Here is a 71,790-nt window from a genome sequence, read left to right as displayed (position 1 = left end):
CAAGGACACAACGACAAGGACAGAGAGGCCGGGGATCGAACCGGCGACCTTCCGGTTACAGGTGCCCTTCCCAACCCCCTGAGCCACGGTCGCCCCATGTATTTCTTAGGTCATGTGTTAAGTCTTTGCTAGACTTTTTACTATTTCTTAATGACACAGCTCTTAGATACTTTTCATCTACTTCTTCTTTTGTCTTCTGGTTGTCCATTTTCCATAATTTTTTTTAAGGTCACACTGTTTTCAGGTGATAGCACTGTTCAAATCACGTACTGTTTTAATAGACTCAACAAAAGAAATTGGAACAAATTGTGTTTTGCAGCAGGCCGCTAGTAAAAAAAAAATAAGCGCCTAAAGCTGCAATTAATTATTGGTTCTTTGCCAATTTGTCTGTTATGTACAGACACAACTTTGGTTCATGCCTTGAGTTAGATACCCTTTTTTATCACTGAATGCTGCATAGGTCAATGTTAAGCGGTTGAGCAAACAAAAAAGAAAAAAAAACTTAAAATGGTCAGATGAAAGCAGCATCAGTCAGGGTATAAGTAGGAATCTCCATCACCACCACCCCGGTATTCTGCCCCACCCATATAGTGAGGCAAGACCACTCCACTCACCTCACCCCCCCAATGGAAAGAAGAAAATATTGCCTACTTTCATCTCTTTCCACAAATTCTCAGATCTCAGATTTTCCAATTTGTTAAACACAACCTATCATCCTCATTTTCCAGCTCCTCGGTTGTATTTTTGTCCATGAGCGGAGGGGTTTCCAGCATTTCAGGGTTTTTTTTTTCATTTCTCTCCACTGAGACTGGTCCATAATGAAATTTGCAGTGAGTTCAAAAGCAGAGGTGTGTGCTCACGCAGAGCTTTCCGACATCAAAAATCAACCTTTAAGTATTTTTCTATTTTCGGGCTATTTCTCTCTCATATCCCATCTATTACATAACATTTGTAAGGTCTGTCAAAATGCAGTCATTAATGTGGCTCAGGCTGATCTCAGTGTCTGAAGCTCGCTGCACCCTGATGTCAGTTACATGTTGCTGGTGTGTTTATGCCCACAGCTGGCTGTGTGTGACACTTTCTTTTGACTTTGATTTTAATGTAAATAGTTAATTTTTGATACTTTTATGAGCAGATGGTAAATAATGGTCTGTGGTCTGCTGTACGTCTGTTATACACTGATTCCATGTTAAATGGCAAAATTGCTTTTATCAGGGAACTTCTACCTAAAAAAACATATTTATATGGATTTGAAAAATCCTTGCAGCTGCTAAATTTAATATTTGTATACATGAATTCTTTGCCAGTATTTTTTTTCTGTTATTTTTTTTAAGTCAAACCGAGAACATTGAGTTTATGGCAATTAATTTTGCAGCCAGCATGTGACATACACCCACAGTCTCTAAGGTCTCAGTGGGTCTCTGAAAAGCACTGGCACCATAAAGGTGCGCTGGGTTTGTGCAGGCTCCCATTTGCTTAATGTGCGCAGAGTTGTGAATGAAAGTAGTTAGAATACAGTTGAATGAGTCATTTTAACATTAACAACATGCTGTGATGTGCGGATAGAGCATGAGATACGGGGGTGAGAGGTATCATATGAGCAGCGTGTGGTAGGCAATGTGTATTTTTGCTGTCGATGTTGGCTCGATCTAAGCCATGCATTTTATATGGTGTCAGTGTGTACTGTGTGTATCTATGTGTATGACTCATAGGCTGTATATTGAAACATTTCTCCATAGTCATCGATTACTTTTCGACTCTAGATTTTGAAGCTAGCAGCTAACAGCTAAGGCTAGCAAGTTTGGTAATAACATCATATTCATACACTGTAAACTATATGACTATACTAGACGCAGAAAACTGAGGGATAAACTTAGCGGATAGGCTGTTCCAACCAACAGAACACATTACACAAGTCAGCTAGTGTGTGCACAGCAAGTGTGTGGAGGTTTTAAGCTAACATTATGTCACCTAATGTTAGCCTTGAATGTCTGAAGAATCACACTTTCCCTTTAATAAACACTTTGATTACATTCTCACGTTGTATGAGAGTTTATTCACTAAGTGTCTGACAACGTTAGACCCACTTCACTTCACTCACCAGATAAAGAGCATTTGAGATGACTTGGGGCTCAAAACATTATATAAATATATATATATATATATATATATATATATATATATATATATATATATATATATATATAAAAACACCCAGCACGCCCCTGCGGGCGGTTTATCCTTCAAGCTTGGGTCCTCTACCAGAGGCCTGGGAGCTTGAGGGTCCTGCGCAGTATCTTAGCTGTTCCCAGGACTGCGCTCTTCTGGACAGAGATCTCCGATGTTGTTCCCGGGATCTGCTGGAGCCACTCGCCTAGCTTGGGAGTCACCGCACCTAGTGCTCCGATTACCACAGGGACCACCGTTACCTTCACCCTCCACATCCTCTCGAGCTCTTCTCTGAGCCCTTGGTATTTCTCCAGCTTCTCGTGTTCCTTCTTCCTGATATTGCTGTCATTCGGAACCGCTACATCGATCACTACGGCCGTCTTCTCCTGCTTGTCTACCACCACTATGTCCGGTTGGTTAGCCACCACCATTTTGTCCGTCTGTATCTGGAAGTCCCACAGGATCTTAGCTCGGTCATTCTCCATCACCCTTGGGGGCGTCTCCCATTTTGACCTCGGGACTTCCAGGTTATACTCGGCACAGATGTTCCTGTACACTATGCCGGCCACTTGGTTATGGCGTTCCATGTATTTACTGGTAAAACTGACACATAAAGACTGTACCTGCAGGGGCTTCCTCTGTACCATAACACCCACCTGGTCATCTGATAGCAAGCATACACAAAACACAAATACACTGTACACCAGCAGCTATGCACTTGCTGTTATTTAAATAAGATTTATAAAATAAATAGGCTGATGATAAGAACATCAACACTGACCACTGACCACTTAATATTCATGGGCAAAGCACCGGTACTTTATCACCGAATAACAGCAGGCTAATGTGCACAGTGTGCATTTAGGCCCACTATGTAGTGAACCTAATGCTACTATTCTAAAAGCATTACTTTTTTAAAAAATTATATTGTGTATATTCAGATATTAGTGTCTGGCTCTCCTGGGCACTCATCAGATGTGCAGTATGTGAGGTTGTCCTTTGGTGACTGTGATGATTTGATACAGTAGGTTTTTATATTTGTGGTGGGTTCACTGAGAAATCTAATGTATTCCTCTGCTACGTGGTTCCAGTTTATTTCAGTATGTTTTTAGGAAAAATGGGAAAAGTGAGTGTCCCAACCAGCAGGTCTGAGAGAGGGCGGGACTTAGACAGCACTTTAATATTTCACCTGTCAACAAAGCAAAATAGAAATAAATGGGTAGGTTGCACTACAGCCATTTTCTTCTGTTGTGTCACATTGTTAACACATACACATATACTGTATCCTTGCAAAAGTAAGTTAGCAAGTCTCTTAGTTCAGGCCTGCAAAGTGCTCCAATACCAACATGAACATTGTCAACCTAATTGTGCCAGATTTTGGACTAATTCGCCAAAATGTCGAGGAACTATTTCACAAAAATCGCCTTCATCGATGTGGTAGCTCTCTAGGTAAAGTGAGGGATTGCCAAATTTAGGTTGCATTGGGAAAGAAATTATATGTCAGTCCATTCAACTAGAAAACTATGCTGATACAACAAAAGGTTAGTAGGACAAATCTTCCCCAGAAATTTACTCCAGCTTCTCCCAGGGCGGAGGGGGGTGGTCGCAGATGCCAACAGGCCATCTGGAAGACCCAGCAGCAGGTCCAAGATCAGTGTGCAGAGAGCAAAGGGAGGTCCAGTCCAGTGCGGTGCAGCATCTACACTGCTGCAGCTGCTCCCCATTATGAGTTGGACCCAAAGACAACTGAACTACTGCTGACTTAGAGGTGTTGATCCACATCGCTATCAGCCAGCAAAGTGCTCCAGCCCACATCAGCAAAGTACGGTTCACTGAAGCAAGAAGGACGGTGTCATCAGCAAAGAGCAGATGTCACCTGTATGTCACAGATTTGAACCCACTCCACATCCTACCAGCACCTCAGAATCGAATGCTGCAAAAAGAAAACACAAAAAAACCCCACAAAGTGACTCTGTTGACTGCCCTTGCCTGCACGCCAAGGATACACAATGCTCACTTGGAGCTTAGAGGGACCAAATGGCTTGCACCAGCAATGCTGGCAGTCTATAGTCCCACAGGATATGTCGGGCTGTACTGTCAAAACCTTTTCCAGATACACAAAAGCACATGTAGACATAGCAACAACTCAGTGAGCCCTTTCATGCAGCAAGACAGAATCTGTGAAGGTGTAAGGCAAATATAAAAAAGAATTACCTCCAACTGTTTTCTTTTTGTTGTTCTCCCAGTACGGCACTGATCAAGTAAAATGTATCTGGCAGAGGATCGCTTCCTGTTTGCTCTACGAGAGAGATGGAAAACAGAAATCAACTGGTGATATATCTCAGCAGCAACTGCACACATACCATTTTAACTGGCCCCTCCATGACTCTTAAGCATACAGAAGTGGCGACACAGGCTGTGAGGTTAGATTTTTATTACGTGGAAGAAGGTGTGCGAGTGTGTGTGAGAGAAAGGAAAAAAGCAGGAAAAATCAATATTTCATCTTATCAGGTATTTATCTGAAGGGCCGTGCAGTAAATATCATGATGGATTGTTAGAGATGTGCTGGAACAGTGCACATAACACTAACAGGTCAAGGTGTTTCTCACACACAGAAATACAAAGACCGAAAAAGGAGGATCGTCAAAACAATCCTTTCTTTCCTTTCCTCTGAGAGATATGGAGAAAATACACAACCACAATTAATAATAGTATGGTGCTAGTTAACCTCAAGTCTTCTCCGATTAGCAGCTGTATCCTTCATCCCTTGTCTCTGTGCATGTGTGTGTGAGCACATGTGCTGGGATCACACACAAAGGCAGCAGCATAACTGACAGTAATGATCATATATTACTACGAGCTGTTAATGCTTTTATAGCATGTACATATAGGTGAAAGGAACCCTCTGCATGCATTTATGTTCCAGATATGGAGAGTTGCCTCAGACTGCCGGGGAGGGTTAAACCTCATTCTCGCTGAGCCCAGCGTGTTCAGATCTGTGCTGCAAGCACATTCACACATGGTCTACATGCATTTACAGTCCTCTACATACAGCTCATGTATTTATATTTTAAATAACTCTTTGAAATACAACCTAACTTGCAAAATTCTAGTTCTTATTTTTTCCCTTTTGGACAAATATTTAATTAAAATGTTTGTAGTTTCAGCCTTGTTAAATGTTTCAGAAGAACAGCTTTTTACTAGACCATAGTCTCTTTGAAATGTTACATAGACCATGTTTTTTCTTCGGAGAGGATCAGTTTGTACTTTATTTGAGTTCATACCACTTTTGTGCCGTAATTTTGCAGGACTGCTCTTGATTTTAGCTGTGAATTTTCTTGATATTAAAACGAGAAAAAAAGTTGGTGTCCTTCCTTCCTCCCTTTATACTAAGCCCACAAATCGCAACACACTTCTTCATCCTTAAAGTTTCCATCATATCCCGCTTAAGAAAAGCATACTTACTAGATTAAAAAGAATATGTGAAGATCCAGAAGTACAGAATGAAAGCAAATAGAAATGTTTGCTGAATTCCGATTGGCTTGGGTTTGCAGCAAATGAAGTTGACCTAAAACACTGGTAGGTTCCACAAAGTGACCCATCTTTACAGGAGACATTCAAAGACTGGCCTATGATAACTTTCAACAGGGGAAGACATTTAAGGGACAGGTTAGTTAAACCATGTCAGCACTCTGAAATAGAATAGCCTTTATTGTCATTGTACAGGGTACAACGAAATTGGAGTGCCACTCCCTTGGTGCAAAATGCAATAATAAATATAAATGTAAAATATAAAAGGTACAATAAAACAAACGTAAGTACTTCCAAAAGTCAGTATGATATTTACAGGATAGCAGCATTAATATAATGACAGTATGAATAGCAGCATAATATAGTGACAGTGACAGTATGGTATGGCTAAGCAGGTTCAATTGTTTTTGTGCTTATTTACAACGGTGATAGCTCTGGGAAAGAAGCTATCCCTGAATCTGTTTGTCCTGGTTTTATGTGACCTGTATCGTCGGCCTGACGGTAATAGTTCAAACAGTTGATTGCTGGGGTGAGAATGGTCCTTGATGATATTGTCAGCTCTGCTGAGGTACCGAGAGTTTGCAATGACCTCCAGGCTGGGCAGAGAGCAGTCAGTGATCTTCTGGGCTGTGTTGATGACCCTCTGCAGTACTTTCCTGTCTGCAGCTGAGCACCCTGCATACCATGTTGTTATGCCGTACGTTAGGATGCTCTCTATGGTGGCTCTGTAGAATGTCACCAGCAGCCTCTCCTCCAGGTTGTTCCTCCTGAGCACTCTCAGAAAGTGGAGACGCTGCTGGGCCTTTTTTACCACCGCAGTGGTATTTGCAGTCCAGGAGAGCTCATCAGAGATCTGCACACCCAGAAACCTCATGGAGTGTACCCTCTCCACACGGTTCCCGTGAATGATAAATACTATGATAAATACTATAAACTTACGTCTTAAAGACTACTTCAAATGTGGCGCCTGTGTGTTTATTCCAACTTTTCTTGTTCCCTGTGGCTACTGCTTCTGTTGTTTGCTGGATTTCTCTGCATTGTAAGTGCAACACACTTTGTTTAGACCTAAATCTGAATTACACCTTCTTTATTTTTACTATCTCTTTGTCAGTTTCAGTTTAGTGTCCCTACGAATTTCGACCTTAACACTAAAACAAACACACTGCTGGAGTTAACAATAATACAATAACAACACATACCATCAGTGATAACACACTAATAGCATGTAATGTATATACAACAATTACGATGAACCACACGACAACCAGTAAATCTTTATAAGCAGTCCTGAAATAGAGCATGGCTTGGGAGAACTTGTGACTTGATAACTGCTGGCCTCAAGCCCTGGGTTGGAAAAGGAAGGCTGGGCAGGTGGAGTACAGGCATAACTGTCTGTGCAGCTTTAGCAAAGTCCAGTGAAAAGTCTGTGAAAAAGGCAAAACACTGATGAAATGTAGTTCTAACTGAATAATATACAAATACACTGCATATCTACAGCATGAGAAGACAGAAGAGACTGAAAGTTGTTCCAGCATTTCCAGCTTTTGCAGGCAAGTGGTTAGTAACTGTGCACAGCTTCCAGTTATGATTGTGTGAAAGTGTGAAAATCCTGCCTGAAGTACTAAAGAGCACATCAACAACAACGTGTTGATGAGAGTTGAAGCTGATGATGTCTCTTCACTGTCACGTCCACGCTTCTCCTGTGTTTTTCACATGTAGGTGTTTGGTGACAGAAAACTGGGAAGATTTTCCAAGAAATCTGAAAAGATTTACTTTGATTTTTTACATGTTAAAAGAACCGGGAATATATTGAAGTTAAACACATAGAAGCACTGATACTGTATCTGACGGCGGAGCCTTTCGTAGAAAGCCAAGAAGTAATCTGTGTCTGAGATTAAAACTGTGCAATGGGCCTTAATCCTTCCTGGAGCGCACACATCCACACTGATGAAGCCCGGCAGCATAAATCACACTTCCTGTACGCAGCTCAAAAGCATGCTTTAATTGAAAGCATTCCACTTATTTAAAACATGGCTGTCATCCTGCAGCCACAGTCAGCAGAGCTTTTATCTGCAATCAGGAGTCCAAGCTGAGTAAAAACACAACTGGCAGCCATATTTAGCATACTGGTACAACGGTGAGCATGCTCAGTTACAATTTGCATATTCATCTCTTTAATTTCCACTACAGGCTGCATGCAGGACAAAATTCACTCTAAAATCTCGTTTCTCTGCCCTTTTTTCCATCTTTGAACAACAGGACATTGAGAACTTCCCTCAGTCTGTCCTTTTCTACATTAAGTGCTGTGTTCATCAAAACCTGTCTGACAGTTCTCTGTACAGCACTGCCAGAGCCAACCTGAGGAGGGGCATGAAACAAGCTAAAGCTTCCTCACTGACAACAACCTCCGCCAGGTGTAGAGAGGCATCCAAGCACTCACCAGCTAGAAAGGCCGGAGTCCCCCAAACCCTGACAGCAGCCTCAAACTCGCAGAGGAGTTCAACACCTATTTTGCTCAGTTTGAGACCACCCCTGGTTGGGCTCATGTCTGACGGAGATGAGACAGCGTACAGGGTGGAGGTAGAGAACTTGTCCCGCTGGTGTTCAGAAAATAACCTGAAGCTGAACATCCTTAAAACAAAAGAACTCATAATGAACTTCAGGAGGCACAGACAGGCCCACTCCCCTTTCTTTATAAATGGAGAACAGGTGGAATCTGTCTCCACCTTCAGGTTTCTGGGCACCCAAATCTCCACCAATCTCACCTGGACCCACAACACCATCACCCTGGTAAAGAAGGCCGAACAGTGGCTGCACTTCCTCCCAAACCAGAAGCTGCTGCTGGCCTTCTAGTCTCCTAACACCAACCAAAAAAATCACTGGATGCCTTTTGGCCGTCACAGGTGACCCTTACATCTGTTTGACGCGCTGCCCTCTGGTCGGCGCCTCAGGTCAATCAGGTCCCATACCGCCAGACTCCCAAGCAATGAACGCCAACCCCCAACAACCTACCCCTTACGACCCACCTCACTAATCTGAGCCATGGTTTGAGTAAGTCCATCACTCAGGCCACTCACACACAGACTCTATTCAGACCAAGTCTCTTTGCACTACTTCCAAGCACTTTGCAACTATTTTGTTCTCTAATTTGTGCCTTTCTCTTATTTTTGTATATATTTCTGTTGTTTTGGATTTATTCCTACTGTCTACTATTTATATTTTATCCCCACAATTTGTTGTAAATGTACAATGACAATAAAGATCTATTCTATTCTGTTCAGTTCTATTCATTATTCCCTTCAACATGTTGTCTTTCTTGACCTTTTCACGACTTCTCTTGCTGCACCATTAGCATGTGTGAAATGCACCAGTGAAATGCACCATTAAGTGTGTTGCTTCACAAGATTGAACTCCCCATCATCACCTGACTCCACAGATTAGACAATAGTGAAATTGAGTGCCAGGGTCTAATCAAGTTGTAGGCAGGGCTTGGCTCGTTTGTAGCTGAGTGACGTCCGCCTTGGGCCAGGGAGATGGAGCTCTTGAGTAACACCCACTGTATCTTTAAATAAATCAGAAGAGCGCTGAGAGCAGAATGGGATTTAAAACACAGCGCACGGGGAATAAATGTGTGGTTACAACCTGGATATAAAAGCATAATTGCAAAAATTTTTGTGTCATTTTATGCCCAATGCTAATTTCTATTGTAAAGTGGTGAAAAAAATCACTGTAAGTTACATATAACCATGATTGACTTTGTCAAAGTACTTAAAAAAATCTGTTTGCATCTGAATGATTGCAGCCAGTACCTTCTGATGGGCTGTTAATCATTATTAGGGGTGAGGTTACCATCCATGGACACCAAATACCGCTGACTTTTACTTACCAAAACCATCAGTGTTACAGTGTATACCTCACCCACTGTTCTCCTTTTCCTGTTAGCCAATTATACTCTTATCAGCCTTGTTAACAGTTTGGATTTTTATCACATATCTTCAGAATTAGTAATATTCTCACCAGCTGCAGTTTTGTGTCTAGGGTGCAGTCATTCAGGTGTTATAACTTCTCATCGTTTTTGGTACGACAGGGAGAGATTTTCTCAAGCTTACTTTTGAAAAAACAAATGAAATATCTGAGTGTGTCAAGCTGAGTGTAATTCTTTATTCACTCTGATGCAGTATACTCTCAGTAAGAACAGACCCTGAGCTGTTAATGTATTTTTAATGTCTAACTGCAATGGGTGAACAAAGCGTAATGGCAGTCTATCCAATTATTGTGATTTCGTTTAAAGCTGCATACGTCTTAGAGGCGCACTGCAATAACAATGAGTTGCCAATTTTTAGGAATAATGTCCATCTCTGCTATGTTATTGATTCTTACTGAAAAAAAGAGGAATTTGCCTTTTTTACTTCTGACACTATCCTGTAAAGACCCAACAATAATAGAGAAAAAACCCCAATTAAATCTACATAAAAACATTTAAATGTAGTACTAGAAGAGGGGATAACAAATCAGGTCTTTAGAGGAAACAAAGAAATAACTATACTGTAAGTACTGTGTAATTTCTTGGTAATTTAGTGAAAAAAACAAACAATATTTCCCAATCTTACATCATAAGTACACTGTACTTTTTGGGATATGGACCATATTAACCTTACCTAATTTCCAGGTATTTTACAGGTAAGGTAACTAATTATACTGTAAGTAATTTTAAGTACAGAGTAACTAGTTTTAAGTAGTTTGTAATGACCGTGGAATTTTGTGAATGAACAATATTTCCACCTCTTACATCGTCTATACTTCAGCACTTTTCTGGATACTGGTCGTATTATGGAGTCACTTAACTTATCTTTTTATATCTTTTTTTAAGGTGTCTGTTCAGGTGCAGATTTGTTATTGGTGAAATCTACACCTATAACTGATGACACAGCTATCTTATCTTGCAACCTTGAACTATCACAGGACATAAGTGACTTGGGGTTTAGTGCATTCTTGCTGTCTGTTGATCCCACAGACTGTAAACAGAGACGTTGTAAATATTGGTTGCAAAAGACTTAAACTCAACATGCTGCACGATTTACTACATAACTATATGTAGCAAGGCAGCTTGGGTCAAGTTGGCAGCTACATATAATCTGTTTGTGATAATATCTGGGATAAAGCAGTGAAAATTGCAAATTTGTTGCCATCTACATACATAGAAAGTCACATTAATTACATCCAGAGTCCAGGCAGAACCTTTGAAACTGAAATTCTTCCAGATACAGTGACGTTGTTGCTATAGGATGGCATTTTACTGCAAAGTGACACAAATGCTTGGTAACCTTGGTTTTATATAGAAATATAAATAGAATACATCCATTTGAGTGGCAGCTGGGTGTAGTCTCCTACTGCAAAGAAATGCATTTTAGATGAGTTGCACCCATTGGTGCAGACTGACTCATGGCATTTTCACATCGATAGTTTCTTTACTCTGGTTACTTTGAGTTTGTAAAGCTTTTCCCCATCGTTTGGTTTGTTTTCACACACAGAAAAATCCAAGTAAACCCCAAGTGAACCAAAATGCTTCACTGCAAAGTAGTTTGTTTGGAACCGTAACGAAACCACCTCCTCCAAAGGGGCTCGGTGCGATTACTTTGGTGCACACTGGAGTGCATTTACTGTGTTTACACCTGCACAAACGAAGCGCACCAAGGGGGGAAATGAACCAGGGTTTAATTTACACACAGGTGTGATAACAGCCTTAGATGGATTGCAGTGTCTTGTTATCTGTGTGTATTTAAATTAAATTAGATGGCCTTTGTCTGCGAACCTTTGCCAAGCTGTCTGAGAGTGATTGCAGTCACTCCGAGTCAGACCATGATTATTTGAAGACGGGTTGAGGGAGTTGATTCCCTCAACCTCTGGGTGACCAGAAGGTCATCAAAACTACTTGCAGTTGGTTTCCACATGCAAAGAGTTCCTAGTTGTAGGGACTAGTTGAGTCGACCTAGTTGGTTGACTCATTTTTCAGAAATGGCTTCTAGTCTTGTGTCAGTTAACAAAATTCAAGCAAACACCAGCCATGGCTGTGGAAACTGTTCGTCTGAATGGACAGAATATTGAAAATATTGTAGTGAATGATGGCTCATTCTGGGTAATAGTAATTTTGTTAAAAAGACCTTCAGTGTATAAATGTGCATGCCAAATATATTTTTGTCTTCTTCTGATGTGGTAAAAGCTGTGTACATTAAATGATAACTGGCGGTTCACCATCACACTGTGTATCACCATCATTCCACAGTAATTTACACAATTTTACACATACACTGCTTATCTGAATCTCAAGCTCTTGCTTGAGAAAACGGTTTCCATTTGAAGGAACAAATATATTAGCCTGTAAAGTCTAAACCCACGGCACATATTTCACATTAGAAAAATCACACGACCCACCCACCACCAAACAAAAATATCACAAAAAGCATATTGATAATTTTTCCCGTGCACCAGGTATAGCAGAACTGGATCGGTTTGTCCCCAGTATACCTTTTTTGCTTTCTTCTGACCACTACTTATGTTAGGGCCTTCATCTGGGTCGTCTCACAGCATGACTATTATGTAATTTCTTCTTCATCTTCTTCTGTTTTACTGGCAGTTGGCAACCCATTTAATTAGAGCAGGTAGTTGTACTGCCCCCTAGTGGAAGAGAATGCAATTGTTCTGCCCGTTACTCACGCCGATCGCCAATCAGGTGCAACCAGATAATCTTCCACAGCACACCTGATCATTTCTCACGGCACAGTGGTTGGGAAACACTGATATAGACTAATAGGAAAATGGTATGATTAAAAAAAAAGAGAAACATCTCCCATATGTGCTCTGCTTGGAGTGAATTAATTAGTTTGTATATTGTCACTTATCCCCATATGTTGATGACACCCAGCTGTACTCGTCAGTCAGTCTAAGTCAAACAACTAAGTCAACTGTTTTTGTGTCTTACAGATACACAAAAAAGGCAACAGGCAGAATTATTGTTGCTGGATGGTATAGGCTATCTTTAGGTAATTAAACTATGTCACTTGCATAGATATTGCATATTTTATAACTGTCTTGAATTGTTATAAGGCCTTTTCTAGGCTGGCAGAACATCAAAATTTCTATATTACCCATTTTAATTTAGTTTATTCATACTGACCTTCATATGATTTGATCTGCACTTATTTCATTCTCTCTGGCTAATGTCTTTGGTTTCTTCTCAGCTCTCTGAATTGAAGAATAATTGATAAAAACTTTGGGTTACTATATTGCTTTGTCCTTCATCCCGTCAGCTCATTGTCTTTCTCAATTATTAAATATTTTTTAAATTGTGTTATGAAGATTTCTTGATTATTACTGATCATGGAAGCAGACATTTCTGCAAAGATGTAATGGATACTGAGCCAGAAAGGCTGTGATGTGACAGCATACTGTAAGTTAAATCCTGCAGCCCAGGAGAGGGAGGCTGCTAGCTAGACCTGATGGCCTGATGGTATCATAACACGATAACTCACAGGCATAATTGGCCTTGGTGATGAAATCAGTGGTAGGACTATTAGTTGTCTTTCACAGAGAATACCTCAGAGGCACAGTATTTCTTTTCACACATTAATGTCAAATTTGAGATATAATCAAAATGTTGTCCTGCTTATTCTAAGAAAGGGTCTAATACAGTGTTTTATGGCACTTTTTAGAAACCCAATCCCCAAAAGCTGGATTTTTAGTAAATCTCATAGATCCACATTTTCACAATAGACCACAAAAGTCTTACAATTTTACACTGAGGAACTTAGTCTAATTTTTTTCCAATATTTGTTGTTTTTTTGACGGTGCATGAACCTCTGCATAGCTTTACTTCTCTCAGGTGGCCTCTCTAAGATACACTTTTCATTTTATTTATTTTTTTATTTTATTTTATTCATATTACTGACCTGCTGCCAATTAACTTCATTAATTGCAAACTGTTCCTCCATATGTTTCTTTTAGTATCACTTACTTTTCTAGCCTTTTGTTGCCCCTGTCCTAACTTTTCTGAAACATGTTGCTGCCATGAAATGAGCTAATATTTTTCTTACAGTGATACATTTTCTTGTGTCAAACATTTGATATCTTTTGTGAATACCGTGGGTTTACTGTACTCACTGTATTCACTGCATTTTGTTTTGTTTGTTTGTTTTTATTTTATATAGTCTCCCAACTTTACTGGAGTTAGGGTTGTAGGCTAACAACTACTTTAAAAAATGTAGTAAAAAATGAAATTCTGCTGAATAATTCAGTACGTGACATATGGCAGCACAGTTATGTGCCAGAGTCTCATTTGCTGCTTTCAGTTTTAGATTTCCAAGTAAGTAAATTTTTAGTGATGTTGTGTGGGAGCACAGCTAGACGAGACTAACACTTCTGTACAAATAAAACATTAAACCTCAAATTCTGACTATGTGCCCTCCTCTGGACCCACACAGCTCTCACACCTTTCATTTTGTGAAAACAGACAGCCAAACAATTACACAGAAGGACATTACCAACAATTTTGTTCTCATTAACTCTGACTTGTGGCAGTTTTGATTGCGGGAAGTGTTTTTTCATTACTGAGGTACATTAATTAAATTGGTTGGCGTAATAAAAAAAAGATTTAGGAAATGTGAGTTTAGGATAATTATTTAAAAAAATATTCTGGAGGTCATGCTGATTATTTGACACCAGAGAGCATGAGTCTCTAATGACTTCCCAACCAGTTTCTGCCTGATTAAAATCAAAACCCTGAAGCTGTTCTCTCGCAGGTAGAATGTAGTTACAAAAAAGCCCCGAGGTTCTCTGAACGCACTGTGATCTCTGATTACGGCAGGATGCCTGGTGCATAGCAGGATCCAGATATTTGGCAGTGGTTAAAATAAATACTCGAAAAATGGAAAAGAGAGGAATGGAGCCAAACAGAAAAAAAATCCCTGAAATAATCATTTTAACAGCAGGCGCGCAACCAAGATGCCTGAGCTGACAAAGGTTTATCTTTCACACAATTTTAAGGTTCACTGGTCGCAGTGACAATCCTCACTGCAGGAGACTGACCTCGTGTATTCGCGATGATCATCAGCGGATGGTACATGACATTAATAGCTGCCTGTTTTCAACAGGTTGGTGGAACATATTGCCATTACAATATCTTAATGAATGTATGCTACACTGTGTAATCTTCATTGACATTCTGTGCATTTCTCACATTGTATATGTGTGCTTTAGTGCACCACATATGTCATATTAGCAGTGGGAGATTAATTTAACCACAACACAGAGAAAACAGAGGAAATGAAATGCAAATTTTGTCGGCGTCCCTGGGTCGTGGACTCGGGGCTTTGTGTTCTTCTAGAGTTTTTTGTGATTCATGTTAGTTTAAAGGATCTCTTGTGTTTTTCTGGCTCCTTACTTATATTAATGCGATGAGTAGATTTCCTGGAGCATTTATCATTTCGTTTTGTAGTTTGTTTTTTGGTCTTTTGGGTTTTGCATTATTGAATTATCATCATTTGTGGTCCATGTCTGTTTCCTAGTCATCCAGGGCTCTGTGTCTGTGGTTTTCTGTCTCCCTATTAATTGTGTTAAGGCAGTCTTGTCTCCTCTGTCAGTCAAGTCTTTGTGTTTGTTTACTCTTTCCATGCATCCATGTGTGTCTTGAGTCTGGGTTTCTATCTTTGTGATTATGTTTCCTGTCTTACTTTGATAGTCTCTCGCCCCATTTTTTTCACCAGTTTTGCTTCCCTTGGTTCATTAGTTGGATTCTGTTCAGCTGTGTTCCCCAGCTGTCTCCACTTTGCTCACTTTGTGCAGCCCAAAAAAATCTATCTACAGCAGATGAACAGCATATTTCTGTCCACACTCCATACCAGTGGTGGCGGTAATGCACCATGCAGTTGTTTGCCAACCGCCAATAATACGTAAAAGAAGAAGAAGAAGAAGGAAGAAGATGAACAACATCGGATCTGTTATGACTTTAAGAATTAGGGGGAAAAAAATAGCAAAGACCTGGCACAGGATCTGCAAGATGCATCTGGCCCTGAAGTTTAACTTCTACTGAGTCCTCATTAGAAGTGGACCCAGAGGAAGGATGGTGGTCAAGAAGCCATTTTCGACTATGTAAAATGTACTGAAAATGAGTGGCAGCAGGTCTTATGGACTGATGAATCCAAAATTGAAATTTTTTGTTTAAAGTCATATGCACGAGGTCAGGTCAGTACAACAGTCTCCACAGCTGTCTGTAAAACACACTGGAGGCTCTGTCATGGTTTAAGACTGTATTTCAGCCGGTTGTGTTGAGGAGCTTGAAAAGATTAATGAAATTCTGAACACAGAATAGTACCATCAGATTTTGATCCACCAGGGAATACCATCTGGAAAGTGTCTGGAAATAACATGATTTACAGCATGACAATCATCACAAACACACAGCTGAACACTATCAGTCACGGCCTCCCTAAAGCCCAGACCTCAACATTATTGTTTGTGTGATCTCCAAGAAGCCTGGAGAACTATTTCTACTTAAAGGAATTACAAGAGATCTCATTCTGTGTTGAAGAATAAAATATTGGCTTTCAAGCTCATTAGAATTGTGCAAAAAATACTGTTTCCCTGTATGTTTGCACATTTCAAATAAATGGCTGCACCTATTTTGCATTCCCTTAGCAAAATACAATGAAAGGGAAGGCTTGATGCTTTCGCACAGCACTTTATTTTCCTGTGCTTGTTTGCTAAAGCTCTGTAAACTTGGTCTTTTTTTTTTAACAGTGTCATAACTACATTGCTGTTGTTATCATGAATTATTTTTCTCTTGTGAAAATTTATCACTGAAAAAGAAGTTCTGGTGGAATTAGTTCACCAGAGCACAAGTCCATTAGTCCATTAGTTTAGCAATAACAGCTTTTTTTTTTTTTTTTTGCAGATTAGCACTTGGGAATAAATCAGTAGCCTTACAAAGATTCCCAAACATCATTGTGTATGTATGTACAGTACTTGTGCTTCATTACACACGGAGTGGAGCAGGCAGCAGTTACTGCAGTGGAGACCTGATGTGTATTTTGTTGTTTTGATTGTTTTTGTTGTATAATTAATGATTCTGGAAAGTAAAAATCACAATGATTTACTGGTCATTAAAATGTGTTCAGAATTTACAAACTGATAATGATTCAGCTCATTAATCATGACTCACTGCTCTCCCCTGCATAAGCTGCCTTTATAGGTTAAAATTTTGGCTTTGTTATTGGTATCAGCAGTAGTGGCACTTACTTCGATACCAAAATATGCAGTATCGCGACTCACTTTTAGAAACAGAGAACAACTTTTAGGCAAAAAAAGAATGAACAAAAAATGAGAACAGCTCAGTCAAATAGCCTCAAACAACAGATGGGCTGACACGCAGATTTCATGACTTATTAGTGGGATGAAATGTCTCTCTTTATTTTTCTTTGGTTGAAAATTTGATTAGAGTCATCTGCTTATGTTGAGAAACGTAATCAATCTTGTCAACATGTACTCTCTCAGCAGCTGTTAGGAGCAGCCACATCTGGCAGCAACAGCATACATTTGCACTGTTATACCACCGCTACATACAGCGGTTCTACATATGTAAGTACTTGGAAGCAGCATTGTTCTCTGCCCAGTAGTGCAACAAGAGAACGGGACAAAATAGCAAACAACAGGACGACACAGATGACTAACTGCATCCTGAAAAGAGAGACTAAAATGCAGGCAGTCGCATGCAAATGCTGTTCAAATGTCTGAAACACAAACCGAGGTGAAATACGGAGGTGAGTGAATGTTACACTTAGTTAATTAAAAGGATTCCGTGTGGTATCCCCCAGGCAGTGGTATTTAAGTACAAAGTAGTTATGAGTTGTGACCTACCAGGACAAACAGACCGAGACAGATGCTTCATGTTCTCTAATTGGAGGGCTATCACAAAGTAAGTACAATTACGATTTTTTTCTCAAAGCTCAGAATCAGCTTCATTTGCTTCACAAGCTTGAAAAGAGCCAAGCTTAAACGACCGACTCCTCTGTTTTCTCTCATCTTCTTGTTTTGACCAGGTCTCCCTGAAAGCAAGCCCAGACTCAACAGAATGCCCTCACCAAAGAGAAGAAAAAGTTTTCTCAAAAAAAAGAAAAGTGAAGTTCTCCCAGCAAGTGTTGTACTGCTGCAAACAAACACACTGGGGATTGCACTGGCTGCAATGGGCTTTTCTAGCTCAGTAATTGGATAGATAGCTCGGAGCCCATAAAGCTTTCTTCACTGTGTTTGTGCTGTGGTTACTAAGCTAATTAGCGGTAAACAAGCAGCTGGTAACCACCTTTCTGATTCTCTCATGTTGGTCTGTGTCTTACATAAACAACAGCTTCCATTACAGCGCTCATGCATTGGTAACTGCTGCTGAAAGCGGCGCTCCTCCCGAGGCTCTTCAGCGGGGCAATCTGAGTACTTAAGTGACGTGATTCTCTTGTGCATCATTCTGAGCACGTTTGAGTATACGAGTTATATGGTGGAACAGAGTACACAGTCAACTTCAGTTACTGGGGTTTGCCTTTAATTCTAAGAGCTTCAGCGATGTTAGGACCACTTAGGGTTTCTAATTATCTTACACCACAATGGCACTGCAAGCAGAGCTTTCACGCCCATTGTGATGAGAGAGCGGTGTTCCTCTTTTTTTCCCAGCCTCCAGGTCTATTGAAAGGATTAAACCATCCAGTGGTGCAGGGTTTGTCCCGAGAATGGCAGGTTCAGGTCTCCTGAAGCCAATTAAAAATAGTTATCAAGGATGTTACAGAAACATGACAGTGATATTGTTCCTTTGAGGAATGCCCTGGAACTAATTAGTCCCCATGCCTTCAGAAAAGCAGTCTTAAACTGTGATTATTTCTATTATTATTAATAATATTGTTTTTGTTTAACTTCTTGTAACATTTAATAATAACTGTCACTAATAAACTTTAATCTAATGTTACTGTTAACTGAATTAATATTCTTTACATTCTATTGACCATTAATTGTGTGATACCTGGCACTTGAATGATATCGTATTGTCTCATAGCTGATATGAGACTAAAACAGTTACATCAGTTCAATTCAGTTTTAGTTATATAGCGCCAAATCACACCAACAGTCAGCTCAAGGCACTTTATATTGTAAGGTAACGAGATCCTACAATAATACAGAGAAAGTTCCAACACTCACATGACCGCCTATGAGCAAGAACTTGGTGACAGTGGGAAGGAAGAACTCCCTTTTAACAGGAAGAAACCTCTGTGAGAACCAGGCTCCTCTACTGCAATGGGGGTAATGGAGACAAGACAAAACCACATGCTGTAGTCATTATTAATAACTGATACAGAGTAAAAGGAGGTGAGTGAAGAAGAACCGCTGCATTATGGGAAACCCCAAGCAGCCTAGGTCTATTGCAGCGTAACCAAAGGAGGGTTCAGGGTCACCTTATCAGCTCTAATTATATGCTTTATCAAAAAGGAAGCAGGTAACATTTTATATACTAAATAATATGTTTTTGTAAGAAGTACCAAATGCTGTCTTTTTGTAATAAAGACTTCACGGCAGTTCAGCGAGGCCATTCTTATTCCCAGAAATCAGCTACTGCTGTTTAGTCAAAGCCAGCAGTATGCTCCCACAGTGATCCGTCATTAAAATGCCTGTGGAGAAGACACACTCCCACAGCCGTGCCTCCAGTCCAGGCTGTGTTGCAGAGCCAGGTTACAAAAATCAGGAGCTGAAATGAAGAGCACCACTCCACGGCAGCAGTGATGTCATTGTTGGCACACATCAACACTGGCAAGGACTCTGATGATGATGAGCATAAGCTGTCTGTCAGAGCTGGTCCTGTGATGCATATCTTACAGCAGTAACATCTCACTCTGAATTTGTTGTATTTTAACCCAATCTGTCATCTTTTCCTAAAGCTAAAACTAAACAGTAAGTGATACAGGGCATAAATCATGGTGTTTATGGACTGGTGTTGTACACCATCCAACGTTAACCATGTGTGTGATTCACGGTTGCTGAGAGGGGCTGGAGCCTGTCCCAGCTATCACAAGGTGAAGATGCCAACATGTGTTTTAACACACTGTCAGAAATATGAGGCTGAGAGATGGCCATTGATCCAAAACCTCAGTAAAATAGAATTTAAACTGGTTTCCATTGATATACTGGAAAGAACCCAAGAAGTGACAGATATCTGGATATATTCCACTTTCTAATAGAGACTAAATGATCAAATATTAGTTGTTTTGGGTTTTGTTTTTATTTTTCCTATTAGGGGATGTAATTTATAGTGTAGTGGTTTACATGTTTGACTAATAAGTAAAAGATTCCAGGTTTGAGCTTGAAAGGAGACATAGCCCAAGAGGGTTGTACCGGAAGACCATCTGGTAAACACCAGCCAAGTCGACTATGTAGTGACCCCACTGTGAACAAAAGCCTTTCCACACCGGACGCATAAAACTCGTGCAAATACCAATCATGGAATCAGTGGCACTTATTTTTTCATACCAAGATCAGGTTTTGCTGTTTTTCAGACCCCAAGGAGCTAAGCTTGCTGTGCCAGAGAGGTAAGAAGCGAAAAACAGCTGGGTGGACTCATATCTGACCTGGATGAGATGCACTTACAGACTCTGCTCATCCAAGGGGAAATCCTCAGACTCTAACACCTAGGCATGTCCTGCCACATCCATTACTGTGGTGCCATCTACACAGACCCTGGAAACGTTCAGTGTTGCATAAATCTGTGGAAACAGGGACTGAACCTGTGACAGAGCGACCTGGACCCCATTAGCCCCATGATGAGTTAAACTGATAACCAACTGCTTTAATCCCCGATTCCTCCATTAAGGTTTACAAGTGTTTCCACCCTGTGCTCTCAAATGATTCAAAGTCAACCAACATTTCAGTTCATTTCATTTCACTCTTATGTAATCTTTTCTATTTTTTTGCCTTATTGACTTTGTCTGATTTTTTGCACAATTAAATTTTTTCCCATGTGAATTTACATGTTTGTTTTATTTCTTTTGATACATTGTATCAGAATTTCTTAGAACAGCTCCAAGTTTTCATGATCAACACATTATAATATACGGGGATAATGAATCCCGATCCTCATACTGGTCAGCTAGATTTTTTTAAAGAAAAGAAAATACCCTGCAGGCTTTCATACTGACATCTTAGACAAGCTGCACAGCAGATCCCGTTTTCCTTTGACTGGCTGTGTACTGAAGTCTGAACAGAGAAGTTTCTGCTGACATCACGGTGCTTTGAAAGCTCTGAAAAGTGTCCACTTGCAAACTGGAGATAACCGAGACATTTTAAGTCAACTTTAACCATCTGGTAAAAAGCACTTTGTAAACTTTGCTTTCAAAAGTACTGCACAAACACAGTTTCTTACTGAAGTAGTTTATGCTAGAACTGTGGTATTCTCAGTTTTGAATGGCTGTATTTGCCAAGTGAAAGCAGTTAACGGTCTCAGGGGCATAACAGCCAGCTATATTTACAAAAACCGGCAATTTTGCAGGAGTGCAGATACATACTGTATGATGCACAGAGAACAAACAAGGCGCTGCTCCACAGCCCACAAGCAACGGGGATTTGGGTCTTGACCTCGACATGTTGTACAGCTCCAGCTCGAAGAGTACATTCAGCTAAAAATGGCTTGAAATTATGTCTTTGTTAAATGATTTTTGATAAAGATTCACAACGGGGATCAAGGATGAGAGGCAGACTGTTAAATGTTCAGAAATATTAAATGAACTGAGTAAAATTAACCACAAATTCCACTTCCTTGAATACTGCTGGACTTGAAGTGACCTCTGTTCGTTCTTGACATTTTTTCTTTTCCAGCGCAAGGTGAGGTCTGCACGTTCCTCCTCAAAAACTGGTTGTTTTCCTGCTTGTTTTTCCCCGAACATCAAAAAGAAACATTTATGTTTCCCTTCGCCGAAATGTCAGGGGGATTTATGAGGTCCCCGTTTTGTGTTGGTGGCCTATTTAATGCTACAGTGCACAACCCTCAGTATGTGAAATGAAAGCGTGTCTCTTTATGTCGCCGGTCATATTAAGTGCCTATCAAACTGACATATATACCAAGTTTTTAAATGCACTCCCAGATATGGGTAAGATGTTAATTTCATACACTGAAATAGACCCATTAAAGAAGAAGAATAGATAAAGTGATATAAATGTTTCAAGAAGTGGGGATGGGTCTCACCTGTGTGACAGAAGTAGTTCTGGGGCCTGCAGCCCCACACAGTGGACATGACTGTCTGCAATTACACCTTCATCACGTTAGTATTTTCAAGCACAACTGTGACGTTTTACAGTAAGAGGTAAGATCGTCCCCTAAATATAGTAACTGGTTGTGCCACCCTTGGCAGCAACAACTTAAATCAAGCAACTGCGATGAGTCTTTGCAGAATTGTTTTAATCCAGCAACACTGGAAGGTTTTCAAGCATGAACAGCCCATTTAAGGTCATGGCAAAGCATCTCCATCTGATTTAATTCTGGACTTTGACAAGGCCAGTCACGACCCTTCTTTTTGTTTCATTTTTCCATCATTCAGGGGAGGACTTTCTGCTGTCTTTTGGCTCATTGTCCTGCTGTACAACCCAAGTGCTCTCGAGCAGAAAAACTGATGCTCAGACATTCTCCTTTAGGATTTTCTGGTAGAAGCAGAATTCATGGTTACATCAGTTATTGGAAGTCATCCATGACCTGAAGTGGCAAAGTAGCCCAGACCATCACACTACCACCACTGTGGTTGACTGTTGGTATAAAGTTCTTTTTACTGCATGCTGCCTAATTTTACACCAGACTCAAACCTTCCAAAAAGTTCAGATTTTGTCTCATCAGTCTATTATGGAAGCTTGTTTTCCGCCAATAAAAAAAATAAAAAAGTTAAAAAAATTACTTTTCTCAAAATTTCAAGTTATTAACTTGAAATTTCAACTTATTAACTGGAAATTTTAAAAAAAAAAAACTAATTTGAAATTTCAAGTTAGCGCTGCCAATCAGTAATCTACGTGAATGACGTCATTTTCTTGTTACCCGGAAGGATATGGCGCAGAGGAACGCGCACTCAAAACCGGATCGCAACAAATTGGCACTTTCGAGAGTACGTTTGCTGATAGTAATGCCACGTGATTCAGCTAATAACAGAAGGATTCCATCATTTGTGAAAACACGCTGGAAATACTCGGCAATTTGTGCATTCATGACTGGCTGTAATACTGGTAGCTTAGCTGAAGCATTTGTAGCTGAGGGTTTCAGCTTCTGGGTAACAGGGAAATGATGTAATTCACGCAGATTGGCAGCGCTAACTCGAAATTTTAAGAAAAGTAACACGAAATTTCATGTTAATAAGTCGAAATTCCGAGTTATGGATACTTTTTTTTTTTTTTTGTGGCGGAAACGGGCTTCCATAGTCTATAGACAGTAATTTTCCGTAAAGTCTTCTTGATCACCAAGAAGTTGGCAAACATGAGGTGAGACTTTGTTTCTTTTTGGCCAGCAATGGTTTTAATATTGGAACTCTCCCATGGATTACATTTTTACCCAGAGTCTTTTTTATTGTTGAATAATGAACTGACTGTAGCTCAGGTGGTTGGAGATTTGATCCCTGGCTGCTCCAGCCTCCATGCCAAATATCCTTGGGCAACATACTAACACCAAAATGCTTTCTGATGCATCCATAGGTGTGTCAAGGTATGTGAATGTTAGATAGAAAGCATCTAGAAAAAAGTGAATGAATGGGTGAATGAGGCAAGTTGTATAAAATGCTTTGAGTGCATATGTAGATATGTTATAAGAACCAGGCTTATACAAGTGAGGTCTGCAGTTCTTTAGATGTTATACTGGGTTCTCATGTGACCTCCTGGATGAGTCGTTGATGCACTCTTGGAGTAATTTCGGTAGGCCTGCCACAAACGGTTGTCTCCATTTGTGAACAATGGCTCTCACTGCAGTTCACTGGAGTCCTTAGAAATGGCTTTGTTGATCTTTCGAGGCTGATAAATGTCAGTGACTTTGTTTCTCAGCTCTTTCTTTAGATCTTGGCATGATGTGTTGAGACGGGTGTATTTAAGCGACTTCTTGATTCAGCAGGCCTGGAAGTAATCAAGCCTCGGTGTGAAATTTAACTCAGCTTTCCAAAAATTGTGGTTAATCACAGCAACTTCATAATTTCACAAGGAGAGGCTTTTTCACACAAAACCAGGTAACCTTGGAAAGCTCTTTTCCCTTAAATTATGATCATTTCATTAATGAAATAATCATTTAAAGCATTTTGTATTTACTCAGGCAATCTGTGTCCAGTATTAACCATTGTTTGACTATCTGACACATGTAAGCATGACAAATATGCTCTGAATGCTTACAGAGCCCTGAACCAAGACTGAGAGGAGACACTGAATCAGAAGCTGCTGTACCCTGATTACACCAAAGCTACTTTCAGCTGCTTCCCTATTCACAAGATTTTGCTGGATGCCCCTCGTGACACGCGGCAAGCCCATGGGAAATAAGGGAACAGTTGAAAGTACCCCCTGTAAAACTACAGCAGCGTCATTTTTCCTACATGTGGACGAGGCACGAGTAGTTGTGAGAGCATAAGTACACTGACAAAAAAACAAAAACTGACACGAGCTTGTTACAAAATCATATACCCAGATTACGTTTAGCCTTTTTTCTGAGAATCCGGAGAGATAATCCCTGTGTGATATCTGCTTTTTATAAGTAAATACTTCTGCCTACTCCTTTTCAAACAAATAATGAAATGATATTTTATAATGATTGCGAAGACACATGTTTGAAATGTTTGAAATAAAAATGAACTGAACTTTTTGCTCTTCATATTTGGACACTTACTATTTGATCATATCTTCCTTCAAATGCCCTCTTCTTGCAAAGCCTAAAGAAATCCGCCTCAAAATTGGAATTTTACGTTCTGAGAATGAACTCCATCCGTCAGCTTTCTAAATAATGCTTTTATTAAAGCTGCACTGGTCGACCCACCCAAGCTTGCTTGATTTGATTGAGTCCGTTTTTTTTAGGGACTTGAATTAAACATTGGATGGACATCTAGAAGTATAACCAGAGGATCTATTCCATCTCGCTCTCTACGAGCAGCATTTTAATGTGCAAGCAGAGGAAAATATTCCCCTATCAGAGGTGAAGATTTGCTAATGTGACAAATCCATTGTGGATATGGAACTTACCGGCACTGACTAGTTTGAGCTCAAATTCAGCCAGCTAAAGATCTGGGCCCATATTCACAAAGCTTCACAATACTAAGTCCTAATCCTAGTGACGAAACTCTAAAAAATTCCTTAGAATTATGATATTTTCTAAGAATCCCCCATTAGAGATACGACTGATAAAGCATCTTAGAGTTTCTAAGGTAAAGAAATGTTAGGAGTGGGGAAGAGGTCTTTTAAGAGGCTTAAGAGTTTCCTTAGCAGAGGAGAAAATGGCCGTGTACTGCTGCAACAGTGCACCAAAAACATGCTCTGTCATTTTATTTCTCAGAGCGTGGACAAAAAGTGTAATATTATATCTTTAAAAAGATCCAGCCCTCACTAATGTGATGATGGAGAAACTGAAGGACTGTACTGATATATTGATATTAAAGGTGACTCACAGTGTCTATTCATGTAAGAAAACATTCCACCTTAAAAGTATAGTATTGTGTAAAAGTCTTGAGCCTCCCTCAATTCTTTATATTTTAAAGAAAACTGGATAAATGTTTGTAGCGATGCATTGAAATGTGAAAACATACATGGAAATACAGTATCAGCATCTTCTTCTTTGGTCCTCTCCCTTCAGGGGTTGCCAAGGGGATCAGAGGTCCAGGATATTTGCTCTTCCTCTTCTGCACATGTCCAAATCATCTCAACCTGAGCTGTCCTCTGATATGCTCATTTTCAATCCTCTTCATTCTGGTCACTCCCATTGAAAATGTTTGCATCCTCAGCTCTGTCACCTCCAGCTTGGTCTCCTGTCTTTTTGTCAGTGGCATCATCTTCAAACCATACATCATAGCAGATCTCACTTTTGTCTTGTAAACCTTTTCTTTCACTCTTGGTGCTATGTTTCTATGACAAATCACCCCGATACTCGTCTCCACCCTGTCTGTAGTCTCTTTTTCACCTCTCTTGTGCGCTGTCTGTTGCTTTGGATAGTTGACCAAAGGCGTTTAAGCTCGTCTATCTTCACCACCTCTACTCTTTGCATCTTCATCTTTCCATCTGTTGTACTTTGTCTTGTATCTACTAACTTTCATTCTTCTTCTCTTTAGAGCATACCTCCATCTCTCTAGGCTCTGATCCGTACTCTGTCCGCAGATCACAATGTCATCTGCAAACATCATAATAGGAAAGAACTCTGATATATCCACAGCATGTCTTTTGTCCTATCTTCCTTCTCTCATCCCAACCAGCTGCAGCAGATGGCCCCGCCCCTCCCTAAGCCTGGCTCTGCCGGAGGTTTCTTCCTGTTAAAAGGGAGTTTTTCCTTCCCACTGTCGCCAAAGTGCTTGCTCATAGGCGGTCATATGATTGTTGGGTTTTTCTCTCTAAGTATTATTGTAGGATCTACCTTAGAATATAAAGCGCCTTGAGGTGACTGTTGTTGTGATTTGGCGCGGTATAAATAAAATTGAATTGAATGTCACCTTGGGATAGGGTGATATAGGGTGTTTGTAATTTTAGAGATATTGTCCAAATACAAGAAAGCAGTCCTACATGTTTGTTTAATATACACATAAAAGCATATTTCCTGGTTATAAATGATTCCAAGATTCCTCACAGTGTTACTCTAGGTCAAGGTAATGCCATCCAGAGTATATGGTTAGATACCATGTTTCTAAGATTTCTAGGGCCAAGTATAGTAATCAGGGTGTGGTCGGGCGTGGTCTGCAGTGCCATGCAGGGAAGGTGGACGCATCTGCACAGCATCCTCAATCACGCCCGCCATGTTAAAAGACAGGGAATCATTTACAATACTTCTCAACTGTCCCCAAACCCAGATTCCCCGTGTTTTAACATGGCAGGCGTGATTGAGGATGCTGTGCAGGTGCACCCGCCTTCCCTGCACGGCACCGCAGACCACGCCCCACCACACACGGTTTTATCTGAATGTAGAAGCAGGAAATTAGAGATCATTTAACTAATTGGTGTGTGCCATAGATAGAGCTGGGCCTCAACTGCAATGAAGATTTATGCTATGCCTAAGGGAAGCATGTATAATGTAAATAGAACTGATTTTACCTGGAAAGGGTTACCAGACAATCGCAGCCCTGATTGTTCCCTAGAGACCAGACATCTTCAGGGACGTCCATGCAGGCAGCAGTTTGCTTGTCTGCATCTAACTGGCAGTTAGTTGAAGTTGAAAAAACTTTGAAACTCTACTCTACATCATCATTTCCTGTATGGATGCTTAAGAATCCACCCTGTCTCCTTTCCGGTTGCAGTAACTTTAAAAGTTATGTGTGGCTTCTTTGAAAAGTGAGAAGTAATTGTTTAACAAACTGCAAAGACTGATGGCAGTGGAAACAGTGCAACCACTCAGAGATGACTCAGAGAATCCAGCAGCAATTTTGCATTGCTTGAGGCTGTGTCAGGGGTTGCAGACCAGTGACATTTCAAAACACAATGTATTAACACTGCCAACACAAGTGAGTCAGTGATAAAGGTTATTTAGAGAAAATTCTCTCTTGTTAAGGTAGAGAATGTGCATTAATCAAAACTGAGCCACTGCAGAAGAAAAAAGTAATTTATTTTGCAGTGGAAGTTCTGATATTGTTGAGTAAGACAAAAAGGCTCATAAAGCTTCCGTACAATCGACAAAAAGTACATAAATGACATTTAAAGGAAAGGTAATTATGCCCGCTGATGAGACAGCAGAACGTCATTCACATTTTTGTCATTGCTTCAATACATAGTAATTTGAGATTAAGTGCGTCAAACGTGGAAAACACTGCTGCTCCGTATAGCTCACTTAAGAGATGATTCAAAATTTTCGCAAGAATATGAATAAAAGCTGCTCGCTAAAGAGAGATGACAAGTCTGGCATTTAAAAAAAATAAATAAATAAAATGCTTTTCGCACCACAATGATAAGTGTGCAAGCGAGGAAGACTCCAAATTGGCGTTTTTAAAAATCACACAGCACTCTGGCTCAAAGTTACGATCCTGAGATTCTTGCTTTTTATGTTCCCAGGGATGAGAAAACTCACACCAGGTTTGGAGACTGGAAAATGAGAGCAGCAATTTAAAGTGAGCAACCAATTGATACAATGAAAGAACCCAGTCTGTAGCACTTTTTTCTTTTTCAGATCGCATAGAACCAATTTTAACAAAAGTCAAAGTAGTTCAATCACAGTTTAAGGTTCCACTTTGGCTTTCCTTGATCTTCCATTTCTCTACACATCTACCCAGAAATAGCAGCAAATAATTCCTTAACCCATCAATTTTCAAGGAGTCATCCAAATCTGGCTCCATTTTCTAGTCAAAATTGTGTTTAAGAGAAGTCATAAAGCTGGCTTTTTGGGAAAATAGATAGCCCTAAATATTGGCTATAAAACATACAATATTCACAATAAGCGATGGCTTCGATCTGTGGTTGGATATTCATTTGGAATAAACTGCATTCTTTCAGCTTTTTATCCATTTTGTTTCAAAAATCAAACTTTATCTTTGTTACTACAGAACTTTGACAGAATTCAGCATCTCTTTTGCTACATGTATGTCTATTGTTTGTTTTTGGTATTCAAATATGAAATCACTGAACCAAAATATGAACCATTTGGTAACCATGGTTTTTTTTAAAATGTCTTTTTTAAAAACAGCATCAAACAGCATTCAGCCAGTAGAAAGAATGAATTGTCATTTGGGGAAAAAAATGTGCAAATATGATAAAATGTCAGGCTCTCTGTGTGCCACTAAAGGTAAATGGTTTTGATCTAGTTTTGATCTGATGTAAAAGCAGCAGTAACTGTATGACCACAAATTACCTGTTGTTAGTTTTTCCATTGGAAGCCCGCTTCAGAGGGCAACTCAGAGACATGCTGTGTTTTGCCAGCTTGGCTGTTCCTCCCACTTAAATGCACTCAATTTTGACAGAGGTAGAAGTACAACATCCCTTCATTTAGACAGACCTTTCAGTGACTTCACTCAGAAAATTGTTCAGGGCATCTTGCCACTGCCACTGCCATTAAAACTCTCTGTCATCAAGGACAAGACATGGAGTGATATTAGCAGGACCCTGAGTTTATTTTCAGAAATAGTCGGTGAAGATGTCGGGGCAGTTCTTCTGAACAAAGTTGTTTATGCCAGACAAACAGCTGACATAGCATTAGCAAAAAAAAATTTCTAATTTGTTATCTCTGGCTCACAGTCTGTCAGACAAAGTGACCTGACCATCCTCCACATTTTTAGCACTGCCTTCTGCCTCCTGTTCTCTCTAGTTGAAGACACAGACATGAATGAAGTCATTTCCATTCAAAGTCAGAAACAATTATAAAATAAGCTTTAGTCTGCATTCAAACAGACTTCAGTTAGGGCTTTATATACAGCACTGTGCAAAAGTCTTGAGTCACCCCTCATTCCTTTCTATTGTACTTCCAAGGAGACAGACTTCCTTGTAATTTATTTTTAAAGTGGTCTTGAGCAGTAGTTCTTCAGGCTTTTCATTGGCTTCTTTTTTACTCATTTTCAGTCCTGTTGTTTGTACCTGATGATTTTCAAATGTTTTTTTGTTTATTAAGTCACTTTCCTGTCTACATATAATGCACAACTTAGCAAAGAAGCAGTTCTACGTGATATTTTCGACACTTGCTAGCCAAACACAAAATTGGTTCCCCTTTCTTTTTAATCTGAAAAAAGTCCAAAGATAACTCAGTTTGACAGGCATAAAAAAGTAATCTCAAAGAAGTATTGGCCAAAAACTTGCCATATCTCAGCATGGTGTTTTTAGATTTTGAGGATATTGGACAAATGGTGGACCTGACATAGGACACGAGAGATGCACTACTCACTGAAGTCTCCTCAGAAGTAGTCTCAGCCGAAGGGTGGCTGTCAAGAATCCAATCTTAAGGGAGAGATTTAACTAAATATAAGAAAAAATGCCAAATGTTTGGTTCAGGTCATCATTAGTATGTATGAGTGTTCATGTAAGCAGTACAACAGTGAGTGCTGCAAAAACACAGTGGAGGCTCTGTCGTGATTTGGGGCTGCGTTTCAGCCAATGATGTTCTTGGCAAAATTGATGGAATTATGATTGCAACAAAGGACCCAGCATACAATACCATCTGGAAAGTGCTTGATAGCAATGATGTCATTTTTCAGCATGATAATGATGCCAAATACATTGCCAGTGCAGTAAAAGCATAGCTGGATAGAAAAACACACAATGGAAGACTATGAGTCATGGTCCGGCCCCCCCAGACCCCAACGTCAACACTGTTGAAGCAGTGTGTGATCATCATGACAGAGAACAGAACAAAAAGCAGAAACATCCAAAGAAAAGCTTTGAATGCCCTTCAGCTACTTAAAGAAATTCCAAGAAAGCTTGCCTATCTGAGTTTAGGCTGTGTTAGAATAAATAATAACAAAGAGAATAAAGGTGGTCATACCAAATACAGACTTTCATGCTCGTTGCACAAACTATTTTTGCATGTGTGGAGATTTGACCAGGTTGGACTAGATTAGAAATGATATATTAGAGGGACAGTTCATGTTGGGTGGTTAAAACAAAGTTAGGGAGGCAAGGCTGAGATGGTTTGGGCATGTGGGATAGTGAATACACTGGACAAAGGATGTTGAATATGGAGCTTCCAGGCAGGAGGAAAAGAGGAGGCTCTTGGTGGAGGTTCATGGATGTAGTAAAGGAGGAAGATGGAGGCGCATGACCTGCTGTGAGAGCAGCTGAAAGAAGAAGACTGTACTTCTGTGAGTTTGCACACATTTCAATAAACTGCTGCACCCATGTCGTCTTTTCCAAGAAAAATACAAAGAAATGAGGTGTGACTCGAGATTCTTTTGCACAGTACAGTATGAGGTAAAATAAATATTGCACAGTTCAGGTCCTCGAAGCCATTCCAAGCAACAGTGTTCAGCTTTTCACAGAAGCTGCTGGGGTTGCCCTGTCAAAGAATTTGAGGGAGAATGTTGTATCTCTGAGGAGCCACTACTCTGAGGCAAAAACCCAGCACAATTTCTCACCTAAGTGTTGGCAAATTACTCAGTGAAACATGTCAGGTGAAAAGCCTCCACAAGAAGAAGGGCAGCTACAAGTATGCACAAATGAAGGGGAATGTTCTAGAAACCAGAGAACAAGGCTGTTGCTGCAGGTTTGCTCATTCTCCTAGGACGATGGAGTTACAGAGAGAGGGAGATTCTACCCCCGAAAGGACCTCTTGCTTTGATTCTGTCCTCTTTGGGAGATTGTAGGGGATGATCGGGTCATCGTGACCAACGTGTCAGTGGGGTGAAGCTGTTTTCTTGCCACGGAGTACTGCACAAATTGAGCTTGCTGAAGCTAAAGTGTTCCTGTTTTCACTGTTGAGTCTTTGAGTGTTTTGTCCCATTTTTCAATTGGAATGGAGACACGAATAAAAGCACCTGTATTCACGGGGTGAAAGCTTTAGTGTAGCGTGAGCCATAAAAGGCGCCGTGGTAGAAGTATTTTCTGTGGAATTGGTAGATGCAGACTGCTGGGTGAAAGATTGATACAAACTGTAATATGTTGGTGTACCGTAACTCCTTATTTCCTACTCACAGACACACACATCATCATGCCTGTTACTATTATTATGCTGTCTATTACGTATTTCATTTGAGACAGCAATGACATGCATTTAATATGTGGCTATAGGCTTCTTTTGAGGCAGACTGCTCATATCTCAGTTTAAGCTATAGAGTGAAATAGGACTATAATAACACGACTGATAATAATATACTTAATCTCTGAGTGGAATTCTCCTTTTTAAGCTGAGGCGAAGTCAGGACCACGCTTCACTGTCACCTCAATGCATTCTGACAGTGAAGGATCATGGCTAAAGGCTTTAGTACACTGCATCCAACCCCATGTCAAAAAAATCTGACCCTTTTTTTTGCATGTCTGTAAAACAAGTTCATATACTGCACTTTTACTGTATTTCTCTACAGCAGAGTCGTTACAAGTGAGCATACTCACTGAAGGACAAATAAATGTGGAGACCCCTTCTAATCATAACACTCATAGAGTTGGAGCTCCCTCTAGGGGTCGGAGAACACGTATGAACTGGACTCCAACCCAGTGAGCTCACAGCCAGTCAGCTGTTTTGGTAACTAATTACTGACCTGAGCATCTTTTCTTTAAGAGGCACAAAAATATAAATGTTGAACTGATGTTCCTGATAAATATAGAAAGAATATCTCTTCTTCAGGTGGCTACACATCAGACAAATAGCTGACTCTAATCAGTACAGGCTCAACAAGATGCCATGTTACAGCAATGTCAGGAACATGGAAAATACACAGAGTCAGAGGTCAAACATCAAGCATTATACATTGCTGGATAGCATAATAAGATTTAATTGTAATAAACTTTTACAAAAGAATTAAAATATAAAATGCAGAATGATCATATTTCATTTAATGTAGGTAATGGTGTGTAAAATGCAGCCATGCTTATATATGAATCTGAGTAGGTGGAGGGATAACAAATTTTCAGGCTTTGTAAAAGCGCAGTAGGGGAGCTCACTGGTAATTTTGAGTGGGTAGAAAGGAGGCTTATGAGTGGGTGGGAAAGTAACCAGGTTTTATTTCAAAGACATGTCAGGGCCAACAAAGGAGAGTGTTGTATGAGTGAGTAGGATGGGTATAATGCTTATCTGTAGTCTTGCAGTGGTGTTTACTCATGTGAGTGTATAGGATGTGTGTGCACAGGCTTCGGCTTTTCACTGTCTTCTTCAGGTAAATGAGAAGTTCTGTCAGTGACTCCAAGTTCCTTCAGTCTAGTCATCACTCTTTTTCCCATCTGGTTAAACTCAGACCTGTAGGTCGCTTCAATCTGATGCTGCCTCTGCTGCCTGGGACAGAAAAATTTAACTTTAGAGATGGAAGAAGAGCAGCGAGTACAACACGTATCGTTCCTCGTGTCTCAATGACAATTTAGAAAAAATCTTCAAAACGATAAGAAATGAAAAAAACTAAATTAAAGCTTAAAAAACAAAAACCTATCAGCTGCCTTTTCAAATGTGAGCAGTTATCAATTATATCACATCAATTTTGCACTGAGTAGATCTGTAAAAACATTAACAAAAGGAGAGATAGCACAAATAAATCCATTATAAGACTGAGGCAAATGGTACTGAGCAAATTGTTACATTTCTTTTACAACTGTTGAAACCCAAAAAAGAAAACCCATACGATTCCTAGCACATGCTAAGTTTCCAAAATATGATTTTTTTTAAAGTCCATCTACAGGTGTTAAAATGTTTAATATTGTAATGTTTAAACAACTCAAACACTACTGTTCATTTTAATTGTATGATAAAGAAAGCTGTTCACTAGTAGGTTGACTTTTGTTTATATTTGCTATTTTCAGATCATCAAATATCAGTATCGCTACTGGGCTAATCCTATTTCTATATTAGTTGGGCCCTAGTCAGTAGTATCAACAGTATCATTATTACCTCATTAATCATCACTATTTAAAATATATATATATTATTTTATTTTATGTGTTTATGTTTTTCATAAAATCCTGAAAACCCAGACAAATATTTTTTGGCCTCTAAATAAAATTTTGAGAAATGGCGCTATCAGCGTAGACCAGTGATATAAGAACATATTTGCTACAGTATATTACATCTAATGTGATTATAAGCTGAATAGATTAAAGATCAGTTTCATTGCTATGACAACACTTTAAAAAAAAAGCGCTGTGTAGTATTTTCCAGCTCCCAGGAAGCTTTTGCTGGAACAAACTTTAGGTACACGAACTGATTCAATCCATTAACTTAATGGTTGGTATATCCTGACAACTTCCCCTCTTCAAACTAAACATGTGTTTTGTCTTTTCCAAAATATCTATGTGTGTACAAAGGAGCATTCATCCCTTTTATTGCTTGTGAAGGGCTTCCTTCATGTAAACATCCATTCATCATGCCATAAACTATCTCTTGACTCTCTTCCAGACTGTATGTATGAGTAATCTTTTAGCTTTGCTGCATGCTCACGATCCCTACACTTACACGGTTGTCTTTCCTGCGTCGAGGTTGCTAATGGAGACGAGAACTTCTCCACACAAGAATTCTGCTCTGATCATCTCGGGTGTCAGTTGTACTCCTGAGCCTTCACACCTGCATGAGGTTATACACACACAGCGAAATCATCAAAGGAGCACTTTCCCATGAGACCCATAAAAAAAAGAAGCTTCCAGCACAAAGATCAATATAGTGCCTCGTCTACTTACAGTGTGTCCATTAGCGGGGCCACCTCATCATCAGGGAGGTTGGCGAGAGGAGAAGGTGCGGTGAGTGGAAGTATCTCTGTGTTGTAGTTGACAGATCTATACAGGAAACACACACATACGCTTTTTCCCCTGAAGAGCCGGACCACCGTGCATCAGATGAATTGAGATAATTTTCAGATAGCTCCTCAGTCTCACTGAGATGAAAGGAGTGCTTAAGGTGGTTTCATATCTCAGTTCAAACATGTTTGATAAAGGTGCTCCTTAGTGAAAGTTGAAACCACTTAGGGGCAAAAACAAGAACACTGATAAGCCAAATGTTAGTGATACCACAGAATAACCAGGGATTCCTTAAAAATATTAATACTTTGTAATGATGGGGCAAAGGATGTACAAATAAAGACATTGTGACCTGGCCTGGGTTGCATTTATGTTCTTGTGAAATAAGATTTTGGTTAAAGATTAGCAAGCTAAGGCTAGTTAGATAGCCTTTTTAGCCAGATGTAAAATGTGTTACATCTAGTACTAAATGCATATAAATATATGATTAGTACTACAGATTTATACCTAGTAGTTGTGGACTGTATCTGCATTTTTTGTGTTCCTATTACTGTTCATGTTACATATATTAACATTAACCAGTGTAGGATAATTAGCTAACTGTAATGTGTGCTAACCTGGCACTTACTCTGTGTAAATACTTAATACTACAGTTTGTAAGAGGTAGTTACTCTCATGCATTATTGGTTTTGGTTCTTAAAAAGCTCTGTACCCACACCACTGTCCTTTTGATAATTTAAAATCATGTTACAACTCATGGCTCTGTCAACTTTGCTCTCACCAGTTATTGTGGCCACTCACAAGCTACCTGCAGACTCTGTGGCTGTAGCCAGTGATAGGAAAGACTGACAGGAATGCTGAGGGAAAGTGTTCTGTTACACAAATAAAGAATTATATATCTACACTTATCAGGTAGGTCAGTACTGACAAGCATAAAGCGAATATTTTCCCTTGGCTCTGATTGCACAGCACAGGGCAGGTGAGGAAAAAAGGGAAGCAGGCAGAAAGGTAAAAAAAGAGAGTTGCAGCAGAGATTCAAACCCACACATTCCCAAATGCACCACGTGAACTGTGGTTGCCCAGATTATGCAGGCATCTTGTCAAATAAAGACTTGAGATGACTTCGGATCTCTTGAGGAGTGTTACTTCATTAGCTCTCCAATGTTCACTTTGGTACTTAAATTGGTTTTAAACAAGAAACTCTATCATGCTAGACAAATTACAATGCACATGGCGGTATAGGCTTTAGAAAGGTCAGACACACAAAGTGTTTTGCACACCTGATTGGTATCAGTTATGACAGGGCGCAGACAGAAGCACATATAGAACAGGACAGCCCAATGCTGTGTTCACTAATACACTACATGAAAAATATCATCATTTATTCACTGCCCATTTAGACTGAGGATTGAATAAATCATTATTTTGCAGCGTGAGGGAAGCCTCCATACTGTATGACCTAGATTCCACGCGCACACAGATATACATAGCAAAGGAAAAAACATTTAGAATGAGAAGAAGCTTTCTATCTTTACAGATAGACACTCAGATTTTACCTCAAAATAAGTAAAAACAATAGATAATCGCAGCTGTAAAAACCCCTAACTCTGGCTATTTACACTAGAGCTAAGTGAAAAGGAAGATTTGAGTGGGGCTTTTCTCCCCACCAGCTTTTAGAACCTCTGATTTGGATCAAAACACTATTCTCAACTATCTGGTTAAATGGACAGTTTTAAAATAACAGCACTTTGCTTTACAAAGCTGGAAATAGCGCCCAGCATTTTAACTCCAAAATCAGAAGTGCTTCAAGTCCTACATACTGTACAACCATCTTCTCCAACTCTTTCCGTGTAAAAGGAACTCTGCTAGCTAGATTACAAGTGAAGAGTTTGACATCCTGCATCCTGGCAGGAGCTGGAAGCTGTGTGGATGTGACATGACATATTTATTTTGGAAGATAGTGAGAAGTCGTGTTTCTGGAATACTGAGATGATAGAGTGAATCCCAAACTGCAGAGAGAGGATAATATCCGAGAAGGTAACTATTAACTACCAATATGAGCCTGTGGCTTATGTAACTTGTCTTTTTTTATATATTGATGTAGTTTGTGAAAACACTGTCTTTAAAGTGGTCTGGCAGCCAGAGGGTCAAAAGTTCAAATTCTTTCACATAGGAAATGGACAAGAGCCACTTTCTCCTCTGTAAACAAGTACCATAAACAAACTTATGAACCGACACTGTTCTAGTTGGACACTCTTATTGAGAACATGAGAACCTTCTCTTTAACTTTTGGGTATCTGCTCTTGGTATGAAGTCATTTTTTGCTGCCTAGTTTAGCAGATAAGAAGAAAAATGTGACCCGACACGTCTCATAAACAGTGATGTAGTGGAAAAGTCCAGCTGCAGGTTTTGATTCACTTGTGTCAGCAGCCAGACTGAACTCTTCTCAACACACAGCTCACGTTGCAAAGCAAAGAGGACAAAATATTTCTGACCAACCTGCGCGGAGCACAGTCACTGGTGAGAGTGGGCTGGTTTGAAAGACTTTTCAAGGTGATAGAATCCAAATTTTTCCACTTCATAACCCCAGGGATCACTTCCTGTTATAAATCAGGAAAAAAAGAAACATTTCGGTCAGGACTACCATAGTCAGAAGATGATTGATTTTCCCATTTGCAGTCATTTATTTTTGGTGGCATGGCTCTGTGCTGGGACCTCTCCGCCCTTCAGTGTGCATATGTGTAAAGCCAGAGGTGGAGAGAGCAGGAGCCAGGCCCAGTACACAGCAGATCAGGCATCAATGACAGCAGATATGATATTGATTAGGTCGGATCCAGCGTGACATTAGGAGCTGCGATGTAGATGGGTTGCAAAGTGGCTTGCAGATTTACAGCAACTGTTGCTCATGGCTACAGCAGCTTAAACAGTGTTGCCTACATAAAATCCTCCACTGGGATGAGTAGAAGGGTAAGAGCTGAGCCATCGGCTGATGTGATCTGGTATTGAAATCAGCTGATTTGGTGGGATCACACTGAGCTACACTGGACATGTCAATTTTCAGACAGAAAACGGGAGCCATTTTTGATAGATCAACTACAAGTGAAAAGTACTTTCTATGTTTTGTGGGATGGCTGTGGCTCAGTAGGTAAAGCAGTGCATCTACTAATTGGAAGGTTGGTGGTTTGATCCCTAGCTGCTCCATTCTGCATGCAAACATATCTTTGGGCAAGATACTTTTCTACTTAGATATAGAAAATAGTGGTTTGTGAAAGAGGCATGGCGTATAAAGCTCTATATGTAAGAACAAGTTTATTTAACACGCTTTACCAAAAATCTCCGAAGACATGTTCTATATGGGACACAAAAATTATCTGAAAGAAACTCACAAACTGCACAGTGAGGGGGAAATTACCTTGCATTTGAGAAACTTCTTCTGAGTGTGTGGCACTTGGGTCCTTATGCCACACAATGTGCTCTCAGGGACCGTATACCTGAAAGCAGAATGAGCTGTTTGACGTTTCATAGAAATAAATGGATCATAGAGGTGAGAATAACTCTTGTTACCTGGGCAGAGGGCAGAGATGAAACTCCAAATCACTCTCCAAATATTTAGGGGGTGTTTTAAAGGTCTGAAGTCCCGGAGCTGGGTTCTGAAACATAATAATAATAACAATCATCATAAATGGAAAAGCGCCTCTATTTTGCACCTGATTAATACTGCCTTACAAAGATTCTCAGTGGGTTTGCTGGAAAAGGGCTGAGCAGATTTTCAGGGGCGCAGAAAGAGAGACTGGAATCATCCTTTGTTTCTGCATCTTTGTCTTGTTCATCATGCTGCTCTCCTGCTGTGGTGTCCTCTGTCATGGGAAAATGAGCTCTGTTGGGTACCAGCTTGTCCTAAAACAAGGAGAAATTTTTAAGCAGATAAGTGGACAAATACATAGCTGATATATAATAAATAAACATGTGTGTGGTGCTTAGTTACCGGAACTCCAGTACGCAGTGGCCTGGCCAAAGTCATGGGAATATAAGAGTTAAATGCCTCCCAAGCTGACACAGCCTGGTAGCTCATAAGCTTATAGTGCAGAGGGACCTGCATAATATCAACAGATAGCATGGTTACAACATAACATCAACAAGGACGAGGAGTCTCTATGACCCCATTATTACCACCACAATCCATTTAGAGGCACTGTCTCTCTATAGACATCTTAGTTAATGAAGCATTTTGTCAATGAACTCTAATCTCAGCGGTTATTGAGACAAAATAGTTGTAAAATTTGTTCCAAAATATGGTTTCCGCTGGAAATTATACTTCTACCACTATCTTGGTCGATGCTTTTATTATTTTAATTTTATGACGCTACAGTGGTTGTTAATCCACTCTAGCTTCAAAAGTCAAACACTCAAAGGATGAGATTTTTTATAAGGTAAGCAGAATATGACCCAGATAACATAAAATGTAGTTTTTTACACTGTCACATTTTGTGTTAACAGTACTCGTCACCTGTGTCAGAGGAAGTGCATTATTTTGAAGCACGGTACAAGCTACTCCAGGTGAGTATTATATTACGTATTTTACTAAGTGGTCTTGATCAATAGTTCTTTGGTCTTTTTGAAGATCTTTCAGAATTTTTCTTTGGAAACTGGCTGCTTTTTCACTTGTTTTCAGTCCAGTCCCTGTACCGGACCATTTTCATAGCAATGTTTTTGGTTTGCTTGTTAACACTTGAAGAAATTTCCTTAGAAAGGTCAGACTTTGCTGAAGAATACAGGTGTTAATATTACATGTATTTACATTTTTCAATAAATTGTTGCACTTATTTCCCATTTTCCTTTATATGTCCACTTCACTATAAAATAGTACAACAACAATAAAAATAATTATAGGTCAAAATCTTACATTCGTAATTCTAGGAGTATTCAAAAAAATATATCCTAGTTTAAAAAGTAAAGCACTGTTTTACAGGCAAATGCTCTCATATATGACAGTATTAATAGTAATTTGACACTTTGTGCGTGGCATTTGGCATGGCTGACGGTGGTGAAGGTGAAAATAAGGTGTCTGAGCCCTCCACGGGGTCACCAAACACATTTGTTCAAAAGCTAGAAAGGTGAGAAAGAGCTCCAGTTTAATCTATATATACAGTCTATGCCGTTTATGGTTATATTACCACTTATCAATACCGCTGCTGGGTAAAATTTGTTGATCTGAAAGTGCTGTGTATGATGTAAATAACTACCTGTAGCTTGAAGAAAGGAATGTGCGATGTCACAGTCACATCAATAGTATCCACAGGTAGTTCAGACAAATTAATGTTAGCCTAGAAATATGAAGGAGACAAAATGGCATTATTTGTTCCAGTGAACACAGAGGCTACCCCATCTCTCTCTCTCTCTCTCTGCGGGGCATGTAGGAAATGAAAGATTTAATCAAAGTACGGGAAAGTGAGCTTCCTCATTGATTTCCACGGTTTGATCAAGGCGTCTTTCACAGGAAATAATGGATTAAAATTGTTTCGAGTGCAGGACACTAGCTAGCACCCGCTCGTCAGTGGTTTCTTGTCTTCTGGGTGTCATCTCCCAGTTAGGTTGAAAGGTAAACTGATTCGAAATAAATTACCACGCACGTTTTGCTAGTGATTACATAATTTACACAACAATGGACAAGAACAGTTCAAAATCTGTGTTAAGTCTTTATTTTCCACTGCCAGTTGTGCATGGTACTCACCAGGGGGTCATCTTCATTAGAGAAAAAGGGGGATGAAGATGGAAAGACTTTGTCTGCAGACACTTTTAGGTCGCATGTCTTCTCTTTATCAGCTAAAGCAAACGTGAGGAGGTGACATGTAAAAAAAGAATAAATAAAAGTTAATTTCTACAGACTTGTTGCAATTTTCAGTGTTCACATTCAAAACTCTGTTCCAGACACTTGCATATGTGTTATAAGCCTCATAATCATTTCATTTTTTCCTCAAGGAATAAATTCAATAAAGCGTGCCTTACTGCCATCAGATAATGAGATTATTTCTGAATGAGGAGATCATAGGATAATGAAAACCTTTCTGTGCCAAGGGCAGGTTCTTCATACTGTCTGCCAGTTTCTTCAAAGAAGCCAGTCTCCGGTTCATGCGACGTCGAATCACGACCTGGAAGGGAGAGACGAGGGTGGTGCAGGGTGCTACTGCTTTGCTAAAGCTTCTCACTCACACTTGTGATTTCAGGAGATGTGTCAGACAGAGATTTCAGGTTCACTCCAATTCTAATTATTTTTTGACATTTAAGCCCTTTGGTTTTTCTATTATTCACTAATGAGCCCTGGAGGGGGAGCCGTGGGAAGAGGACAAAGGAGGAGCAGTGGGTACATTGGAGGAGATAATTATCTGATTACCTGCTGAATTTGTAAGTATCCACACTTTCAACGAATGAACCTGATTTTGGTAGTTTGATTTTAATGGATATCAACAAAAAATCCAGAAAGTCATAAAAGTCATAAATTGAATGAAATGTCGATGAGTGAAATAAGTATTTGAGCCCTTACAGTCGTGGCCAAAAGTTTTCAGAATGACACAAACATTGGTTTTGAGAAAGTTTCCTGCCTCAGTTTTTATGATGGCAATTTGCATATACTCCAGAATGTCATGAAGAGTGATCAGATGAATTGCAAAGTCCTTCCTTGCCATGAAAAGGAACTTAATCCCAAAAACTTTCCACTTCATCGCTGCCATAAAAGGACCTGCTGAGATCATTTCAGTAATCTTCTTGTTAACACAGGTGAAAATGTTGACGAGCACAAGCTGGAGATCATTATGTCGTGGTGATTGAGTTAGAATAGCAGACTGGAATCGTTAAAATGAGGGTGATGCTTGAAATCATTGTTCTTCCTGTTAACCATGGTTACCTGCAAGAAAACACGTGCAGCTATCATTGCACTGCATAAAAAGGGCTTCACAGGCAAGGATGTTGTTGCTACTAAGATTGCAGCTACATCAACCATTTATCAGATCATGAAGATAGAGGTTCAATTGCAGTGAAGAAGGCATCAGGGCGCTCAAGAGAGTCCAGAAAGGGCCAGAACGGTCTCCTAAAGATGATTCAGCTGTGGGATCGACGCTTGCTCAGGAATGGCAGCAGGCAGGTTTGAGTGCATCTGCAAACACAGTGAGGTGAAGACTTTTGGAAGATGACCTGGGTTCAAGAAGGGCAGCAAAGAAGCCACTTCTTTCCCCAAAAAATATTAGGGACAGACTGATATACTGCAAAAGGTACAGCGAGTGGACTGCTGAGGACCGGGGTAAAGTCATTTTCTCTGATGAAGCCCCTTTCCGATTGTTTGGGGCATTTGGAAAAAGGATTGTACGGAGAAGAAAAGGTGAGCGCCACCATCAGTCCTGTCTCATGCCAACAGTAAAGCATCCTGAGACCATTCATGTGGGGTGCTGCTGCTCATCCAAAAGAGTGGACTCAATCACAATTTTCCCAAAGAACACAGCCATGAATAAAGAATGGTACCAAAACATCCTCCAACAGCAGCTTCTTTCAACCATCCAAGAACATTTTGTTGAAGAACAGCATGATGGAGCACCGTGCCATAAGGTCAAAGTGATGACTTGGGGAACAAAACATTGAAATCTTGGGTCCAGGGCCAGGAAACTCCCCAGGCCTTAATCAGATTGAGAACTTGTGGTCAATCCTCAAGAGGCAGGTGGACAAACAAAAACCCACTAATTGTGACAAACTCCAAGCATTGACTATGAAAGAATAAGTTGCCATCAGTCAGGATTTGGCCCAGAAACTGAACGATGGCCCTTGGATTGTTCTTCCAGCATGACGACCTAAAGCATACCACCAAGTCAGCATAGCAGTAGCTAAAGAAGAACATTAAGGTCATAGAGTGGACAAGCCAGTCTCACACTAACCTTCCAAAATTCATAAATTATACAAGAGCATATAGTACACAGAGTAGAACAGCGTATCAAATGTAGGTATCCCCATAGAGACGCACTTTGTGTCTTTTGTTATTGTTTTGATTGAGAGTTCTCTCGGCCAGAATTCAATACTACATTTCTTTACTTTTACTGTAACACACCTCACACAGGAAAACCAACTATACTGTAAAGAAGCTACATTTGAGCTACACATAGCTAAACAAAAGGGACAGGTGCTGGTGTAACAGCCCTTCCCTGAGGGATGTGTATGTGAACGATGCATTGAGCAAATGCTCATGGATGTGTGTACTTGCTCATGTACCTCAGAGACTTTGCAGTATATGGATGACTGTACCTTTCGAGCTGCCTGCTGGAACAGTCTGAGGACTCTTCGTCTCAGCTCCCACTGAAAAGTGGTGTAAAACTGGAAAGCCGGGGCTCCCTCAGGGGCCTGGAACAGGTTAGAAACACATTCATTGTTAAATTTCACTTGCTCGTGTTCGACAGTTAACTGCACACTTAGTGTACATGAAAAAAGCATAAAGTTAAATTTTATTAGGCCTCTGCTAGGAGTATTTAAATGACAAAAGACAGTGGAATACTAATAAGTCAATATTAGATTGGATTAAACTGGAAATGAGCTATGAGCAACTGATTTTTTTTTTTCTTTTGTTCGTGAAACTGCTCTTGTACAAAGAATAAAAGATGTTCTGGTACTTGGTAGAAGCATATCCACACATTCACCAAGACAGAATATACTTAGTATTAATTAAAGATCGTCATGCAGCAGTTTTTCAATTCAGCGACTTAAGCTTCAGATTTTGCTGTGGAGGCACATTGTGCTGCCTGAGACTTTACTGAGTTGTGTTGAAAAAGTTCCAGAAGTTCACCCACATAAGGTAGAGCAGGTCAGCTACTAACCGGAAGGTTGGCGGTTCGATCCCAGGCTCCACCAGTCTGCATGCCAAATATCCTTGGGCAAGATACTAACCCCATGTTGCTCTACGATGCGTTCATCGGAGTGTGAATGTGTATGAATGCTAGACAGTAAGCACTAAACAGTTTAGAAAAAGTGCCTGTGTGAATGGAAGTGATTGGGTGAATGAATTAGTTGTGTAAAGCGCTTTGAGTGCTCAGAGTAGAAAAGCGCTATATAAGAACCAGTCCATTTACCATTTGCCATAAGGAAAAACCATGCCTGATTGAAATCCGGCCCCTATTCCCATCAAGGTCAGCTCCTTGTGGGGACCTTAGCATGAAAACAAAGTTAACAACATACCCGTCCTACTTCACAAAGCACTCGTCTTGACAACATTTTAGGTGGTCCAGCAGCAAAGGTTTCTTCTTGCCCTACAGCTCCCCTTTTCACCTATAAAACAGTCAATTAGTGTACAGTAAAAGATCATATGAATCCATCCCCCTACCCAAAAAATGAGATGCCATTTTAAATATAAATAAAATAGATAATGCAATCATTTGCAAATCATTCACAAATTCTTTTGTTTTCTTTTGTGTTCACAGCAGCACTTTAAGTGGTTGGGAAAATAAAAGAAAAACAGGTCCAGTTTTGGAAACTTCCTTTGTGCTCTTTGGAGTATTTCATAAAACTCCAAATGTTTAGGGGAAGCTCTGGACGGCAATCGGGCCAATTTTGAACTCGGACTTGGAAAATTTGGTTTGGTTTTTCTGAAACAAGCAGGGGCTTAACTCACTACGACACGATGTGGATGGCAGCATAGGTTAATGCTGCATGTTCCTGTTAACCCAACTAACTTGGCGCATGTGAAAAACAAATTTCAAAAGAACTGCAATTTGGTTGTGTCCATCCTAAACGAGGTGGGAAGTCCAGTTGGCAGAGTTTGAGTTTGTATTTGTGAACTGTGTTCACTGTCAGTGCTCTTCAGAGGTGCTCCTCTTCAGATTCATGTCTATTTATAATGCTGCCTCAAAGCCTGTAGGTTAAAGCCATTTAATACTGGTTGTCAGCCTTAATGATATTATGTAGCGTAGATGACAAAATAAAACAAATAAAAAATCTATGCAATCTCAATGCAACTTTGCATTGAGAAAGTATTCCTAAACTGTTGCACTACTTAATCACACCCACTCTCTGTTACAGTGGTGAAAGAGTGAAAGATCCGGCCTCTCTGTGATGCTCAGTGAACTGCTGTGAATACTTTCTGTGAATAAGGCTTTAAATGATTTGCAATTTGACTGCAATAAAAAGGAACAAAAATATATTTTATCTATTTTTGGCAAACCCTTTAGAGCTGTGGCAGTGATAGCTGTTGCACGGTCACTGGAACACAAACATTCCAACATCTATATCCTCTATAATAAGGAAAACGTGGAACCTCTTTGGTTAAAGAGGGAAAGGAGGTTGATGGCTTAATTCTCAGAATCGTAAACTTAACTTTCTCAATCTGTAACCATCACAGCCTGGCTGAGGAAAAATAACGTTGCAAAAATTAATGTTGCAAAGCTATAAAACTACATAACTCTGTAGCAAATAGACAAACAGATTTTTTTGGCCTCCAGTCAAGACTCCACAGAGGGCCCACATTAGATGATGACAGCTGACAGTATAATAAAAACAACAGAGTTCCCATAAAATCACAAAGTGTGGTGATACAAGGCTGTAAAACAGAAAGAGTATGGCAGAGGACGCTTCTGCGTGTGTGTGTGTGTGTGTATTTGCGTTATAAAGTGTGCAGGTGGAAAGGAGATGGGGGAGGAAGTGTCTGTGAGAGATCTGATAACTATTCAAACAACCTTTCTGAGGACATGGAGAGACTCATATTTCAAAACTGACATTAGTTTGGCTGACTCTGCACTATTTCCATGGCGACTTAATAAAAATCAATCATACAGTCAAGAGGGTTTTTGTAAAGGGTCAAAACCCCACTGTGGATCCAATAATTCTACATCTGAATAAGGTAACCTTAATGGTATGAATATGGAACGCACTGATGAGCTATCAGCACATTTGAGTATGTCTCCAAGGTCTTACAAGAAAAGAGAAAAAATGTGTTCTATTAAAACCAATACCTTGACCAAGAGGAGAGGACTTGGTGAATCAAAATTACCCTGCAAGATAGTACTGATTTCCATCCGCCCAAGGTCCGTGTCCCCCTGTGTCCTGCATATTTTTTTTTTCAATATGTTATTATATTCATTATGTTTGGTCGGAATTACATGTACATGCTGGTGTGTTGAAAAGAGCTTGGCTTTATTATGGGGATATCTGAAAATCTACACACAAGGCACCACTATGTAGTTCACCGCTTACAGACTCCCATGAATTATGTACCGCTATCATCAAGCCCATGGGGCAAAGACTCCGGTAACTTCTATAATCCTGTGAGTTGGGCTCCCATCAGTTATTTCAGCAAGAAATATTTTTCATGCATTAAAACTCCATTTAATAGAAGGTCAAACTTTTATCAGTAAGAGCTGTAGATATAAAGAACTTTCCAGTTTACACGGTGTATATAAAGTTAAGAAATCAAAGATGGTCAGATAAGGAATGATTAAATACACTTTCTGAATTCTTCATAAAGTTTTTTTTTTAATCTTCCCTCTCCAATGCAGACACAGCAAACTGTCACCATCTCCAACACCTCTCAGAAAGCACAGGAAGAGAATTCAAACAACTCTGATTCTCTCAGGGCCTACACTTTTATATCTTCTTCTGTTCAACATTTTTCTGATTCACTTTTTGTTTATGGTTCGGTCAAGATGTCCATAATTCTCAGGAAACATTACGCAACAGCCTAATACAACACTCCTTGTTTACATTCCTCCCAAAAAAAATTTCTCATGTCTAAGAATAACAAAGTATAGTAACCACGCATTGTTGTGGGGCCCCCAGATGTGCCAGTTTAGTCTAGCAAAGGGACATTTAAGTGTCAGACTTTGACCTCTTGTCCATCAACACAGTGTTGATGGGTTAACACCTGGTGCCGCTGTACCCTGATACCTTTTTTAGAACTTTTTAGAGGTTATTTCCACTGTGGTGGTGGAAAATGTGTATTAGCCAAGCCCTCTGGCTTCAATAAGTATCAATGAGCACAGTGTTTCTTTACATCCACACGAGCTGAAATAACTTACCATATATTCATGCAGAGCAATCTCTCTCTCCTCCACTATCTGCCTTGTTGCATGCTCTGACATGGGGTCCATACCCAGATGGACTTGCCTGAGTCAAAGGGGATGCATAAAGTAAAGATATGTATTAAACATTCAGTAACTTTGGCTGAGTTTTATATTTAATCAAACCTACCATTTGAGGTGATTTGTTTGCTCCTCCTTTATGTCTTGTTGAACCTTTTTCTTGAACAGGGCTTCTTTTATCTGCTTATTTTGCTGTGCTATCATGCTGCCAGAGGATATGGCTGAAGTGAATGTTGCACCAACAGAAAAGAGAAATGCATGCATGTAATTCAACAAAAACTGAACAGAGGTGATTGATAAGGCAACAATGTTGACACGCATGTCAGCATCAAGAGTAAAAACACTGGGTTGCATCTACCTTGCTTCAAGTCTTTAGAGCTGAGTTTATTAGAGTCTTTGATCAGCATCTTTGCCACCCCTGCAGGAGTACAGACATCTACTGGCAATTTAAACTTCACATTAGTTGGATCCCTGATTGCCTATTGGACAGGAAAAAGAGTAGCATTAGTTAAGAAAAGTCATAAAGTCAAGATGCCATCCCAGAAAATCAGCTGATCTTAATCCCATCTGATGCCCTTCTAAACATCCTATCTCTGCAAACCACTTTGCAACCCACCTCCATCTCTGTGTTTCCTTTTCAATCTGTGCCTGTCTTATCATATTTGCTCTTATCAATGCCTGGTGTGTCTATGCTAGGGTCTTGCTACTGTTTCCCCAGCAGAGTTCCCAAAAAAGTTTTACAGAAAATGACACTTTTATGTTAAAAAAAAACTGTTAAAACATTTCAGCATAATAGAGTATCAATTGCTTTTGAGTCAGGGAAGTCAACCTACTGAAATATAACTAAAAAGTATTATAAAAGTTTAGTGAGTTAATCAGTCAGACCATGGGTTGGCCATACCTTTGACTTGTCAGCCTCCTTATTTGCCCTGTATTTGGATTTACTTCGAGGAAGCACTAGGGTGGAAGGTGAAGCTCCTTTGTGTTTCACAGTCACTGCATTTTCATAACTGAACTTTTTTTCCAGTTCACTAACAGAAAAATGGAAGGAAAAAAAAAGAAAAGGTGAAAAAATGTGCATATTAGTATACCAAAACTGACTGAATACTTGCTAATTAGCTCACTGCTAAAGTGAGCACAACTTACATTTTTGCAATAATCTCACACTAAAAGGTCGCCCCTAGTAAAAGAGAACGATTTAAAACTAAGCAGAAAACAAGTGAGCTGTACTTAACATAGTTAGCTAAAAGTAATGGTTGTATTGTTGAAATAATTATCAGAAACAGTGAAAAAACGAAGTAAAAGTGTCGTATCATTTTTTTTAAATAAATAACTAAACAAAAAACAGGGAAAAGTGTTGAAATAGTAACAAATCGGCTAAAACTGAAACTGTTTAAAACAGTGGATAAATGGTTAGCTAAAAGCAATCTATAAACTGCTAAAATGGCTAAATAGTGGACAGAAAAGCAAACTTTGCAAACCTAGCTCAAAGTAGTCGATGAAACATTGAAGTTGTTGGTTAGATCATTTGTAAACAGATGGGTTTCAATCAGAAGAAGCTAGCTGTCAAGGTTTCCCTTTACGAATGTTCCAGAAATAGTTCTTTCAGCAAAGTAGGAATGGCTCTAAACTAGGAGTATTTATAAAATGATATATGAACAGATAGAGAATACACGGTGTCGGAGTGGCTGGGAGTCGGGGCCTAATAATTACAATTACAAACAATTAATTAAAAATGGCTATTAATTTAGCAATGCAGTCCAAGACAGAGAACTAGCCAACTACAGCTTTAAATCACAGTTGAGTTGACTCTGCAACCTTTGGCAAAAAGGAGTTAACAGGAGTTGAACATTCGGTCACAAAGAAGCACTAGATTTATTTAAGGATTTATTACCAAGTATCATATCAGACTGCATTAGACTGATGACGTTCTGCAACACAGAAGCAAAATCACTCAAGTCAGTTTGTATTATGAGCAGCCTCTATGTCAGAGAAGTCAGGCTGAGGACACAGTAACAAGCACATGTCAGACATTGGTTCAAGCTGGATAAACATTGGCTCTAGCATATATTCCTTAATCTTTCCATTGCATATCTATCATCTTTTATTTGGTTCCACAGTGAGGAACAACAAACAGAGGGAGAGTGTTTTATATGCTAAACATCTATTGGGAGCTGTATCCATCCTTATATCACTGCAGCAGCTACCAAGCTATTTTCATGAATTATTAACTTTTGGCCAAGATAACACCAGACAGTGCAGGGGATGGAGTCAGGAGCTACCACTGTGTGATGGATAGCACCCTCTTTCTCATGGGAACCAAATTAATATCAGCTGAAAAACCTCTGATCTGCACATGTGCCCATTTTCTCTGAACCCAGTTAGTTTTTGTCCCCACATATTTTGGGGGATGTTTTCACTCCCATGTGGTTCAGCGGTAAACTTACTCGCACAAGCTGAGAACTGTTTTTTATCATAAAACAGCAAACTTCACCAAGCTATCATTCAGGATGCCGGATGCTCGTGAAAACAATAAAGCACCAGTGGAAAGACTTAAATTTGTTACTTAGTGTACATTGATAGCATAAATGAGATCCCAGTGTTTTTGAATCTGAGGTTGTATTTCAGCTGATGATTTCACAGCTGTTATGAGCAAAAGCACATAATAGGACAGTAAGACAGCAACTAAGAGTAATAGAGTAAAACATGACTGTGAAAGAAACAAAACACCGACAGATAAGTAAAACGGAAATTTTGATTAGTCAAATTGTTCATCTGTAAAAACATTCTAACACAACATTGTATTTCTAGTCAGTTGTGAAATTTTACCTGAGTGCTATGTGAGGTGCACAGCTCCCAGTGATGGTACACAGGTAAGGCTTGGTGTTGAACTGTGAAATGACCAGCTGGAAGGTGATTTGAGAAGTCTCAAACTGGAGTGGACAAAAGGTCACAGTTATCTTTGCCTCACCTTCGGCTGGTATCACACCTGGAAGAGGGAGAAAACAAACATTAATAATGGAGGTATGTGTTTGGCTAACCTAGATCAGTAATTTGCAGCCTCAGGTGACTGCGTTAAGGCTTTCTACTGCAGAAAGCCAGCTACGTAACATACGAAAGGTCTTACAAACAAAATAAGTGAACTTAACACTTGAACTTGTTACTTTTTTAGCTAAGAGCACTAGACAGTTAAATTGTTTTTTTTAAAAGACTTTCCAAAGCTTTCTGGATAAATAGTTAAAATTTGAATCTTCTTCTTTCAGCTGCTTCTCTCAGGGCTCACCATAGCAGATCATCTGCCTCCATCTCACCCTGTCCTCGCGTTCTCCTTCACTACGTCCACGATCTTCTCTGTGGTCTTCCTCTTCTCCTCCTGCTTTGTCGTTCCATGTTCAGCATCTTTTGTCCACTATCCGCACATGTCCAAACCATCTGAGCCTTGCCTCTCCAACTGTGTCTCCAAAAAACACTCAACCTTAGCTGTCCCTCTCATGCTCTCATTTCTTTTCCTGTCCAGTCTGGTCACTTCCAGTGAAAATCCTTCATGAAACATCTTTAACTCTACCCCCTCCAGTTCACCCTCTTGCCTTTTTCTCAGTGGTACCTTCTCTAAATCATACATCACAGCAGGTCTCACAACCAACTTGTAAATCTTTCCTTTTACTCTTGCTGTTAATAACCCCCAATATTTGTCTCCACCCACTCCACCAAGCCTGCACTCTCTTCTTCATCTCTCTTGTGCGCTTGCTTGGATGACTGACCCCAGATATTTAAACACAACTACATTTACTACCTCTGATCTCTGCAGGTTCACTGTTACACCTGTCTCCATCTCTTTCCCACACATCTAGACTGTCTTGCTTCTAATGACTTTCATTCCTCTTTTCTCCAGAGCATACCTCGATCTCTCCAGGTTCTCTTCCACCTGCTCCCTTCTCTCACTAAAGATCAGAATGTTGTCTGCAAACATCATAGTTCACGGAGACTCCTGCCTGACCTCATCTGTCAACCTGTCTATCACTACTGCAAACAAGAAGGAGCTCAGAGCTGATCCCTGATGAAATCCCACCTTGAGCCCAAATAGGGTGAAATGTGTTACAAAGGTTCTTCAGCTATCTGCCCACCGGATGGATAGAAAAAAACAGTCAAACAAACATGCATTTTCTCTTTCTGCGCACTTGCACTACAATCAGCTGATTTCAGTTCGTGTGCCGGAGGAGGAAAATAATGACGTCGTCTCTAGCGTGGATATGCTCATTACTTTTCTATTGGACAAAAGGACAGGTGCGAAATAGAATCAAACTTTAGGCTGGTTTTCAGCTTGCTTTGTACTTTCAGTTTTGTTTTGATATTCAAATATTAAAAGAAAGATTATGTGTTTCAGGTCATTTTACAGAGTAATGAGCAGTGTAACAAATTACTTTCTCCCGTGAGTAATTAAGTAACATACTGCATTACTTTTAAGAAGAGCAATATGTTCATTTATTTGAGTAACGACCAACACTGCTCCCCGCGCACCTCACCACGGCTGTTTATTTTCTTCATCTCCCTGACTATCCCACTTTTTCTTTGCCTGCCCCTTCCTCTGAATACTTTCCTGAAATAGTACAAATTTGATTATAAGGTTAAAACTGAAAACTATTTCTAAAATATATGTAAAAATATTCAATTCAGTTTCAATTCAGGTTTCTTTATATAGCTCCAAATCGCAATATTAGTTAATTCAAGGTGACAAAGCAAAACCCCGACAATCAAAGACTCCCTGTGAGCAAGCACTTGACGAGGTGGGAAGGAAAATAACCCTTTTAAAAGGAAGAAACCTCTAGCAGAATCAGGCTCACGGAGGGGCAGCATTCTGGTAGGGGGTGAGGGGAAGAAAAGGAGCATAGGGAGACAGGACAAAACACAGACTAAGGGAGAGAGACGGCTAAAATTTAGTGACGTGCTGCAGTGGTATATAAACATGTGGGATGTCAAAAGAGGTGAGTGGAAAATAAATGCTCAGTGCATCACACGAAGTCCCACAGGCAGTGCGAGTCCATAGCTGTACATCTAAGGAATGGCTCCAGTTACCCTGATCCAGCCCTAACTATCAGCTTTATCAGAAAACAACGTTTTGAGTCTAATAACAAAACAGAAACAAGAGTGTCTGTGAATGTGAGGAGCAGGATTCCAACAAGGATGCAATAAAATGAAGCCAACACAGGACAAATATTGTGTCTCGTTGGTGACAAATACAGTGACAAACATGGTCTACTCTGCTTTTACAATAAACTGATAATAATAATAGTCCAGCCTAGGAGTAGTTTTTTAGGATCACTGGTTTGAGAGTTAAAAATTAATGAATAAACAATCCATCATAAGGGAAGAAATTATGAATTAAGGTTATTGTATTCTGTATTATTATTGTTGTTAATTAGCAGTGAAAACAATAAATGACTTTAAAAGTTCTGAATAAACAATCAGTACTGTAAGCTAAATACACCGGATAGAGTTTGAGAGGTAAACACAAGTGTTCCAGTCACATCACTTAATCAACTTTCATTTGTGTCACTGGTAACACCTGCGCTGACCTACTATTTAATGTCACAATGATTGCAGTGCATTACCATCCATGCTACCATCAGTTCAAATAAACATTCTGAAACATGATGAATGTGTCTGACTGACTACTGGGCTGATCAAAGAAGGCTTCGGTAATGACTTTACTATAAAAGAATAACAAATGACCAAAAAGATACTGTTGTGTTATACTACAAATGCTGAGCTCTGTTGAGAAGTGGACCTGTTTCTTGCGTAAACATACAGGAGAAAATACACAAAAGTATTTCCAAAATGAGAAACTCATTTGTTTCTCTCAGCTGTGATTCAGATCCAAGTGCTTTTTCACCCTGCGTTATGAAGCTTCCCAGACCATGAATGCTGATCATTCTGAGCGTGTGGAAGCAGAAGAAATCTTTCAAGTCCTGCAGTGACTTACTGCATGCACAACGTTGGGCTGAGGTTTTGAGGAAGTGCAGGACACTTGCTTTTTTTCTGCTGAGGCTTATCCTTAATCTGTTAGGCTAAATATGATACTGTAATTCCCTACACTTTTATTTCCCGGTAAAACTCAGACATTTACCGCTGTTCATTAATTAGGGACACTTTTCACAGGGCAATGTAGAAAAAAATCTAACAAAAGAAATATTTACATAGTCCATTCTCATGTTATTTACACAAAACCATGTTTGATAAATTATCCACAAGAAACCCACATTATGTGTTACGTCCACAAGAGGAGAAAAATTAAACAAAAGACATAGCTAGTTGTACATTTATTTCAGTATGAACGTCTCTTTGAAAAGTCTACCATTATTATGAAAATGGAGAATATTTGAGGCCTAATTAAACTCATCTAGGATACAGAATTATGGAACTTTGAATCTTCAATGTGTGTTTGAGACACAAGCTGCGAGTGTTAGCCTAGCTAATGTGTTTTATAATCACACTGTTACCCGTAACTTGTTTTTGTTTGTTCTTTATCATTATTGTTTACATTTGTTTTCATAAATGTAAACACCAGTGTACTACTATACAAACTGATAACTGTTTGGGTTCTGCTTTTATTTCCTAAAACCAAATTGTAATTTTACGACTGAACATCAAAACAGACTTAAAATCGTTGCTTGTGTAACCCTCTGAGGTCTAAGTCGTTGTCAGTGATGACCGTAAACCCCCAATTCTCTAAACTTGACCCCCAACCCTATCCTTAACTAATCTAAGGTCTTATGCCTAAACCCATCCCATATTAGTCGAAACACTCAAGGCTACCAGAGTCCATCACCGATGATGTGTTTCTAAAAAAGATCCTATTAATCAAAGCTCAACTCAAACACTAGTTCTCAGGTTAAAACCTGAAATCATTCATTCCTAACCCAACTAACCTAAAACTTAACCTAATCTAAGGTCACCTAACCCCATCGGACGTTCCCTGGTCTTCATTCCTCCCTCTTGTACTTGATGGCTGTTGGAACAAAGAACTATCGTCCAGCCTCCACTCCAAACTAGTGTGGTCGGGGAACTATTTCAACTAAGCTCATTTAGAGAAAACCTGACTCTAATCTCAGCCAATCAGTTTCTGTTTTGTTAAACCCAAACTGCACAGGCACCAAATCTCATACTTTCCTTCCCCACCTTTATCTGGTCTGGTCTCCTCTCTCCTCTTTCCAGCTCCCTTACCTCTGGGGGTCATTGTAGACAGAGGTGGGGACACAGGGTACATCTAATCTGGCATGGTTGTGCTCAGTGCAGTGGCACTTCCCACTTCTGATTCCTGTGATGTCTCCTTCCATACTTCCCCCCTTCATGTTTTTCACCCTCACACACAGTTAGGGTTACCAGCAATGATGACTTCGACCGCCAAGTGTTATGAGTAGCTAAACTCACCAAGAGAGAGTGCAATGAAAATAACTGTCATTTGGTTTTCTATCTTTCACTGGGACCAGTAACTTCAGAAGTCTGACTTGATTTTCTTCTGAAGGCTCACTTGAATTACCTGCAACTCCTCAGCTGCAGCTTTACAGTTGGGAAACATTTTATCTGAAGTCAGCAAGACTGTCTAAACACAGAATTTTCAGAACCTGCGAGAGCTTGCGTCACTGGGAGCAAGTCCCACAGATTTGCTCCTTCTGTGCCCAAGATGTGGTACTTTACAGCCCATCAGTAAACGTTCAATAGATTGGAGCACTTATATGTTCTAATCTGAACATTCAGATTTTTGTGTTGTTAAAAAACCGAGACAACAACAGAAAACATTCAGTGAATGGTTACCTGTGAGGGGGTGGATGGAGAAGGACTCATGGGGCTGAATAATGTGCACTTGAAACTCAAAGCCAATGGGACAGCTACATCTCAGAGGAATAGCATGCCAAACACTAGCGACAAGGAAAGAAAGACAGAGATGATATTATTTTTTTATGACTTGACATCAATGGGTGAATGAAATCATGGCTGGCTGCATGGAAGAATACAAGGAGACAGGCAAGACCTCAGGCAGACGTGAGGTCAAAATAAACCAGTCCATCATAGAGACTAACATGGAGCACACACACACACCTTTGTCTGAGTGCTACAGCTGGTAGGTCGATATGAGTAGGGATGTGCAGGTCATCGATGACAGGGTAAGCATGAACTGGAATTAACAGGTTATCTTCCCCCTGAGAAAGGGTGTAGGCAGGTTGAATGAACAAAATCAAGAGAAAACATAAGAGAGATGATATGAAGTGTGAAAGAAGCACAGAGAAAAAAAGAAAACAGTTCTCAGAGTAAAGATCGAGGTAGATAAGTTAAAGCAGGGAGTAAATCCTGCTTGTTTAAATGTTTGCTGAACTCCATAAGTAAGATAAGATGCATGTTACACCAGCTAGCTCCTGTGGGGAGTCACAGTGTAAATTCTGCAAAAATCAACTTCTCTTTAATGCCTTGGGTGGAACGATTTAAGCACAAAACAAACAGCATTAGCACACTGCAGCTGACTCCCTGCCAAACAGTAACAGAGTGCCCACAATGGCACAGAAACTGTTGGAACCTAACCTTACAGTGAACTCGAATGCAGTCATAGAAGTAACGCCACTCATCAGGACAGAATCCGACCTTCACCGTGTAGGCGAGGCCTGGGATGAGTCGATACTGGAAGGAAAACAGATGGAACAAGACTGAATCATCAGAAACAACACTGATTGCACTCATGGCCAAGTGGAGTTATAATCTTATATTCAGGTCAGCAATTTGGAACGATGAAAAAAAATACCTTTTTGGTATAAGTTGTTTGGAAGTACTTGGTTTGGGTGGGAATTACATGAATATTCATAACTTCAGATGAGATGTTGATTAGTTTCTGATGGAGAGAAAGAGGAGAGGAAAAAATCATTCATTCCACCTAAAATGTGCACTTGAGAAAGCCATTTCCATATTCCTGGTGCTTACAGTGCTCAACCATGCTCACAGGGTGTAAAATCAGTCCCCCATTCACTTTAAATTACCCTAATGGAAACCAAATGAGAGGACTTGATGATGGGATAGGATTCTTACAATTATTTTAATGTTTTGTAAAGAAAATACAAATTGAATCTGTTTGTGTTTGAAGTTACTGTTTCTTTAAAATGCAATCAAGCACAAAATGTCTGTAATCAAAAAGAAACTTTAGAGCAAAAGTACTGACGTTGTTTAAAAAATGATTTATTTGTGGAAAAAAGTTGATTCAAATCCAAAGGTTTCATTAGAAATATTTTGTTTCGTAATCAAAATCAAATCTAATGTTTTTGTTTTCAAACCAAAAATATTTGTCTGTGAATCCAAAAAAGTTTTGTTTGCACAAGTTTTCCTTTGAAATCGAAACATTTTGTTTGCCAATAAAGTTTTTCAGTGTTTTTGAATGAGTTGGTTTTATTAGAAATCAAAACTTCCAAGTTTTTGTTTTCAAATAAAACATTTCTGTCTCTGAATTTAAAAAAATTGTTAATGAATACAAATCTGTTGTTTACAAATCCAAAGGTTCTGTTTGCCAAAAATTTTTGTGTGTGAATCTAACAGTTTAACTAGAAACCCCAGAATTTTATTTTGTAGTCTAAAGTTTTGTTTTTGCTTGTGAATCCAGTTAATTCAAACATTTTCCTTTCAAATCAAAGTTTTATTTATGAACCAAAAAATTTTGTTTGTAAATCCAAAAAATGTCTTTGAAATCTTTTTTTGTTTTTAAATCAAAAAGTTTTATTGATGAATCACAAACTTGTATTTGTCCCTGAGCTGGCAGCTTGGCGACATCCAATAAGTGGGAGAAATTTGATGGAAAATACAAACGGAGATTGGAGAAAAGAGAAAAGCACTGCAGGCATATTTACACATAATCGCTACTTCAGTAATAGCCAGAATGCCTTTTTTGAACTAGTGTTTCAAATAGACTATTTGTCATCCTTTAGCTGCTAGACGTATTTTTGGCCTATTCAAATATAACAGACTGTCAAACAAATACAGTCTGCATTCATTTGGACCTAACATGCTCGCTGTTACTGAAACTGGTAATGATAAATCTCATATACTTCATATATTTCATTGTAGGTCCCCACTAATGATTCACATTATAATAACAGTCTTATTTTAGCTACAGTAAAACATTTGTGTTTGACTGCATAATAAGACACAAAGCAACTCCACATCTGCGGTGGGTGCCAAAATTGAGGTCTGGTTAGTGCTGACTGCAAAATTCAACAAAAACAACCAGAGGCCTTGACCCAACACCATCTCTATTGTCTGCCTGACACAGCTGCGGTAATTCTCCACAGAAGAGATCTGAGCACTATCTTCTCCATCACATCTATAGTGTGATCAGAGCATGACGGGGTTTTGTCTCCACAACCAATAACATTAAATTACCTGCTCAAATGAGGTGTCACATGTCACATTTATCAAGTACATTCCTATTACAATAACTCCAAAATAAAGAGACAAAAACCACATAACACCTGCCCTGTGATTTAGCTACATTATTTGCTTTTTGGAAAGTAGTAAGGGAAAACAGCAGGACTTTCCTCACCAGGATTTTTACATAATCCTTGCCGAGCTCAAAGCCACTGAAGTGAAGCTCAGAGGGCTCTGCTTGGATCAGGCTGTTGCTTTTCAGGTTAGCATAGATTTCTACAAAAAAAAAAATACATAAAGAAATAAACAGAAATCTCAACCTAAGTTGTCACTGTAAAAGCAAGTACTTGGTATCACTGCTTCCAGAAAGCTGCAATTATGAATTCTATCGAGGATTTCAGAGGTCATGGTTAATATGTACTTGACTCCAGCAGATGATTGGGGATGTTGCCTCTGCTCTGGGTCTCCTCCACCAGCTGGCTCAGAGGCAGAGATGCCCTCCTCCTCAGGGGCTCTGAGAGCGTCTGTGGCCCAGACAGAGCCACCTCCATCCTGGCAAAAGATGAGCCCTTGCTCCTCACGAGAGGGACGACAGACGGTCGGAGGACAGTCACTGAGACATCTGAAGGCATCATCAGAGGAAGGGTTATGAAAGAAACACGGCGATTATTTTTCTCTTTTCTTTTTTTTATGTAAGCAAAATAGAGTTAATTTAATAAAGTCACTTTCTGTTAGACTCACTGTCGCATTCACTATAAAAGTGAGAAATTACAAACTCACGTGCGACGCTAAGAATGCTAAAAATCGCAAATAACCCCTGTACTGTTGGCTATTATTATGAATAATTCGAAATAACTTTAAAAGCGTCATATAAATAGTTTTGTTAAAGCCTCTTTAAAAAAACCCAGGACTTACTTATGCAACAGACAGGCGGCTGCGTTTATTTATTCAAATACAGCAGTCGTGTTTCGTGTATTTTCGTGACACGGGTATTTCGCTTCAACACTTTAGTGCTGTTGTCAAACCCGGCCGTTACCGTGGTGACCACCAAGCTCTGAGGGGGTGGGACAAATATCCTGATTCGTCGGCTGCCTGTGTCGTTACATCACGTCAATCAATCCGATGTTAGGCGGGAAGCTAAACATTTTACTTTCAAAATAAAAGTCAAGCTTCAAGTTTACGTGCTGTTATTTGTTTGAATACGTTTATTACACAGTAAATCAATATATATATATTAATTAAAACTTAGATTTTCTATGGATATGTTGCTAAATATATTCGCAGATGTCCTGTTACTACGTTTAACAGTAAATAAATAAACACTTTGAAAGTCGCGAAGGACGTTTTCATTGTATTAGCGCGACCTTGATAAAAGCCCCTATCAAACTGTCCTGAGGCATACCCTGCGTGATTATCAAGCCCAAGAGGCGCATGTTTGATTTTCAGACTTCACGCATTTGCTGTATAGCAGCCATGCTAATTTTTCATTCTAATCATATACACACCCTGGGATTTGGACGCAAGTACACATTTTAATGGAGAAAATCAAGGTTTTTGACCTAATGATAAAACTTGGACTTATCTGGGTTTTACTTTTCCCACAGGTGAGAAAAAAGAGGCATGCTTGTTTAGTTTTTTTTTTTTTTTTTTTTTTTTTTAATCTATGATAAATCAGCAGAGCCTAATGTAATATTTTCTTCAAAAACAGGCAAAATCGTCACCAGTCTGTCATCCTAATGTTCGCCTTATGAGAGAGGAAGAAAAGTGCATGAAAGATTTGCTACTTTCAACATCACACAAAACAGCTGGTAAGTCAATACGGTTTCTAAATTGTCTCTTTCCGCTATGTCGTGACATGTCAAGGACCGCTGCTTGGTGGAAAGTGCCATGAGGGAATACTAGTGATATCTGAAATTAATGAGATTTTTAAACTTTTTTTTTTTTTTAACTCAATGGTATTTTATCGACACCTGCTGGTTACATAACATACTGCACCAAATATTAATCCTGACGTGGATTGTGTTTCATATTTTAAAATGTGGCTCCATTGTTTGTATGGAAACAAAACCTACTATAAAATAGAAATATATATTTGTTTTTGATCTACTAAGAAAACAACAGCGTACACTGCAAGGGAATGTGGGACGACTTGAACTGCTGGCCACCGGCTTTTCTTGGGGAAACTGTTTCCCAACCTTGTCCAGAGTTTTTTAATTCAGGAGGTACTATGCAAACACACACACACCAGCACTCATTTGCACCTATTATTTATACTACATTGCACCTGTTAAATATTTGCCAGTAACCTCATTTGTTTTCATAAGGAAATTAAACACCTACTCCCTCTCAGGGTCTCTATCCAAACACTACGCCATAAAATACATGTGTACATAGGACACCGGGTAACATTTTAGTGGTAGGTTTACTCTGGGAGATAACTTTGATAAATTCTGAAGTGCCTGAAGAGGGAAATAAAAGGTTCTGCATTTCTTTTGGTAGATTATACAATAAACGCAGATGTCAGGTTCTTTTTTTTCTTTCTTTGTACACACAGGTTCCCAAAATAGCATACACATACATAGCAGTGCAGTTTGCACACCAAGACAAAACTCAAGTGTTATTTTATTGCTTTTCACAGGTAAAGTGCATCGCAACTGCACAAACAATGGCTGGACAGACCTGCTCATCCCACACGAAGATGCTTGTGGCTACTCTTTCAATGAAAGTCTCTCATTTCTTGGAGAGGTTGGTGTTTAGATAGATAGATAGATAGATAGATAGATAGATAGATAGATAGATAGATAGATAGATAGATAGATGTCATCCATCGTGAACAGACAACTCCCTATCCCCTATCCCTACCTGTGACAGCGAAGAGGAAAAACTCCCTTTTAACAGGAAGTGACCTCCAGCAGAAACAGGCTCAGGTCTGAAGGAAAAAAACAGTGCCTCATGGGAAGTCTTCTAAAAGCCAGTGCTTATCTCACTTGCTAAGTGATGATATAAACAGCTCTGCTTCCAGACCCAAGCATTTACTGCTTTGGATGAGGCTCCTGTCATTTTAATGTGCTTCAGAGCTTTTGTTCTTTGTTTTGAAATAGACACATGGCTGTAACATTTTTCAGTGTCATTTTTGACACTTTTATGAGCATGAGGGCCACAAATTTAATACAGACCATGCACAAACATTAACGACTAAGCTTGTGTTGTGGATGGAGTTATGCAGGTATTTTCATGACTAAGGTGATACCTATTTTTAGTGTCTTCTTCCTGATATATGATGGTGTTTGTCTTTGCTAACCGCGGAACCTAACCTAGCTGCTCCTGTGGTAATATGCTGATATAGCACTAAAGCTAGCTCATGATAGCAGATCATTGCCAATGCCAACCAGCCCAAATGAACTTACCCTTAAAACAGTACTTAGTTTTACTTTTCCATTTTGCTTATGTTCAAAGTCACAGTATTGCTGTACATTTTTGGTTTATTTAGAAATGCTAGCTACAGAACATTCTAGCTAGCTAATTTACCGCTAACTTCTAATTCTGCTCAAACTTGTAAATCTGCCTTTTCATGGCCTCCTTGATATTATGTCTTTTTGCTTTTGTATTTTAAACCACTAAATGCTGATTTATTAATTATTCAAGCATAAAAAAAGCCACCTAACTCAAGGGATAAACTAGTTTTGTGTCTACACATAACTAACAACTTAGCAAAGAACCCATTTAAAATTGTATCTTTAGACACTTTGTTACTGTCTGTCACAGAAGCACATCATTTGTTCCCACTTCTAGTGTTAAATCTATGAAAAAAGGCTGGAGTATCGGACAAACAAAAGTACCTACAGTAGATGAACAGTATCTGACCACTTAAAGAAATTACAAGAAAGCTTGCCTAAGAGAGTTCAGGATCTTTTGAAGAATAATGGCGGTCATATCAAATTTTGACTTTCAAGCTCTCTAGAATCATATAATCCGTTTTTGCCTTGCATACTGCATTTCCGTGCATTGTAGTACATTTCAATAAATCACTGTGGTTATTTCCATTTAACTAGCCAAATATAAAGACATGAACCTTTGCACAGAATACATGCAGTTAAATAAGACAAATTATCAGTGTATTCTTAGTTTCCGTTATTATATTATATCATGCTGCATTCTCATATCCTGCTGCTTAGGAAAATAATTTAATACCGTTGTCTATTCTTGATTCAGTCCTCAGACAGCCACTTGTATTTCTCCTATGTGAAGACAATGTACACAGTTGGATACACAATTTCCCTCATCTCTCTCATCATTGCCATCACCATATTCTGTGTGTTTAGGTGAGCAACATCTTGGCCTGAATAACTGTCAACCCTATGCTTAAAGACGATGAATAGTTCCTAACCTCGAATTGTCCGTGTTTTTATTTCTTCAGGAAACTTCATTGTACCAGGAACTACATTCACATTCAACTGTTCATTTCCTTCAGCCTGAGAGCCATCTTCATCTTCATCCGAGATGCTCTGCTCTTTACAGATGAAGAGATTTATCACTGTGACCACTATCCGGTAGCGATGGACCAGCGATTGTTTGATGAAACCCAAGTTCTGAGGCTTAATAGGATTAAAAATGTGTTACTGTTTTGTCATTTCTTCTCAGTTAAACTGATCCAAGAAGTTCTTGGCTTATCTTACCTTAGCATAAATGTTGGCGGTAAAGGCAAAAGAAAGGATGTGGTAATATGCTCTTTTGGCAGCGAGTAGAAATCTTCAGGAGTTATTTTGGTACTGAGGTTGTGATGTAAACAGCATGGACTCACTGAATTCTAGCATAGGCATCGTTTTAGCACAGCCAAAAGGAGACTTGTTGATTTTGTTCTAGAACTAAAACGAATACTATTTTTGATAACTTGGAATAACAATAAGCCTAACTCAAGTTCTTTTGTGTAATCGTGGTGAGGCAGGCGCCGTGTAAGGTCGTGCTGATGTTTTCCAACTACTCCATCCTTGCAAACTACAGCTGGCTGCTGGTAGAGGGCCACTTCCTGTACACCCTTGTTAACCGCTCCTTCTTCTCCCTGAAGAAACATCTGGCCTGGTACATCGTCCTCAGCTGGGGTAAGAAGAACCGTCTTTACCTTGTGGTGTCTCCTTTCCTAAAACTTTTCCTCAGATCTATAGACACTGATTTATTTCATCACACAGGTTTGCCACTGATTGTGATCATCTCCTGGGGGTGTGCAAAATATTTTTATGAAGATGAAGGGTAAGGTCTGTTTCTCTCAATCTTGCAGTTATGATATTATCATGTCATATATTATTATTTGACAGTTTTTTCTCATTCTCTTTTCAAAGATGTTGGGAAACCAGGAGGCATGAATGGATTTGGTGGATACTTCGAGTGCCAGTTCTTCTAACTATATCTGTAAAACTTTGGTTTTCTGTTGTACTTTCATTCTTATTTGAAAGATTATTTTTAAACATTCCACATTTTGAACATTTTTTGGATTGACAAATGTACGTATCATGTGTAAGCTAAATGTGAAGCTAGCAGCAAATTAACTTAGCTTACCACTTAGCTAACCACATGAAGTGAAAATGATGGTCTGTAACCACCTGGCAACCACCAGTCATGAGGGGAAAATGAGTGTTCTTATTTATAGTTGGCAAAAGTACAGATATTCTTTACTTAAGTAGAAGTAAAGATAGTAAAAGTACTGACTCAACTTCTTTACTCAAGTAAAAGTGAAAAAGTACAGCCTCTGAAATGTACTTAAAGTAAAATCAGCTCCCTAAAGGACAATTCTACCATCTATTTTTAGGCAAAGGTAACTATATGCTATATTACTATTATATTGCCTCCACACCTAAACAGAAAAAAAACAGTCAGGGGTTACAGTGAGATTCAGCAAGTGGGGGGAACCCTGAGATCTGCTGTAGTGGCTCAGTGTAAAGAAAAAATCTCTAATGTGAGCTCCCGTAGATTTTCTTTGCGTACAGGCTGTGATCAGCTGACCTGCTGGTCACTCTTTTCTATATATTCACCAGAGTTCTGCAAGCTAGCCTCTTTAACCTCCATACATGGTGACAGTTTGCCTTCTAAGTACGATTTTCACCTTCCAAGATCTATTGGCTGGCATAACTTGTAATTTGAAGGTGAATATTCTCCATTTTATGATTTGCATTGCACTTTTTCAACTCGCATATTTACTTAGCTAGCAGTTAATAAGAATTTAAAGACAAACATGAAAAACTACAGATCACAGTGAGAACCTCCTAGCACCCAAAGTTGCACTTTTACAAGTTACAAGTACGTCTACTCAACTAGGACTTAGGGAGTAAACATTTAAAACTACATTCAACAGTGGCAACCAGTGTTGGCAAGGTTACTTTTAAAATGTTTTCCACTACAGAATACGTTACTCATTGAGAGTAACGTATTCTGAATACTTTGGATTACTTAATATATTATCATGCTTTTTACAACTACATGAATGTACTATTGCTGTGTGATTTATTACTATTACTGAAGGTTACCCGCCATACCAATACCAACTAGATTTTTAAATCTTAATATAAAATGAGTAACAGTAGGGTGGACATTAGGTAAGGCTGCACTTTTAGCAGCGATCTGGTATAGAAAACTATTCCGCGCGTATATAAAACAGGTCCGCAGCTCAGAACCGTAGTAAAGGGACCTCTGGCTAATACGTCGGGTTCCATGTCGGGCTCATAGCTGAAAACTAGCTTTACTTTGTTGTCTGGGTGAACTTTGCTAGCGAGAGACAGAGAGAGGCGTTGAAAGGCTGCTCCAACGGAACTTATTGTTTCGGAGGAAAACACGAACACAGTGTACAGTCGAGTCTTTATAGCTTACTTACAACTGGGCTACACTGCACACGAGGCTACATTCTTTAGGGCTATGCCTGTAACACTCTGCCTATTGTTTTCATATTAAATCATTTTTTTGAACAATCATTTTTTAAAATATTTCGGCACGTCATTATGCGGGCCGCAGGTAGAGGTGACATGGATTGAGACACAGGCATTAGAGCCTCTTAATGCGTGTTTTGTTTGGGTTTCCACCGGCGTGGAATTACCAAAAATAGAGAGCGCATAGCCTAACATATGAAACAGGAAAAGACCGCTGTGTAACTGTATTCTGAATACCACCTTTTTAAACGGTAACTGTAACGGAATACAGTTACTCATATTTTGTATTTTAAATACGTAATGCGTGAACCACTGCCACCCAGTTGGGAAATACGCATTTTTCTCTAGAAACTGTTGATTGTATCATGTCCAATATGGTGGCCAACTCTGGAGCAAAGTCTACTTGAGAAGGGACTAGAAGCACAGAAGGAGAAACAATCATTTGCACTGCTTTTATCATTTCAGATGAACCTCATCTTTTTCATGGGGATTTTGAGGATACTGGTGAGCAAACTCAGAATGCCAGATGCACAGAGAAACGAATTAAGCCAGTATAAGTGAGTAGTGCATACAGGGTAATGTTTGCTGTTATACTTCTATGATATACTCATACTGATGGAGCTATACTTATACTAATATGTTCACCTAAAGGTAATTTTGTAAACTCACAAGTTCAAAAAGAGTTTAAAACCCTAAAACCTGTGATAAAACAACGGTTTCATTGTGTTGAAGAAATATCAACGAGAGTTTAACCAGAGCTCAGTCACACTGCTCTGTGCCATAACATGGGGCAAGTCAATGCAAACTCTATTCAGCCAGGCAAGTCAGGGATGTCAACTCATTTTGCATGGTTTAACCTGTGAAACTCCCCGTTCTGTCAGTGTAAAGAACTTTACTTACACGTTTAAATCCTGAAATATTTCAATATAAGAAAAAGAAGTGTGTCGTGTTGTAATCGTGTTGGTGTAGTAGGATGACGACGGGGAGGTCTTTATCAGTCATCATCAAAAAATACAGTTAAAAGTCTAAAATTGTATGCCTTCCATCATATTTTTCAAAGCTGTCAAGCAGGCCGGACTGGACCCTTTACCAGGCTTTTTCTGGCCCCAGGCCTTATGTTCGACACCCTTGATGTAGATTAACATATTCAGCATAATAAGTCCCCTAAGGTGTCTGGGGTTTAAAAAATATATCATTCTGAATATACGTCAACAGTAAAAATACATACATATATGTATTTTTCCAAAGCTGTCCAGTGGGCAGGATTGGAGTCTTTGCTTGGCCAATTTTAGCCCCCTGGGCCTTATGTTTGATACATCTAAGAGACTCTTAAATGTGATTCCTCCTGAGGAATAGGGGCAGGGCTAAAAAGAAACAAAGTTACACAGCAATCCACATCCAAAAACATTTCCATAGACTTAACAATGAAACTGCTGGCCCCTGTTAAAAATTTTGTTCCAGTTTGTGGAGGGTCATTACAAAAAGTACCTTTAAGGCTAATCACACAGTGCTCTATGAGCAAGTGCTTGGCGAAAGTGGGAAGAAAAAACTCCCTTTTAACAGGAAGAAGCTGCCAGCAGAACTAGGCACAGGGAGTGGCAGCCATCTGCCATCATTTGGGGGTGAGGGGAGGAAGAGAGGACAAAGACAAACTGTGGAGTAGAGATGCAGCACCACCCCTTCCCCTCCTTGTTCTCGTGTTTCAGCACAACAATGCCCGTCTCCACGCTGCCAGAGTAAAGTAGGCCTTTCTGGATCAGGACTCAGAGCACATCCAGACACTTCCTTAGCTAGCAATTAGTCCTGGTATGTTTGCTACTGAACATGAGCCTGTGACAGGCTGGGTCAATGTCCCAGAGGCAGCCGCAACCAATGACCAGCCGGACACTGAACTCAGTCCCACAAGAACAGATCCAGACACTTGTGCAGTCCAAACACAGATGGGTGACTGCATCCAGGGAAAACTATACCATGTAGCACATATTTTGACTAGTAAAAAGTTAGTTTTTAATAGTTTTCTTAACCATTTCTAACCCTAAGCTTCCAATAAACTTTCCAAGCACTCTCACGTGGATTGAAATCCTACTTTTCTTTAATCTAGCAGGTACCAAAAAGAATGAGATGATGACAGATTTTCAAACATGTCTGTCCTCGAGTTCCAGTTTTCTTTTGTTGTCCCAGCACCTGTCACCCTTTCAGCTGGATGTGCATGCAATTTTCTAGTTTAAGTGCTGTCAGTGCAAAAATATCACATCACAGACACGAATGGGTTGTTTTTACTGTCACTCAAACAAAAATGCTAATTTCTCCTGCCCCAGGAGGCTGATCAAGTCCACGTTTTTTCTGGTGGCTCTGTTTGGCGTGCATTACATCTTGTTCGTGTTCTTGCCCGTTGAAGTCAGCAGCTCTATGTTTAAGATCTGGACCTTTGTAGAGCTGGCTCTGTCATCCACTCAGGTAAACCAGGTGACACCCTGACCATTTCGCTCAGTTCAATGACAAATGTAACCACATGATCAGCTGACCTTTCTCTCTTGAAGGGCTTTGTGGTCGCTGTCCTCTACTGCTTTGTGAACGGAGAGGTGAGAAGTCTTCTGCTTTTACAATAAACAGATTCAGAGGAAAGTTTGGAACATGCGGACCAACGTGCGTGTGTTGGGGGCGGGGTCTGTCATGTGTGTATTCAGGTGCAGCATGAATTTCAGAGGCGGTGGAGGAGGTGGAAGCTGACTCAGCACCTGCCCAGCAGACGCAGCCAGCGTCACGGCTCCATCAGCCACAGCGGGACCCCTCACACCCAGGTTTCCCTGCTGCCCTGCTCTCCAGGCAGCCTGTCGACAAGTGGGCTCCCCGTGGACACCGTGGAGATGTGACTCAAGCTGGGATCGGCTCATTTTCTCGCTCGTCTCATCCATAGCATGAAGGACTCTCACTTAGTGCCGACAGTCGACAGCTTGGCTGCTTAAAACAGCATCGGACGCTTTGGAGATTTAAAGTACTGACAGGAAGATTTTAGGAGTCGGTGAACAAAAAGCTACTTTCTCTAATCACTTTATGCAAAATGTAGCTACCCTCTGTTACCCTGGCAACCTGTCCAGGGTGTACGTTTAATAAGCTCTTTTTAAAAAAAATGGATGTAACATTGTAACTAAGCTTTAATTTTACTGTGTTGAAATGTTTTCTTTTATGTTTTTAATTTTTTTGTCCTACCCCCCATTTCCTAATACAGGTTTTGCCTTTTGCAAGGTGACAGCGCTAAATCAGTGTTTGCTCCTAATGACTCGCCTGGTTAAATAAAGCTTACATCAGCTCACTCCCAGAGTTCTGTTTTTGCATTTAGTTTTACTTCATTTTGACTTTTTTCAAATTGCTTTCAGTTCATTTCCAGATGGGATTTTTATTGCAAGACTCCACATCCACACCCTGATCAGACAATTTGTGGTACAAACTTCTACCAAACCAACAGTTGCTAAAACTAAGGCTATTTCCCTCCAGTAGTTTTGATTTCAGTGCTCCAAGTTGAAAAATATTTTAAGTTCACTATACATTGTTTAAAAATAAAATTTCCAGTTTGATTTTACTTAACTCAAATGCTTTTAATGCCTATTTTTAGTTCAGTTTCAGTTAACTATAATAACTTTGATCACAGCACCATCTTGTGGCACAGAGTGAGTATTTCAGAAGAGTGCAACATACTGTAGATGATCACGATTCGATGAGGAATGAATGTGAGGAAGCATTTAAATATCAAAATGACATGTTGTACGAAGGGCTTTAGGCAGAAAGCAGTATATAAGAGCAAGTCCATTTACCATGTTGATTGCTGTAGTTATTTTAGTAACATTTTAATCAATTTCTTAAAGACAGGAAATTAGAAAGAGGGAATTGTCCAAACAGAGTTAAAGGCATCCTGATTTTGTCCTTAGCATAGCTGAAGCTCCAGAGGAGTATGTCCTACAGCTCCCATAACAGCACTCAGCACTATCTTTTCAAATAAACAGCCTGGATTTTTAAAAAACAAATTTTTTAAAACTAATTCAGTTTGATGACCACGGTGACATTGCAGTATGTTTTATTCTATGGAGCAGCAGTGGCACCTCAGGCCGCTGCTTTAGCCACACATCTACTGCCCTCAACCACACAAGAGTGCTTCTTTCTTGCCCTCTGACTCAAGACGTCAGCTGAGATTAAGCACCACCACCCGTGATGTGTTCCAGAGCTGAAGGAAGCTCGGGGTGAGATTATTAGATGAAGCCAGACTGAACACAGATCAGCCATCTGTGGCAAACGTGCAAGGCTGATGGCAAGGAAGGAGTTTCCCGAAGACAACAGAAACAGATTTTATTTTTTTTTAAATATTATTTAAAAGTCTTTATTTTTCAGACATTTTACAAAACACTTATTTGCTGTCTTGATAGGAGGCAAGAAGCCCAGTACTGCATTCATGTCTATCCTCAGTATGAAGCTAGAACAAGCTGGTTTGGTTTAGTTTAGTATGAAGTGGTACCAGGTGGGGTCTCCAAAAAGGACAGTTTACGTGCGTTTAACCAAAGCCTGCTCAGTGGTTCAGTAGAACTCATAAAACAGAAACCAGAACGCTTCCAGTCCCATTTTGTTGCCAACAAGAACAAATACGGTTCCAATAAGGATGGCTTATCCCTGTCAACCATCTGAATGCACACAGTCATGAAACACACACTCTAGATTCCATATTTCTCCTTGAGTTCCTCCACCAAAGCGACATATTTGGCCTTTGCTTCCTCTTTGGACAGACCTGTCGATCAGGAAATGGACACAGAGGAGAAAGTAGTTTGTTACTGCACGAAATATGTGACATTGCTGAGATTTGTTTTCAAAGGCTTCATATCTCTGACCTTTTCTTGCATTCCATGTATCCCACTTTGCTTTTCCTGTAAAGTCAAGGAACCCTGGACGCTCTGTGAAAAAAGTAACCGTGAGTTAATCACATGGAAAATATCTTTTTTGATGCTTTAATAATAAAAGTGATATATGGAAACAAATTGCAGAGGCTCTGCAATTCAATTCGATTCAGTTTCAAATATAAATATATATATATATATATGTGTATCGCCAAATCACAACAACATTCGCTTCAGACACTTTATATTGTAAAGTATAGACACTACAATGTTAGAGAGAAACCTCAACAATCAAACAAACATCTGTGAGTTAGCAGCTGGAAACAGTGGGAAGGAAAAACTCCCTTTTAACAGGAAGAAACCTCCAACAGAACCAGGCTCGGGGCGGGGCCATCTGCTGTGACTGGTTGTGGGATAAGGGGAGAGAAACAGGACAAAAAGACAAAAAACAAAAACAAAAAAAAACCCCCTCACACATTACGAGATAAATATGGACTATTTTGAACAGGAAATCATGCAAAGCTACTTTAATTTTTAGTTCAAAAACAAACAAAGAAAGAATATATAATATGTCAAATTCGTCTTTACATCGAAGACCACATGTCAGTGAAAAGACGTGTAACTACACATTTAATCCCTGAGATATCCTAATATAAGATAAGGAAAAGCAATTTCAAAGGAACAGCTCAGTTTTTCCTACATGATAAATGCATAAAATGTACAGGAAAACATTCTAGTACTCACTGCACTGACTGTCCCAAAGGTTAAAACAAAGATTTTGTTAACTGATATAATATTTTTTTATTTTTTTTACTGAAGAACTGGAGTATTCCTTTCATTTAATTGTTTATCTATTATTTAACTACTTTTGTAGTATGAATAGCTGTGTTTGTGTGTGTTGGGAGGGGGGGGGGGTCTTTATCAGCAAGAAAAGTTCTAAAACTTATTTTTTAAAAATACAGTTTAAAGTCTAAAAATTGCCCTTGCCCTATGCCCTAGATCAGGGGTCGGCAACCTGCGGCTCCGGAGCCGCATGCGGCTCTTTAGTCCTTATACTGCGGCTCCGCGTGGTTTGGGCAAATAAATTAGAAGTATTTAGCTGAAGTGTAATTTCTTTATGTTAGTTCTTTTTAACTCGTAGTTCTAAATTGGAAGATTATTGTGATATTGAAATATAAAAATAAAATTATATTCTATTATTTTTTCATCGCTCAAAATAGGAGTCACACTCGCGGAAGCCGGTGTACCCGCCGAAACGCCGTGCATTTATCGAAACTTTCAACCCCAGGTAGGCCAATTATGGATCTTCGGATCCACATTATGTCAGCAGCTGTTCTCCACCGTGAACTATGTTAAAGACAAACACCGCTCACGCCTGACAGATGACAGCTTACAGTCCTGCGTAAACTGACTTCGTATAGCCCCGATTTGCGGACTCTGTGCGCAGAGGTTCAGGAGCAGAAGTCCCATTGTAAACAAATCACGGCAGACCCGATGATGTTTCCATGAGCATGCTTGTGAGCATCTCTTTATTGAGCACTTTTCACACACGGTTGTTGTACGCATACAGCCGGCTGTAGCTTTTCAGCTCACAGCCCGACATACACCACCAACAACACAACAGCACAGATAGCGCAGATGTAAAGGCAGCGAGGCGTGATTGCGGGTGTCGCTCAGGTGCGTCCGCCTCCCCTGCAGCGGCGCTGCAAACCACGCCCCGCCGCACGCATTAACCAGGTAAAATACATATTTAGGCAGAATTTTGCAAATATCTATTTTTCATTTTTCAGCAGCATAGTGCTTTTTTCCAATTATTTTTTAAGAGTCAGGTCAAGGCTCCAACAGCCCAAAGGCGATATAAGGGTGGCGGCTCACAACAGTTTTTGTTTGCTACATGGATCATTTTAGTTCAGCTGGGTGTCTTTCCTTTTGTTATATTTCTTTAAGAGTTCAAAATGTGTTGATTACATAAATATAATTTAATTTTCTCTGTAGCACTTCATGGATTTCATAAGCAGCACACCTTAGTTGTTCTCACAAAGCATAAAGATAAAAAACAATATATACATGTTATCTTCATTTTAGATGTCAAAAAGTATTTGCGGCTCCCAGTGTTTTCTTTTGCGTGGAAACCGGGTCCAAATGGCTCTTTGGGTGTAAAAGGTTGCAGACCCCTGCCCTAGATCATATTTGCCAAAGCTGTCCAGTAGGCCATATTGTAGTCTTCGAATGGCCAATTCTGGCCACCGGGCCCTATGTTTGACAACACTGATGGGGATTAAAATAATCAGCATAATAAGCCCTTTAAGGTATCAGAGGTTTAAAGATATATATATATCGTTTGGGATATACATCAAAAGTTTAAAGAAAAAAAAAAAAAAAAAAAAAAAAAACTTCAAATCTTTGTGGGAATTTATTCAGCAAATCAAGCAGAACTCGTCAAACCTGATTTTTCTCAGTACCACCCGTCTCCGCTTTCGCACATGCACAGGCAGTTACCTTTAGTGGCTCCATAACGTCAAACACACACACACGCCACAGTCACGCTACTCACCTGTGTTAATATCACCGACTGTAGCTTGCTTATATAAGCCGTACAGATCTCCCATTTCTTGCTGGTTCGGTTTCTGCTTCAGAACCTTCACCTCCTCTACCGCTTTGTGAAAGGCCTCCTAGTTAGGACAAGTCACAGCATATCCTCAGATCATATCCACTCGCCCATCTCAGTGCTTATAACAAGGAACGAGTTTAAACTTAACGCCTAGTTACAACTACAAGAACCTGTCGAGCTAAACGCTCTGGTTCCTGCCTTGTGATTTATACGTAAGTCAACATTACAGAGAATCGCTTAGAAACAATGTTAATATTTTAGATAAGATTCCAGTAAAGTTTGAAATACTAAAGAGGTCATACTTACAGTCATGACTGCAGTGAAACTCGGGCACACCTTTGCTCCTGTTCGAAGGCCGTGCTCGCCCAACTCGCTGCAGTTGTCTCAGCTGTGCTGTGATTTGTTGAGAGAAAGGAAGTGGGAGGGTTTATGTTTTTTTTTGGGGCGTTCGTTGCATTTTGGTATTGACTGGATACCAAGTAAATACAGTTACTGTTGGCGGTACAGATACCAATTCCGATACTTTTAACCTATAAAGGCAGTTTACAGTCATTATTTATGAGATTCATCGTCATCAATTTGCAAATTCTAGACACATTTTAATGACCACTAGATCACTGTGATTT

At 39.7% G+C, this 71,790-nt stretch overlaps 3 protein-coding genes across 5 annotated transcripts; 1 reads left to right on the top strand and 2 right to left on the bottom strand.

Moving 5' to 3' along the window:
- Window positions 1-32,302: 32,302 nt before the first annotated feature.
- On the bottom strand, window positions 32,303-57,787 carry cfap221 (cilia and flagella associated protein 221). Of its 2 annotated transcripts, XM_031757824.2 has the most exons (25): window positions 57,675-57,787; window positions 57,181-57,381; window positions 56,935-57,035; window positions 55,153-55,239; window positions 54,936-55,031; window positions 54,459-54,559; window positions 54,174-54,277; window positions 49,191-49,350; window positions 47,263-47,392; window positions 46,720-46,840; window positions 46,471-46,582; window positions 46,299-46,386; window positions 43,468-43,557; window positions 42,544-42,639; window positions 40,322-40,409; window positions 39,992-40,083; window positions 39,504-39,584; window positions 38,246-38,353; window positions 37,987-38,157; window positions 37,825-37,910; window positions 37,673-37,751; window positions 36,760-36,860; window positions 34,204-34,299; window positions 33,983-34,090; window positions 32,303-32,815 (listed from the first exon to the last, which is right to left on the bottom strand). In XM_031757824.2, the coding sequence occupies exons 2-25, from the start codon at window positions 57,308-57,310 to the stop codon at window positions 32,638-32,640; spliced, it is 2,604 nt and encodes an 867-aa protein (XP_031613684.1). In that variant the 5' UTR covers window positions 57,311-57,381; window positions 57,675-57,787; the 3' UTR covers window positions 32,303-32,637. The 2 variants fall into 2 exon arrangements, with proteins under 2 accessions (XP_031613684.1, XP_039462373.1); XM_039606439.1 differs by lacking the exon at window positions 43,468-43,557.
- A 383-nt stretch (window positions 57,788-58,170) lies between these two features.
- LOC116334407 (secretin receptor-like) lies at window positions 58,171-66,986 on the top strand. Of its 2 annotated transcripts, XM_031757833.2 has the most exons (13): window positions 58,171-58,363; window positions 58,468-58,567; window positions 58,871-58,981; window positions 59,398-59,504; window positions 60,972-61,081; window positions 61,177-61,309; window positions 61,705-61,858; window positions 61,946-62,006; window positions 62,096-62,165; window positions 64,139-64,230; window positions 65,992-66,130; window positions 66,214-66,255; window positions 66,361-66,986. In XM_031757833.2, the coding sequence occupies exons 1-13, from the start codon at window positions 58,295-58,297 to the stop codon at window positions 66,544-66,546; spliced, it is 1,374 nt and encodes a 457-aa protein (XP_031613693.1). In that variant the 5' UTR covers window positions 58,171-58,294; the 3' UTR covers window positions 66,547-66,986. The 2 variants fall into 2 exon arrangements, with proteins under 2 accessions (XP_031613693.1, XP_039462274.1); XM_039606340.1 differs by lacking the exons at window positions 58,171-58,363; window positions 58,468-58,567; window positions 58,871-58,981; window positions 59,398-59,504 and adding an exon at window positions 59,784-59,985.
- A 1,031-nt stretch (window positions 66,987-68,017) lies between these two features.
- LOC116334388 (acyl-CoA-binding protein-like) lies at window positions 68,018-71,578 on the bottom strand. The gene is made up of 4 exons (XM_031757802.2): window positions 71,471-71,578; window positions 71,108-71,225; window positions 68,548-68,610; window positions 68,018-68,447 (listed from the first exon to the last, which is right to left on the bottom strand). The coding sequence occupies exons 1-4, from the start codon at window positions 71,474-71,476 to the stop codon at window positions 68,374-68,376; spliced, it is 261 nt and encodes an 86-aa protein (XP_031613662.1). The 5' UTR covers window positions 71,477-71,578; the 3' UTR covers window positions 68,018-68,373.
- Window positions 71,579-71,790: the final 212 nt, after the last annotated feature.

This window comes from Oreochromis aureus, linkage group 23, assembly GCF_013358895.1.
Source record: "Oreochromis aureus strain Israel breed Guangdong linkage group 23, ZZ_aureus, whole genome shotgun sequence".
Lineage (NCBI taxonomy): Eukaryota > Metazoa > Chordata > Actinopteri > Cichliformes > Cichlidae > Oreochromis > Oreochromis aureus.
Note: the sequence above shows the minus strand (reverse complement) of the source record. Positions and strands in the feature narration are given on the sequence as shown.

Excerpts from the sequence above, each read along its gene's own strand:
- cfap221 (XM_031757824.2), bottom strand. The coding sequence starts at position 57,310 with ATGGAGGTGGCTCTGTCTGGGCCACAGACGCTCTCAGAGCCCCTGAGG. Across the intron at positions 46,583-46,719 it reads CTCTAAAGACTTGAAGCAAG|CCATATCCTCTGGCAGCATG; the intron begins GTAGATGCAACC and ends CATTCACTTCAG. Across the intron at positions 40,410-42,543 it reads TCCAGCAGGCAGCTCGAAAG|GTCGTGATTCGACGTCGCAT; the intron begins GTACAGTCATCC and ends TCTCCCTTCCAG.
- LOC116334407 (XM_031757833.2), top strand. The coding sequence starts at position 58,295 with ATGGAGAAAATCAAGGTTTTTGACCTAATGATAAAACTTGGACTTATC. Across the intron at positions 61,082-61,176 it reads ACCATATTCTGTGTGTTTAG|GAAACTTCATTGTACCAGGA; the intron begins GTGAGCAACATC and ends TTATTTCTTCAG. Across the intron at positions 66,131-66,213 it reads TGGCTCTGTCATCCACTCAG|GGCTTTGTGGTCGCTGTCCT; the intron begins GTAAACCAGGTG and ends TCTCTCTTGAAG.
- LOC116334388 (XM_031757802.2), bottom strand. Across the intron at positions 68,611-71,107 it reads AGTCGGTGATATTAACACAG|AGCGTCCAGGGTTCCTTGAC; the intron begins GTGAGTAGCGTG and ends CTTTTTTCACAG. Across the intron at positions 68,448-68,547 it reads TACATGGAATGCAAGAAAAG|GTCTGTCCAAAGAGGAAGCA; the intron begins GTCAGAGATATG and ends CCTGATCGACAG.